This window comes from Ylistrum balloti, unplaced genomic scaffold, assembly GCF_031769215.1.
Source record: "Ylistrum balloti isolate Yb309-2 unplaced genomic scaffold, AGI_CSIRO_Ybal_v1 Utg371196, whole genome shotgun sequence".
NCBI lineage: Eukaryota > Metazoa > Mollusca > Bivalvia > Pectinida > Pectinidae > Ylistrum > Ylistrum balloti.
This window is the reverse complement of record NW_026782651.1, coordinates 1,317,640-1,389,728: the sequence shown is the minus strand read 5'-3', so window position 1 is coordinate 1,389,728 and position 72,089 is coordinate 1,317,640. Positions and strand designations below refer to the sequence as shown.

The 72,089-nt window shown below is 37.2% G+C and overlaps 1 protein-coding gene across 1 annotated transcript; it reads right to left on the bottom strand.

Annotated features, from left to right (window-relative positions):
• Window positions 1-33,695: 33,695 nt before the first annotated feature.
• On the bottom strand, window positions 33,696-42,272 carry LOC132561388 (uncharacterized). The gene is made up of 4 exons (XM_060226112.1): window positions 42,172-42,272; window positions 41,834-41,888; window positions 41,073-41,209; window positions 33,696-35,673 (listed from the first exon to the last, which is right to left on the bottom strand). Exons 1-4 carry the CDS (start codon window positions 42,270-42,272, stop codon window positions 33,696-33,698), a joined length of 2,271 nt encoding a protein of 756 aa, XP_060082095.1.
• Between the last annotated feature and the right edge of the window lie 29,817 nt (window positions 42,273-72,089).

Below are 72,089 nucleotides of genomic sequence, written 5' to 3'. Positions count from 1 at the left end.
TGTACTTTTTCTATATCATAAGCCTTATGGAAACCCCATATTTCTGCTCCGTAACAAAGAATACTACTAATATATGTATCAAAAACAGAAGATAACGTTTCTGGATTTAAAGAGTAATGTCGTAATGAGGACATTAATGAATACAATGCTTTTCTACCTTGTTCTGCTATATGTTTCTGAGTATTTGCGAATTTACCGTTATATTTCAGAAGAATACCTAAATATTTAAATTCATCGATGACTCGGAGCTGCTGGTTATCATAAGTCCATCTTTCATTGTTTTTCAGAGTTCCAGCATTTTTAAATACTACTATATTAGTTTTTTCTGTATTTACTTCCAAATTCCATTTTTTGTTATACACACTCAGAAAATCTAACATGGACTGCAACCCTTCTGGAGTTTCAGCAAATAAGACCATATCGGCCGCACACATTAAAATAAAAACACTTATCATTTGTAATTCGATACCAGGACAATTATTACTTATGAAATTAATTTCAAAGTCATTTACATATAAGGAAAACATAATTGGCGATAAAATTTCACCTTGTAAGAGGCCCAACTTATTAGGGAAGAACTGGCTATAACATCCATTGTTTTTAACGCATGACTTAACATTTTGATATAATGAGTATACTATTTTCAGAAATTTACCACGAATACCATAATTAATTAACTTTCCCCGTAACTTAGACCTGTCTACAAAATCGAACGCTTTACGAAAGTCAATGAAACAACAATAAAATCTTTTCTTTTTTCTTAATGATCTATTAATTAATGACTGTAAAACATAAATGGCATCAACAGTGGACATTCCATTTCTAAATGTGAACTGTGCGTCTGTTAAAATACTATACTGTTTTTCCCATTTTAATATCCTATTATTTAAAATACTGGTAAAAAGTTTCCCAAAACAACTGACAAGTGAAATTCCTCGATAATTATTAACGTCATTAACATCTCCTTTTTTATATATTGGTACAGTGCAAGATTGAGACCAAGACTCTGGGAAAAAACCAGAACTATAGATAACATTGAAAAGACGCTCCAAGCAAGGCAACAGTATATCCTTACACTTGATAAAAACTTCATTTAAAATAAGATCTTTACTACAACTCTTATTTGTCTTCAATTTTCTAATGGCCTTCAAAATTTCATCTCTACTAGTTACTACATCAAGCTCATCGTATATGGCTTCCTGATCTACATCAGGTTCTAAATCATTGCCATCTTTACCATCCATGAGGTTCTTGAAATGCTGATAAAAATCTCCATTTCCTATTACGGAAGGATTAGTTATTGCTTTTTTCTTGGAAAATAATTTATAGAATTGTTTTGGCTTTGATCTTTTTAAATAGAAGAGCATATCACCTTCTTGTCTTTTATATTTTCGTTTGAGCCTAGACTCCATGCGCTTATAACGCTGTTTGGAATTTGTCAGAACCTCATGGTTGTGCTGTGATTTATCATTATTAAATACTGTTAATGCTCTCTTATATTCAAAAAATAATGTTTTACATTCGTCTGTAAACCAAGGTTTATCAACAATCTTATCATTTCTCTTTCTATTACGGTACTCACTAGCTGCGCTAACACTACTACAATTCACACAATAGGGCACAGTACATTCATTAATAATATTACATATATTTGCAACACATTTGTTTACCAACAACTGACTTGATAGTTCAACATCTAATTCCTTCTCAATATTTTCAATGTTCTGTCGTAATTTATCCACAATAAATAAACATTGATGTGGAATTTGCACGTCAGATATTGGTAGACAAATAAATAACTTAAATGATAAAGGTGAATGGTCGGATAAAGTATTGAATTTTCCTGATGTAAAATTAAATACATTACAAATGTTAGAAGCACTTGTCAATAAATAATCAATGAGACTTTGGCCGTTTGCATTGTAAAAGGTATAACTTCCTACTTTATCTCCTGAAACCCGGCCATTTAGTATACGTAAACCAGACGCTTTGCATAATTCAAGGAGTCTACGACCAAATGTATTTACAATGTGATCCATGCTATTACGTTTAACTATTGTTTCATCATTCTTGTAGTCTATTATAGACTCCTCCAGAACAATACCAGGTAAAGCATCGTTACATATGAAATCATTTTTGTTACCAGTTCGAGCGTTTAAATCGCCTCCAGAGGTACTGTACTTAGCGAAGGAATCTTCAAGACGTTGAAAGAGATCTACATCAGTATAGTCGTAAAACACGCTATTTTCTGGTGGGATGTAACAAAAACATAAGAATATATCATTTGATTCTGTATCATTCATATCAATTTTTACCCATATTAAGTAATTTTCAATACTTTCAATTAAACTAAGTGTCGTTTAAGCAGCCATATCTGACTTGTAAAATATAACAATTCCGCCGCCTTTACATATTTTCTAGGGAGAATAATTTTTTCGTACCCTATCAAATCAAAATTATCATCTTTGCTTATCCAACATTCGCTCAAACATATAACATCATATTTACTAATAACTGACACAAACTCATAATCTTTGAGTTTTTCTACCATTTCTCTAGCAATGTTCCAGGAAAGGATTGACAGTTCACCCTCCTTCCTGTCCTACCTCTGGTACGACCGATGAGGCGACATCTGGTGAGAAGGACCAGCAATCGGGCTTGCTTGACGTGTCCCCCTTGGTGAAGCTAGTGTCCTAACGTTGCCGACGTACGACACATCATGTTGCTGACATGGCCTAGCAGGAGAGGAAGCGCGGGCTGACTGGATGGGTGCGGGTGGACGGTGTTCTGTCACTACCCCTTTTTTCTTGGAAGTATGGCCGTGCACGTTATTTGGCGGTTGTGGCCCATGCGGAGGCTGTCTGGCTACTCATCGAATCAACATATAACTCCCCATTTACATAGAGCCGATCGCGAACAAATTTCACTTCGCTTCCTTCCTGCTTCTTTTGTTTAAGAACAGGATACAATTTCCGTCTACGTGACTCTACTTCTTCTGGGTACTGTTCATTAATACCGAAAGGGGTTCCTTTCAACAAGTAGGCCTTTCTCTTCACCCGTTGTAGGTCATGCTAGTACAGGAATCTTGCCACAATTGATCTGGACTTCCCGTGGTTACGACGTCCAAAGCGGTACACATTTCCAAATGACACATTTTCAATTCCTAGCTCATGATATATGAATTCGTGGAGTAAGGCCTCTGTGTCTTCATTTCTCGTTTCGCCACCCAGATTACTGAAAACCAAGTTGTATTTCATGGACCGGCATTTCAAGTCGAGCACAGCATGTTGCTGGCTCTCCATAGCACTGCTTACGAAATCCAACTTCTGGCTGAGATCGACGACTTCCTTTTGTTGTGTTGATATTGCTTCCTTCACCTGCTCACTCACTTCATTTGTCTCTATCACATCGAGTTTTTGGCTCATAAACTCTACAGATTTTTCCAGTTCATCTGACCTCTTTTCTACGGTGTCCACTCGATCATGCATTGAGGATACAGCAGATCGAAGTTTCACCACCTCGTTCTCTATCATATCAAGTTTTTCCATTTTACTAAGGATCAAGTCTAGCTTTCTGTTGATCTCACTTTCATGACCAACTAACTTCTTTTTTACTGCAGGCTCCTGAGTGGCGTGTCCCTCTGCTGATGGTTTGTCATGCGTTGGGCTTCCATATAGCACATCATTGACCACTTTCAGAACAGCGCTAAGTTTACTGGGTGATTTAGTACAACTGTCTAAGCTCTGGTCACTGTCTGTCTCGTGGTCGTCCTCTAACACATGACCACACTCATCCCGCTGATCACGCAGATGTTGTAGCCTGAGAGATCATGACCGCTATCCACAGCCGAAGTGAGAAGGAGGTGAAACCAATTCCATCCATATATGAAAGTGTTTTTATGTGACAAGGGGAGGTTTTAACTGCCGCCTGCAAAAACAGAAGGATTGGGGGAAAACGCACTCGGACCACTCTCGAGGGGGTGTTCCCAGTGGCTGTTTCCCTTTACGCCAACTCTGCAGAACATCAAAGGGATTGTTTTTCTATTGTTCAAGATAATTGAGGGGCTCCAAGAAGGGGTACTTGGGGTGGTATACAGGTAAACTCAGGTAAATATATATGATAAATACTTGCAACAGTTTTTAAGGTAAGTAATAAGAAATTCAGACATAATGTAAACTTAATACATTTTGTTTATTTTATTAATATGACATTAATGATAGACCATATGAATATTACAATTAATAAACATTAATAAGCATATTATTATTAAATTAAGCACAGAAATCACTTTTTTTATTTTTAGTTTTATAATGTAGCACTAAATTCAACATATACATACTAAACTAAATTTTATTAATTGATTTTCAATTTTCAATATTTGATATACAAGCACTATTTTCATAAATTAAATACCTAACAGCACTAATTATTAGAATGTTCATAAACACGTATGTAGCACTAATTAATATTCACATAAAGCACAGAGTCTATTTATCCAAAATGAAGTAGCTGTGATGCTGAATCAGCGTAGGTCATCAGGTCAATGGTTCCGTTTCCGTATCTTTCTTTGAGTGTTGTAAGGCGAGGGTCAATGTTGCAGTACTTCTTCGCACGCGGTCGGGTGGTTCCTCCAGCTTCTCTCTGCATACTGTTGATGACGTCGGCATTGTCTATTTCCTTGAATGTCTGTATGATGGCAAATATATTCGGATGAGCGTGTTTCACCTTCTTTAGTTTCCCGTGCCAGGCTTCTAGGTTGTTTGTTGTTCGTGGTCCATCTGTTTGGAAGTGATTCCACAACGGTCTGTCTCCTTCCACCCACTGCTCTGTAACATAGTCTGTGAAAGGTGTTGTGTTCTGTGGTACTTCAGCGTCTTCTAGATCTTCTAGTGTCTGTAACCATACGTCTTCTATGCAATCCATGGGTACCAGTGGTAGAACAGCTGCACGGCGGATAAGGGCACTAACATCTTCGTTGTCCCGGTATAGAGTTTGCAGTCCAGTTGTCTGTGCTTTTTTCTATACACTCTGGATGAAATGGAAAAAAACAGCCTTTCATGGTGATTCCTGGGAATGTCTGGCGAATGGCGTTGTGTACTGCTACTTCAAAGTCGGCGAATGCATGGGTTGGGGCGAAAGGCAGGTACAGTTGAGTCATGTGTTCCTTGAGTAGGGTAAACAGTCGAGTGTAGATTCTTTGACTCTTTCCTGGTAGTAGCGTAAATACGACTGGCGTCATCCTTCCATCAATAACCACATGGATGCTGTAGATCTGATGAAACAAGCTCGGGCACGTGTAAAATGTTCCATCACAGTAGAATGTGTCGGCAGTTGAGAGATATCTTAGGTTCTCCGTAGTGGCGAAGGCTATAATTCGGTTCTGCTGGTTTCCGTCGTGAAAAAGAAGAAATCTGTCTCCGGTTGATGTTTCTGTCCACTTCCCTTCCAGTCTGATGTCAGAAAGAGTCTTTGGTAGCGCTGGGGTTTCCTTTCGGCGGGCTCTGTAGAGTGACGACTTGGCTGTATTGAAGGTAGGCAGTCACTGTACCACCGCTTTGCAGTCTTCATCCCATTCTTCATCTCGGAGCTTGCGGAGTTCTTCTTCGTATATTGCTGGTATGGGTCTGACTTCTTCAAGACATCTCTTGGTGATGCTGTTTCTGATCTGCTGTGCTACAACTTCTGCATGATCTGTTGGATGGTTGTGTTCCTGTCTTCCAAAAGCAACTGGTATGTTTCTAAGGGCAGAGAGGGATCCTCGACAAGATTTTTCACCATTTCTGCGTATGATTCTGTAGATGAAACCATTATAGGCTAAATTCTGGCCCCTTTCTTGTTAATTACGAACCTCAAATTCAGCTGTGCGTTTGCCATGTTACTTGATATGAGTGTTTCACTATGAATGTAAAGTATGATGCAGTCGCTGTATTTATACAGAGTGCAGTTGGCTTGGAGTGTTCAGTGTCATAAGTATTCAGGTTATCAACTTGGACTTCTCATCATCAGTTATAATCTGTGCTACAGTAGTTAAAACAACTAAATATAACAATAAATGGTGTGAAAGTATGAATATAAAGTATGATGCAGTCGCTGTATTTATACAGAGTGCAGTTGGCTTGGAGTGTTCAGTGTGATAAGTAATAATGTTTTTTTTCTATTGTTAAATAATATAATTTTCAAATAATTCTTTTTTTTTATTGAACATTATAAATTTCAAATAATTCTTTTTTCTCCTCAAATTTAAATAATATACCATTCAAAAAAATCTTTTTTCCTAAGATTTCAATTTAATTCTCAATTCAAAATCTGAAAATATCCCCATTTATGGCTAAATATTATCAAGTCACAGGTAACTACTCCACAGTAGCTGTTCCCCAGAGCCCCCATGAGGTACCCCAATTTTGTTGACTTAAATGGCAAAAACAACACCAACTGCCATATGTGTTTTTAAGAAAGTTGGCGTAAAGGGAACACACCTTCCCAGTTTGCCAACACCAATTATCTGGTATGTTATTTTAAGGGATTAAATCAGTTTCTAAATTACAGGTTACCTGTAGAATGTCTGTTTACCTGTGGGAGATACTTTGTGGGCAAACATTTTGACTATAGACTTATACAGTGGTTATTGTAGGCTTATATCGTTGGTTAATTTTAGAATTTGTACATTTACATTAATTCTAATTGGTATTTTATAAAAATGATATATTTATTTATTATATTTACTATCATCTTGTTTATATACAATAATTGTATTTAGTATTTTATATTATAGATATAGATAGGGTATTGTATTAAACAAATGTGTTATTATATCGTTAAAAATAATAATGAAATATTTTAACCTTATGGCGTTATAGTAATTGAAATGCCGAAGCCACTCCATGGGATTATAGTAAATGGGTACTTTATTAGATTGACCAAGCTGTTTCAGAAAATTATCATCACTGACGACATGAAACACTTGTCACTATGAACATCCCAAGCCTTTCACTTAGGTATAAATACATGCATATTTTTGGAAATCATCATTCGATTCATCACTACGATCCTGAACAACAACTATGGCAAATGCACAAATACAGATCAAATTTGTTCGTAACAAGTTTGGACGACAGAATCTGACCCACAACGGTTACATCTACAGTGTCAAGACCAGACGTGCTGAGAGAACATACTGGAGATGCGTTGTTGCAACCTGCCCAGTCACCATCAACACCATGAACGATCTCCACACTGGATTTGGACAACATGACCACACTCACGCTGATCACGCAGATGTTATAGCCCGAGAGATCATGACCACTATCCACAGCCGATGCGAGAAGGAGGTGAAACCAATCCCATCCATATATGATGAGGAAGTAACCTAGCTTCGTACCAGCGACTGGAACGACAAGACATAGAGAACAGTCAAGCATGTACCGACATTCTACGCCGCTAAGTCATCACTTTACCGGACCAGACGAAAACAACTACCACGCCTACCCACTACAAGACGAGACATCAACCTGACCGACAGCTGGACCAAAACGACTACAGGGGAAGAATTCCTACTATTCGATGATGATGGAGAAGAATCCCGTATGATTGCATTCGCCACATCCCAGAACCTCATCGACTTCGCCAACGCCAGCACCATCTACTGTGACGGAACTTTCTACACCTGCCCGAAACTCTTCTACCAGATTTACTTAATACACGCACAAATAGATGGACACGTGTATCCCTTGGTCTACGCTCTACTTCCAGATACACAATATATAGATTATATATGTAGATTTCTTAGTGTCATTCATCACTGCTCCCACTTTTTCAATTCACCAATTGATTTCGCGTTACGCCGAGATAGAAAGATAAATTATCTCGTCATATCGGCATTTACATGCCCTTTTTTCCTTTCTAGAGGCCTTGTATGTAAAGATGTATTTTAACCCCTGGTTTTTCTATTTTCTGTGCGAGTTTACTGATAGTCACCGTTCTTTCCTCTAGTATCTTTTGACACTGTCTGCTGTAATGGCCGTCTTCTCCGAAGTAAATCTAACCGTCATGTCTGCTTAAGCGAGCACAAATCCCAAGAAAACGATAATTCGACATGGTTTAAGCACAGACGTCTTAGGATGAATTCACAGTATCCTCAATATTTGACAAACATGCATCGTAACAGTAAGAAAACAACAATCATCGACATTGCTATACTCGATTTTCCTAATGAGGAGAAAATTGGCTTCAGTAACTTTGTAAAGACACGTGGCGCACACGCGAATCCATTAGGGGTAGGATAGACCCAAAAGAAATGTAAGTTATTCCTGTCCTATAGCGTTATCCGAACCGAATGATAGGCGTCTTTTAAGATCCAAACTAACAACCCTTTCTGATAAGGTTAATAACCAACTTCAGCGTATCCATTTTGTAGTGGAGATATTCTACAGACACAAATTAATTCAACTGGGTCTATGAGCTCGTCCGATGTTGGTCTGACAAAAATAAAAAAAAACAACCGGCAGGGTTATTTTTTCTATACGCTTTTGTCCAATAACTTTTATACTTCACTCCAAATGATCGCTCTGTAAAGATAAATCTCATGGCAATTGAGTCTGCATACGTTTTGATTCAGATTCAAGGGAATAACCTTTCACTACCTCCAAAATCCACGCATCGGAGGTAATTTTTCTCCAGTTTTCAATAAAATATCAAATTTTCCCTCCTGCAAAGTTTTCTGGCACATTCACACATGCTTTATTTTGTTCGCTTACTTGAAATTCAGCAGTGTTGTTTAGAGGAGATTCCAATAGCTTTATTGACCCAGCTTCCTGTGCTCAGCCTTTGTTTTCTCTAAAAACACTCGTTTCCTTTCGTGTGAAAATTGAATCCCACCTTGTTAGCGATGTCCGGAACTCCACTTGGTGACGTTTCCCGAGTGTTGTCTCTCCGAACCTTATGTTTTTCCTAGACTGTGGCTTAATTTCTTCCTCCAGCTGTTTGATCCTCTTACCCAAATCATTCGCTAATAAGGTTTTTCCTACTGGTTGATTATAGCTGCAGAGGTCTCGGAAACCTTTGTTAATGTGGCTGTAATAAAAAAAATAAACGTCGACGGGTCGACAAGTCGGTGTGCAGCATCTGCAGCAATTTTATGCTGTCATCACGCATATCTAGATGATGCGGAAGGAGGATCTTGGCCGGGTTATTCTTTTATGAAGACATCAGTAAGCCTTGGATTGGGTAACATGCCTTTTGCTAATGTTTGTTGCATTGTTTGGAATATTGCGTCCATTTACTTGACAGTTTTTTTTTTTTGGTTTTTGTTTTTTTTTCTAATTCTGCCAAACTCCCTTGTATACTTTGGGCACCACTAATGTACAGCTTTTTTGGCGGAGGTTCTTATCCAAAAGCGCCAATATCTTCGGGTACTATCATACCCTTTGTACCATTTACCACTGTAGCCAACAGAGGCAATATGTCATCAGAATTTTGTGTCCGGTTTCCATACCATCCAACGGATCATCTTTATCCTTCTTTGTTTTATTATCGTCCAAATCATACAAGCAATATGAATCCTCCGTCGGACATGAACTCCTGGTGCTGAAGTTTTGTGGAAATTCTTGCGTCACTAAACAATTAGACATGTTCTGTTGTCTACACGTTTCTCAATGTGAGTCAATTGTTGCTTAATGACTCCTATAACTGCCATTTCCGTTTTTTCACCACTCGCTGTGTCCGTCTCGTTTGCCATGGGAGCTATCGCATTACTCCCACGTGACATGTCATTTGCATAGTTTATGTGTGATACTGGGGAAGATGGAGATCCCCCAGGTAAAACATGGCCGTCATTAATGTATTGTTATTATCTACAGGTGATCTGTAGAAGTCGATTCCGTTATCCAGGATTATGTAATTGATTTTAAGAAGTGATATGAAATACCATTCTTAGTAACTAAACAATCTAAGCTGCAATGGTTTCAGGTTAGAATTATTCACTATATTTTGGCAACAATGACTTTTCTTCTTAAAATAAGCTTAGTTATTTGTCCATTCTATACCTTGAGTAAATCTCTCTGCAACATGGATGCAAGTGAGTAAGAGCGTGTCAGTATGTGTACATTTCAGAAAAATGACTTTTGAATAGCGCAAGGTTCTTATGTGCAAACATTTCTGTTAATAATGACATTTATAATGTTGAAAGGTGTGATGAAGAGGATTAAAACTGTATGCTGATGCTTATTTAATGATAATCATGTTCAGTGATGATGATCTGGATGAGGATGCTGCTGCTGATGATGATGATGATGAAAAACAGATTGTGTTATCGGATTGTAATTATCATCACTTTGAGGTGGATGATGATGATGATGATGATGATGATGATGATGATGATGATGATGATGATGATGATGATGATGAAAAACAGATGGGATTATCAGATCGTAATTATCATCAATGTGAGGTGGATGATGATGATGATGATGATGATGATGATGATGATGATGATGATGATGATGAAAAACAGATGGGATTATCAGATCGTAATTATCATCAATGTGAGGTGGATGATGAGTAGGATGACGATGATGAAAAACAGATGGGATAATCGGTTTGTAATCATCATCACTTTGAGGTGGATGATGAGGAGGATGGCGATGATGAAGAATGGTAGGTAACATTGATGATGATAAATAAGTAATGATTGTTGTTGTGATGGTAAGGATGGTGAATGGATGGTAACTTGATGGTGATAAATGAACAACAATGATGGTTGTCATGATGATGATGATGATGATATAACTTTGATGATGATGAATGAATAATGATTGTTATGATGAAGAGGATGGTGTATGTATATCTATCCAAACGGTTCCAAACCTAATTCATGTGATACTATAATTACACTATAATTTACAAGAACATAACGTAATGCATGTGTTCATGGTTGATTCTATTAAACATCCTTTGGCAATACGCTGGTGAGACCAGCTCAAAATATTAAGGCCTTCAGTTTAACCTTTAATATATTTTAACAAAATATAGAATAGCCGATACGGTATGAAAATGAACAACCAAGAACAAGTATGTAACATTTTCATGAGGATTTGTGAATGTAGATTAGGGAATTTTCCTCATACTCTGTAACTAAGGTTGTCATGCTATTAAGGAAAACATTTAGGTTGTGAAACCTTTACTTCGAAGCAATCGTGATGAGGTTTTTAATGTTACGCTTATGAATAAGCTTGACTGTATCCACTGCTTTGAATCATTGCCTAGCTAGTACGCCCTTTCCTGAGCAATCAAAACTAGCACAGGTTAGAAGAAAGGTCCTCTTGATAAACACAGTTACAGGCCAGTCAGTATTTTATCGGACATGTCAAATATTTTTGAAAGAATTTTACACAAGCAACACAAATCAGGTTTTTTACATGTGTCCAAGAGCCGCGATCCTCCAACAAGTAGTCAATTTATCATAGTTGAGTTTGCAAATAAGGGAGTAGATGTATAAACACAAGCAATATTTTACACCAGAAGTCTGTTCAAGCTAACATTATACCATACTTCCAAAACAGACATACCTCTGTGATTTCCTACAGTTATTCCAAATCCACTGCATCCAAACTGGTCTACTAGATGACCTAAGTCCTCCGTCAGTTTTTTTTGTTTTGTTCTCGGCCCCCATTTGTTGTTAAGCGTATCGCTATACCATTCTCGTAGGATGGTCCAGACGGAAATGAGAAAAGGCGAGGAAGAACAAAGGCAGGCCAAAGCAGTTGCATTGGGAGCCAAAGGAGCAAGGACAGGATGGGAAGCAGAACCGCGCGCACTTTCTTGGTCAGAAATCTAGAAGTACCCGCAATTCCAACTGCAAGTCATCCTCCGGTCTGTGTATGACGTACTACCAACACCAGCAAATCTCCACCGACCTTGCAGTAACACCTGATTGCCGCCTGTGTGGATAGAGAGGAACATTACAGCACATTCTTACCTCTTGTAAGGTGGCCTTAGCACAGGTAAGATATATATGGCGCCACAACCAAGTCTTAAGAGAGCTGGCAGATATTATGGAAAGGGAAAGAAAGAATAAGGCCAGCCAACCAAGGCCAAGACATACACATATTAGGTTTGTGAAGGAAGGTGAGACACCAACATCCGCATCACCGCAGAGAACTTCCGGAATTCTTTGTCAGGCAGGAGACTGGAAGTTAGCGGTAGACCTTAATCAGAGACTAACCTTTCCGGACACTGTACCAACCAACCTTCGGCCGGACATGGTTCTTTGGTCGTCAATGACAAGAATGGTCATTGTCATTGAGCTGACACTTCCATGGGAGGAAAGGTGCAGTGAAGCACATGGACGGAAGAGAGGAAAGTACGATGCATTGCTGGAGTGCAGGGAGAAAGGGTGGCAGACTTGGAGCTTCCCGGTCTAGGTGGGATGCAGGGGCTTCCCCACACAGTCTGTGTGGAGAATGCTAGCTGCATTGGGAGTGTCGAGCAGGACCAAGAGATCAGCAGTGCTGAGGATGGCCAAGGCAGCAGAGAGACCTTCATGCTAAGTGTGGATGAAGAAAGACTCGAGTAGCTGGACACCCATCACCGACGCGCAGTGACTGATCATCACTGTGGACCCCCCATCCTGAGAGTGTACCGAACTAGGGGTCGAAACACGCAATGAAGGATGGCCTCAGCTGAGGACGTCGGCGGCAAAGCAGTAGAAACATCTTAGCTCTATTAAGGCAACTCAGGGTTATCCTGTGATAATTTCTGGATTACACGCACAGTGCTCCTGTTCTCACTGACCAATCAGAAGTAGAGACACAGAAAAACTCTGACTGTTGCTTCCTACGTCCTGGCTCTATTATCAGATGTGCAGATATTACTTGAGGCTATCGTGTTTGTTATATTTTCAAAGGAAAAACAATCGATAACAGTGTGGATATTCTGTTGTAAACTGTTGAAATTGGGACAGAAAATACAAGTGTTCTCGGCAGAAGAAATCCCAAATCCGCATTGAAGTCAGAAATTGGCAAATTTACATATCTGTTTATAAGTCATGATAACGGTGAAGATACATATCTTAAACCAGAGATCAGAGACAAAACATAAAATTACTGTATAACGTAAGTTTCTTTTTTATAAGTTCTGCTTAATTTCATTAGTTTCGGTAATCGGAATACATGCTGAAATGCTGTGCTACCTCACTAAATAAAGAAAAAAGCGAAAAAGAAATTATCAAAAACATGCATGTTCATAGATATATAAGTCTGTACCTTTTTTTACCTAAAGTCACATTTGCTTAAGCAATAATTAGGGGTAGATCCTAGTGGGCACTTAATATCTTTCACTTTCACTACTTGTTAGATCCTTGGCTATATTTTCAGTCATTGGAGCCATCTATTGTACATGTACCTTTTACGTTCAATTAGAATAAAACTGCTGTCAATCATTCTACTTTGGTATACACCATATGGAGGTGACAGGATGGAATATATGAAAATGAATAAACCTAAGCAATTTCATCAAATGTTTTCTTCTAAAAAATCTAAAAAAAAAACTTGATATGGACATAAGCAAACTATGTGAACATTTCAAAAGTTTGTCCAAGAACGATAACTCTGATGAAGAGTCCGCGGTGAAACGTGAACACGCTGACGATATACCTATATATAATGAATTGGCTATTCCAATTACTGTTGATGAAATAAGTAATGTTATAAAGAATTTAAAAAGAGATAAGTCTCATGGCCTAGATGGTATCATGAATGATTTTTTTGATGAGTTAGATTATAACTTATTGCCTATTTTGTGCACTCTTTTTAACAACCTTGTAGAATCTTGATTTTTTCAGATCATAAAAACGGAGTTTTGTGTGATCGAAATAATGTCAGAGGAATAAGGATTGTTTACATCTATATTGAATATACAATTAATGAAATGGTCTCAAACATATGATATAATATCTGATGCTCAATTTGAGTTTAGGCCTGGTCTTAGTATTGATGATGTTTTGTTTTTTTTTTGTTTTTATTCTATAATATCTAAATCTTTAAATACTGCTGCCTTGTCGATTTTCGCAAAGCTTTTGATAAAGTTAGTATAGAGTAAACTTGGATTAAGAGGAAAACTTCTTGAAGTTGTAAAGTCTATATATCTACATGTGATATCGTGCGTAAAATTAAATGGTAACCTGTCAGATTTCTTCGTTGATAATGTCGGCCTCTTCCAGGGTGAAATATTATCACCGATAATTTTTTTTCTCTAGACATTAATGATTTGAATCTTTTTTTTCATTCAAACATGTAAATCTAGCTACGAATTGGAAGAATTAGAATCTACTGTTCTATGCCGATGACCTTGTTTTATTTTCTGAATCTGTAGAAGGTCTTGCCTAATAATCTAAATGTCTATTGTAATGAATAGAATCTCGCTGTAAACCTGGATAAAACTTTTAGGAATTTTACTAACACACAATAACAATTTCAGTTTTATCCAGAAGATACTGGCTGTCCAAGGACGTAACGCTTTGTTTGCTTTACTTTCGAAATGCTCTTGTTTATACCTTAAAGGTGAACGAAATGCACTTTTGTTTTTGTAAATTTCCTTATTTATGACGTTCCCTGGTTATTAAATTTAATATATTTATAACTTTCAAAGGTTATATGTGTGTCGTTTTAAAAACCGTTTTACGTTTATTTGATACTTATGTGGGTAGTATTCTTTGTTATGCAAGCAAAGTATGGGTTAAAGGGCTTGATTTAGAACATGTGCATTTGGATTTATTGTAAAAAAGAAACTGTTAAAAGTAAAGAAGTCAGCATGTAGTAGTATGGTTTATTCTGGATTTGGATGGTTATCGTTCGAATTTTTGAGAAAACATAGGAAGATAAAATACTGGTTTAAAATTAGACTTTTTGTTAACTGTATTGTATCCAAATCATAGAATTTTCTGATAAAATTGTGTAACAGCAATGTTTTCAATTGGGTCACTTCTGTTAAGGAAGAATTAGATAATCTAGGTTTAAGTGATATATGGATTAAATTTTTCTTTGCAGTTTTACGGTAGTAAATATATACCAATGAAATACCATATATGTTTGATTAGAATGTGTACAACATGTCGTTCTCTTGTCATAGAGACAGGAAGATACAAATTTTCCAAGGGCACAAAGATATTGTAAACAGTGAAACTCTGTTACGGAAGTTAAGGATGAATTTATCACTAACATGTAGACAACTCCAAGCCATTCGAGCTCTCTGAATTAAGATACATTATTGGACAAAACCTCCAGTCTTTAAGTTAGTTGAATTATTGAGTATCCACAATATTAAAGAACTTTGTATGTTAGGTTATTTATGATGAAGCTAGTAAATTGCGAAATTCCTAATTATATATAGAGTGTGTTACAATAATCTTCATTCTCTACATTGCATCATGAAATGTATATGTAATATATATTGATGGGTCTAAGGCCTAAAGTTGTAATAACACTTGAAACCCTAGTAGTTGACACGTGTCTTGAAGTTGAAAGGAAGAGTTATAGTTAGTGGTTAGTGGTTAGTTCAGTGCAGGTGAAATTTCAATTAACACTTGTTATCTTTTGTTGTCTACTGCTTGCTGTGATTCCACTCCATTCCTTCTGCATATTTCTGTTCACCATACCGACTTTTATAATTATAGACGTGATATGTGTGACTGTGCTGATTTAGGAGGGCTATGAGAGGTTTCGGCATGGTAATGTATAGTGTTACTTTGGTTTGTATGTTGTGTGTTGTATTGTATTGTATTTATGGTAGTGTGTTGGGTTTAATTGTGTAAGATTTAAGATTTCCAGTTTTAGACCCTATCGCCAGTGTTGAATAAACTGTTATGTACATTAATTATCGAGAACTGTTTATCCCTATTGTACTACCTAACTACATATGCTACAAGCCAGGGTACAAGACCCGAATCCGTCTGTTCACCAGTCCATGACCGTTGTACTCAGAGGTTGCCTTTTTGCTTAATCTGTACTAGACGGAGGGTCTTAAATGTGGAGTTTGTGTATTTTTCTTCCTTTTTAATCGTTTGTTTTCAAAAATACTTGAAGGGACATGCTTACTTATGTGTGTTGTTTTGTTCATTTGTACAGTTTCACATTGTTTTACAAATGTGAATGCTGGGGTTGGGGCATAGAGAAGGACACCACATACCTCATTTGATGTCAGTATGCACCAATGAATGAGACTGGTAGTAGTAATCCTCTCTGGTGCAGTCTCCCTGGGTATCATAGGGATCCTACCCGTTTTGTGGTTTCTGCTGTATTGGAGTTGTCTCCCTTTGACCTTTCTGTTTACCGTATATATTTTATATTTTGTTGATTTTTCTTATGCATTTGACATACAGTCTTAAGCAGTAGTCTTTCATTTTCATGTGACGTTAAAACCTGGCTGATGGATGTGTATTGGATTTTTCTTCTTATGAATTCGGCAATGAGATTTTTTCTTTCCTGATCGAATCTATTGCTATATAGAAAAATTGATCTATTGTGTCTTCTGTTTCACAATTCGTACAGTCTGGTGAGATAGCTTTGATATTACGTTTTAGTTTAATTGTTCCTAATCTTAGTCTTGTGATGATATTGTCTTGTAATTAATTTCGTCCTAAAGCTTTTTATTTAGTTTTTGGTTGATCTATAATTTGCCTTAAGTTGTTTGATCCTTTGAAATGTTTCCAGCTTCCTGACCATTTATTATTGATTTGTTGATTGATAATAGAATATACTTCTGTCTGAGATAATTTCACCTTATCTTCTATTGTGTTTTACTGAAGAGTTATTTTGGTTAGGTCATCAACCTTTTCCTTTCCATGTATATTGACGTGATGGTACATACTCAAAATTTACCAAATTTCCTTGTTGTTTTAACTTTTAAAATAGATTCAATATTGAGTTAGTTACGTTAGTGCTTTTTCTACTCTGTATTGATTGTGATGAAGAAATACTATCTGTAAGAATTACCGCTCTGTATGTGGGCTTTTTGACGTTAATAAGTCTAAGTGATAATTCTATAGCAATGATTTCACTGGTATAAACGGAGCACTGATCGGTCAGTCTGAGTGATAATGTGATGTTGTTTTCTCCGGAATAAATACCTAACCCTACTCTGTTAGTTTGTAGATTTTATGATCCGTCAGTATAATATTTGGTATGATCATTATATTTCTCGTCAATTATGAATAATGCAATTACACTTGTTTCTGCAGGATTTTCCTTTTTGTTGGTTTTGTCTAAAATTTCAATGCTAATTTTCGGAATGTCTAATTTCCAGGGCGAAGTGGAATTTGGAATAATTTCTTCAATTTTAACTTGGTCTAAATTGTGTTTGACGAGAAGTTGGTTTGTTACATGGTTACATGGTGGTTAGGTGTGTTGTTGTAGTTTATATTTAATGTTCTTAACGTGTTCTACTTTAACATTAGGTGGAAAATCAGGCCCTAGAGACTGAGTTCAAGCCCAGTGTTTTGATATTACTTTTTTAATGATATTTCACCAGTTTCCGTATGTAGACTTATAGTGGGCGTGTTTATCGTATTCCGCCTGTTGCTATTCTAAGTGTTTTGTGTTGTATTATATCAAGTGTTTTTAGGTGTTATCTGAGACCGATTTATAAATTTATCATCCATATTCTATTTTTGACCTAATTAATGCACTGTATATCTTTCATAAAAGGTGTTTTTCATTTGTGCCTAATCTGTTTCCCGAAACATAATTCATTGTTTAGAACTCGTTTACAATTGTCTTTGAAATTATCTATGTGGGGTATCCAGGCTAATTCTGATATCATTCCTAAATATCGTGTTTTTGAGACAAATTTGAATGTTTTGGTTGCCTAATCAGAACTCTGGTGTTTTGGTTCTTCTTGAAAACGACATAGCTACTGTTTTGTCTTTTGACATTTTAAAGCCCCAGTTATCAGCCCATTCCTGTCTGGTATCTAATGTTCTCTGTAGAAATGTACCATTGTGTGATATAACTTAACTTGCGTACTAAATTCATTCTTTCAAACATTATTACATTTCCTGTATAAAAACAGAACTAGGCATGCGTGATAACGAAGAAAACCACACATATGCATTATACAATTTTTCTAAAGAAGAACTGGTTAATTCACAATCATTTAGTTTGCCTATTAATGATAAGGATACCGACCTCCTCCGTTTATACTTCACAAGAATCAATATAAGCAATGTTTTAATGCTGGCTCGTCTAAATGTTCGACCAAACATTTGTCATAACTACTAACCATTCCTAGTGCTGTCTAATCTGGGTTACAGTCTTATTGTGTGATACTATTTACTCAAGAAGTGGAATTAATCAATCTTCAAAACCCTCTAAAAAAACTTTCCATCTGTAAGAACATTTGATTTTTCCATTCGGTACTCAATCATACCCCATTCTGAACTGCCAAAACGTGTGAAGGTGAAGGGCGGTATAAATATATGATAGTGAACTATACTGGAGAGTATTTCGTAAAATTACGTCCACATCAAAGAAGAAATATACGGATGACGGAATAGTAAAAATTATTTTATTTCTGGTTGAATTCAATCCATAACGTGTAGTGATGACCCTCGTCACATCGAAAGTATTCTCGTTCCTGAAATTATACATAAACCATGTTTTAATTCAACTAAATTACAGATAGTATCAGTAGCCATTTAACACCCTCCTCTTAAAAAACATTTCTTCTATAAGAACATTTGATTTTGCCACCCTGTACACCACCATACCCAGTCTAAACTGAAGGAACGCCTTCGTTATCTTGTTATGAGAGCTTTCTTCTCCATGAAAGGTGATGGATGGTTTGTCAGACTGTTCCACATCCGTACAGAATCGTATCTAAAGGATTTCGATCCATAACGTGTAGTGATAACCCTCGTCGCATCGAGTATTCTCGTTCCTGAAATTTATAACAATGTTTTAATTCAACTAAATTACAGATATATTCAGTAGCCATTTAATATGTCTATGTACAGTTTTAAAAACTTCCAAAACCATATTTCCGATTCTAATGACGAGTAAAAGCTCAGCAAAAATCATTCTCAATAAAAAAATTGTACTCTTTACTGATTTTTTTTTGTAAATCTTATGTAGCAAAAACCTGCCAAGCCAAGGACCGTAGTTAAAATTTGACAAAATGAATTATTTCAGTGTTATATTGATTCCCTGCTTGCTAAAATCTTTACCAACTTTTAAACAAGTAGATGATATATCATTTTGAGTTATGAAACCATATCTACACCTGAAACAGCAGCATCACAAGTTATAACATTAAAATTCATTGTAACGATTTGAAGCGGTCACTTGATTTCTTGCCAACACATATAGCTTCAAATTTTTCAGGGTTGGCTTTCATACCATTGTCCAGAAACCACCTCATTACTGTGGAACTTTCCTTTTCCAGGACTGCTCTCAAAACGTCAGGATCTGGATCAATATGAGACAACGTGTTGCCAGCTGCATAAAAAGGGTGTAGTTTTGCATAAAAAGATATCAGTAAGGATTATAATAACGATCCAGTATGGAACCTCGGGGTAACCACCGTCTCCGACCGCTCCTAGTCAGAGACCATGGACCCCAGTCTGCTACAATCTGCTCATGCAAAATGTAATGACCGACCAATAGCCAACTTATCTCATCCATATACTTATAGTGTCTAGAGAAGCAGGTTTTGTTATGTAGTGGAAGGCCCTGGAGAGGTCCGGGAGTACAGCGCACACATACCTCCTACCATCCAAGGCCTTTTTTATCTGTATTTCAGGACACATGATGACAACAGATTGGATTGCAACAGTGAAGACAACTTTAGGATATATTTTACGCAAGAGAAGAAATATTCTTGACAACGCTATCGGCTGTGATGAACATGTCTGCTGGGGTTCACCGACATAGTCAGATATGAAGGAAAAACATTGATGTAAAAGACATACGCCGCAGTGGACATGCTGGGAAAATAATCTTCATACATACGCCGCAGTGGACATGCTGGAAAACTCATCTTCATACATACGCCGCAGTGGACATGCTGGAAAACTCATCTTCATACATACGCCGCAGTGGACATGCTGGGAAAATAATCTTCATACATACGCCGCAGTGGACATGCTGGAAAACTCATCTTCATACATACGCCGCAGTGGACATGCTGGGAAAATAATCTTCATACATACGCCGCAGTGGACATGCTGGGAAAATAATCTTCATATATACGCCGCAGTGGACATGCTGGAAAACTCATCTTCATACATACGCCGCAGTGGACATGCTGGAAAACTCATCTTCATACATACGCCGCAGTGGACATGCTGGGAAAATAATCTTCATACATACGCCGCAGTGGACATGCTGGAAAACTCATCTTCATACATACGCCGCAGTGGACATGCTGGAAAACTCATCTTCATACATACGCCGCAGTGGACATGCTGGAAAACTCATCTTCATACATACGCCGCAGTGGACATGCTGGGAAAAAATAATCTTCATACATACGCCGCAGTGGACATGCTGGAAAACTCATCTTCATACATACGCCGCAGTGGACATGCTGGGAAAATAATCTTCATACATACGCCGCAGTGGACATGCTGGGAAAATAATCTTCATACATACGCCGCAGTGGACATGCTGGGAAAATAATCTTCATACATACGCCGCAGTGGACATGCTGGAAAACTCATCTTCATACATACGCCGCAGTGGACATGCTGGGAAAATAATCTTCATACATACGCCGCAGTGGACATGCTGGGAAAATAATCTTCATATATACGCCGCAGTGGACATGCTGGAAAACTCATCTGCATACATACGCCGCAGTGGACATGCTTGGAAAATAATCTTCATACATACGCCGCAGTGGACATGCTGGGAAAATAATCTTCATACACACGCCGTAGTGGACATGCTGGAAAACTCATCTTCATACATACGCCGCAGTGGACATGTTGGAAAAATCATCTTCATATGTGAAGACGAGCATATATTTAAATGTGATACATCACCACAAATAGAAGGCGGAAGGTACTATGTAAATCTCAGAATGATGAATGCAGTATTTGGCAGTGGACTACGTTTCACACAACATGAACGAGTATGCAACAGTGCTAACAATAGGTTGTGTCCAGAATCTTTCCTTGGAAGTGTGCATGACATTTACATTGATGTGATAAGTTCGTGCATTAGAGATGCAACCGACGATGGAGGGGCTCACATTCTTCTCCAATGTGACGATGAGGAATATAAATGAATCAACATTTTGTCTGACGCAAAGCCAGGATGGAGGGAAGATGCAGCCCAATTTGATGTGATTACATCGGCTTCTGCAACGCATAAGGTAGTATGTGCAGTTACAGTGACATGTGATGATCCGATGAGAGAAAGACATGAACTGGTAGGAGCACAAAAATATGCAACCATTTTTGAAGAAAACGGTGTTAATATCAGTACATACATGGACACTGAGCAACCTTATGTAACATATGCAAATGGCACTTGACTACAATAGGCTAAATGTTGAAGACAGTAGCAACAGGGCTTAGTGAGCTATTAGATAAAGCTGGATCTATCAAAAATCATTGTTACTATGCTAATATTTTTAGAGTGTCATAATTCATAAAAGGAAAACTTTGATCTAAACTTTCATTTCTTTAAATTTTGCATTCAATTTAGATAGAATTTTGTTTCCATCAATGTAATTGTTTCCTATGTAAATATACGTTGGAAAAAGGTGTAATGACATGTGTCTCATGCATTGTTCTACAGTTAACAATAAATATATTCAAATCAATGTATCATAAGTGTTAATGAGACTACACATTAACATTGTTCACTGCCTATCACAGTCAATGCAAGGTTCAGGGTTGGAGACGACATGACCTGTAGCCATCTTACATTGTGATAAATGTCGGAGTAAAATATCTCGAAAAAATATAAAAGAAAGCATTAAACATAAAACTGTATCTCGTGCACGACAGGGTGTGAAACTCTCGTGCACGACAGGGTATGTAACTCTCGTGCACGACAGGGTGTGAAACTCTCGTGCACGACAGGGAATGTAACTCTCGTGCACGACAGGGTGTGTAACTCTCGTGCACGACAGGGTGTGTAACTCTCGTGCACGACAGGGTGTGTAACTCTCTCGTGCACGACAGGGTGTGTAACTCTCGTGCACGACAGGGTGTGTAACTCTCGTGCACGACGGGGTGTGTATCTCTCGTGCACGACAGGGTCTGTAACTCTCGTGCACGACAGGGTGTGTAACTCTCGTGCACGACAGGGTGTGTAACTCTCGTGCACGACGAGGGTATGTAACTCTCGTGCACGACAGGGTGTGTAACTCTCGTGCACGACAGGGTGTGTAACTCTCGTGCACGACAGGGTGTGTAACTCTCGTGCACGACAGGGTGTGAAACTCTCGTGCACGACAGGGTGTGAAACTCTCGTGCACGACAGGGTGTGTAACTCTCGTGCACGACAGGGTGTGAAACTCTCGTGCACGACAGGGTGTGAAACTCTCGTGCACGACAGGGTGTGTAACTCTCGTGCACGACAGGGTGTGAAACTCTCGTGCACGACAGGGTGTGTAACTCTCGTGCACGACAGGGTGTGTAACTCTCGTGCACGACAGGGTGTGAAACTCTCGTGCACGACAGGGTATGTAACTCTCGTGCACGACAGGGTATGTAACTCTCGTGCACGACAGGGTGTGTAACTCTCGTGCACGACAGGGTATGTAACTCTCGTGCACGACAGGGTGTGTAACTCTCGTGCACGACAGGGTGTGTAACTCTCGTGCACGACAGGGTGTGTAACTCTCGTGCACGACAGGGTGTGTAACTCTCGTGCACGACAGCGTATTTAACTTTAGTGCACGACAGGGTTTGTATCTCTCGTGCACGACAGGGTATGTAACTCTCGTGCACGACAGGGTGTGTAACTCTCGTGCACGACAGGGTGTGTAACTCTCGTGCACGACAGGGTGTGTAACTCTCGTGCACGACAGGGTATGTAACTCTCGTGCACGACAGGGTATGTAACTCTCGTGCACGACAGGGTATGTAACTCTCGTGCACGACAGGGTGTGTAACTCTCGTGCACGACAGGGTGTGTAACTCTCGTGCACGACAGGGTGTGTAACTCTCGTGCACGACAGGGTATGTAACTCTCGTGCACGACAGGGTGTGTAACTCTCGTGCACGAAGGGTATGAAACTCTCGTGCACGACAGGGTATGTAACTCTCGTGCACGACAGGGTGTGTAACTCTCGTGCACGACAGGGTATGTAACTCTCGTGCACGACAGGGTGTGTAACTCTCGTGCACGACAGGGTATGTAACTCTCGTGCACGACAGGGTGTGTAACTCTCGTGCACGACAGGGTATGTAACTCTCGTGCACGACAGGGTGCGTAACTCTCGTGCACGACAGGGTATGTAACTCTCGTGCACGACAGGGTGTGTAACTCTCGTGCACGACAGGGTGTGAAACTCTCGTGCACGACAGGGTGTGAAACTCTCGTGCACGACAGGGTATGTAACTCTCGTGCACGACAGGGTGTGAAACTCTCGTGCACGACAGGGTGTGAAACTCTCGTGCACGACAGGGTATGAAACTCTCGTGCACGACAGGGTATGAAACTCGTGTTCACGACAGGGTATGAAACTCGTGTTCACGACAGGGTATGAAACTCGTGTTCACGACAGGGTGTGAAACTCGTGTTCACGACAGGGTATGAAACTCGTGTTCACGAACGCAAATAAAATGAATTGATACCAGATAAATTATCACAGAACAAATATTGATTTCGATGTTTATTTTACAAAAGATTTGAATATCGAGTGGTTTGTGAACTTCCATAAAATGTTTGTGAAAATCTACCAACTACCTACTTACTTACCTACCTACCTACCTACTACCTACTTACCCTACCTACTACCTGCCTACTTACTACCTACTTACCCTACCTACCTACTTACTACCTACTTACCCTACCTACCTACTTACTACCTACTTACCCTACCTACCTACTTACTACCTACTTACCCTACCTACCTACTTACTACCTACTTACCCTACCCTACCTACCTACCTACCTACTTACTACCTACTTACCCTACCTACCTACTTACTACCTACTTACCCTACCTACCTACTTACTACCTACTTACCCTACCTACCTACTTACTACCTACTTACCCTACCTACCTACTTACCCTACCTACCTACTTACCCTACTTACCCTACCTACTACTTACTACCTACCCTACCCTACCTACCTACTTACTACCTACTTACCCTACCTACCTACTTACTACCTACTTACTACCTACTTACCCTACCTACCTACTACCTACCTACTTACTACCTACTTACCCTACCTACCTACCTACTTACTACCTACTTACCCTACCTACCTACTTACTACCTACTACCTACTTACCCTACCTACCTACTTACTACCTACTTACCCTACCTACCTACTTACTACCTACTTACCCTACCTACCTACCTACTTACTACCTACTTACCCTACCTACTACCTACTTACTACCTACTTACCCTACCTACCTACTTACTACCTACTTACCCTACCTACCTACTTACTACCTACTTACCCTACCTACCTACTTACTACCTACTTACCCTACCTACCTACCTACCTACTTACTACCTTCTACTACTTACCTACTTACCCTACCTACCTACTTACCCTACTTACTACCTACTTACCCTACCTACCTACTTACTACCTACTTACCCTACCTACCTACTTACTACCTACTTACCCTACCTACCTACTTACTACCTACTACCTACTTACCCTACCTACCTACTACCTACTTACTACCTACTTACCCTCATTCCTCCCTTTCTATGTAGTTCCTACGTTCGCTACCTCGCTACCTACTTACTACCTACTTACCCTACCTACTACTTACTACCTACTTACCCTACCTACCTACTTACTACCTACTTACTACCTACTTACCCTACCTACCTACCTACCTACTTACTACCTACTTACCCTACCTACCTACTTACTACCTACTTACCCTACCTACCTACCTACTTACTACCTACTTACCCTACCTACCTACTTACTACCTACTTACCCTACCTACCTACTTACTACCTACTTACCCTACCTACTACCTACTTACCCTACCTACTACCTACCTACTTACTACCTACTTACCCTACCTACCTACCTACCTACCTACTTACCCTACCTACCTACTTACTACCATACTTACCCTACCTACCTACTTACTACCTACTACCTACCCTACCTACCTACTTACTACCTACTTACCCTACCTACCTACCTACCTACCTACTTACTACCTACTTACCCTACCTACCTACCTACCTACTTACTACCTACTTACCCTACCTACCTACCTACCTACCTACTTACTACCTACTTACCCTACCTACCTACCTACCTACTTACTACCTACTTACCCTACCTACCTACTTACTACCTACTTACCTACCTACCTACTTACTACCTACTTACCCTACCTACCTACCTACTTACTACCTACTTACCCTACCTACCTACCTACTTACTACCTACTTACCCTACCTACCTACCTACTTACTACCTACTTACCCTACCTACTACCTACCTACTTACTACCTACTTACCCTACCTACCTACCTACCTACCTACCTACCTTTTTACCCTACCTACCTACCCTACCTACCTACCCTACCCTACCTACCTACCTACCTTCATACCTACCTACCTACCTACCCTTCCCTACCCTACCCTACCTACCTACCTACCTACCTACCTACCTAATCTATCTAATCTATCTCGTGAAAAGACAGAAGTTAAAAGGAAGGAGACCGAAAAGGGAAAGAAAAATGAAACAAAGAACCGATATTTTGTATATCGTGTAGTGATATGATGAGACAGAAATCTGCCAATTTCTGTGATATACCAGCAATAATGATTTCTTTCCAAATTACAAGATAAAATCGGATATCTTCCCTTCACTCTCCAGCCTAGAGGTGGCTTGTTTTCTGAACTAGATAACAATGGATATTCATGGTAAATATTGTTTAGTTATTATAATTAGTGAAAGATATCAATTAATCTACTTTCCAAACTGTTGGCAAGTGAGGAGATGGTGTTTTACTGACCGATACCACTAGCCGCTATTATTTACACTTCATTGTTTGTGCGTTATTGTAGGATGTCTCCGTGTTGACACTGTTATCGAGGAATAGGTGAGTGATACCCGCCTACCCAGCTAGTTCATGTTAGTTTTAAAGCCTTGTCATGAGATAGTGGTCACCTATTGTACCTTATCGTTTTCGTGTCAATACACCCATCAATTATTGCTACCCAAATACAATATCAAGTGTCCCATTTCTAAAAAAAAAGATGTAGGCCAACGTTTAAGGTTTTAATTTTAGAAAAAAACCTAACACGATTTACGCTACTGGAGAGCTACGTGTACTTGACAAGCCGAGACTTGTACCTCGCACCCGGTCTGAAAGTATTCGGACATTTCTGTACTTGTACCGTTTTCTGTCTGGTATTTGCGTTTCACTACTACTTTAAGTACTTTTTCCTGTTGAAGCATGGGCATGCCCGACAGTGTTTTATATTCCCGTCATGGTCAATTTGGTCGTCTGGTCTGTGGTGAAAAGTCGCGAAAGTGAGAATATGTGTTCTTTATGTCACTTTAAAGTTTCAAGTTGACATCCGTTGTTCAAAAAGTAATTTTTTTACCTTTATCAAAGCTGGTACCTAGCGTTAAGCTCAGTATCTCCTAAAGTACTGGTGGTATTCCAGTCAAATGAGGAGTATAGTAACATTGGAGTATAGACCTATGAACCCAACAGATAGATTACATGAATTGTGTGTATTTTGGGGGTAAAAACCTTAGACATTGAGAAACTGATACGAAATCACTATGGCTTATACAGTTTATACTCGGATCGAAACATGTAGGGAAAGATTAGAACATTTTTCTTCATCCTTCTCGGGACATTTGTGTGTATCTTCCCAGTCACGTCCATTCTCAGAATATAGTCCTTACATCACGGAATCAATGTTGTGAACAGGTAGACGAGGAAAAAACTAACCGGGGTCAATATTTCTACATGGCAAATCTTAGCTGCGGTATTATCGCAGAAGAAATCTTAGCCGGGCGTCTGTAGAAAAAAAGCACTCCATATTTTCTGTTGTTCGCCCCGTGAAAAAGTGACTCGCCGTGGAAAAATACACTCAGCATTATGAATGGTAATCAGCTCCCTGTAACCAAGTAAAGGAGTTCGATGATATTCTGATATTTCAATTTACGTCATCCAAAGTTTACCGACACTAGACATTCTGACAGAAACCTGTCTGTTGTAATGTGAATGTGTCAGTACAGCTAATTGGGCCTATGTCTGTCTGTTTGTCTGTCTGTCTGTCTAATTTTAAGGTAGCCTATATGTACAGATTGGGATAAAATCATTGTGCAGATAAACTAGGCCGATTTCAATAGCACAGGCTATATTCGACCCTTACATTCGGTTATTATGTAAAAAACAAGACGTGTTTATGAAACAATATGCCTCCGTTTGCAACAAAATTCTGAAGTGGGACATTAAAACTGGACTGTGTAAGGCACAGCGCTAATTGCACGCGCACTTTGTGAAACGCTTATGTCTTCATTGTTGTAATGATTTTGAGGTCATCTGACCCGAAAGGTCATGAGGACCTAAAGTCATCGTGCTTCGTCCGTCATCGTCCGTAGTCCACCATGCGCAAACTTTTGACATTTCAAACTTCTTGTCAAGTTCCACCCGTGGCATTGAGCTAAAACTTATTTGAAATGATCCTGAGATGGTCTTGATCAAGTGTTAATATTTTTCAGGTATGGCGTCATGTCCGCCATCTTGAAAAACTTATTTTAAACTTTTTGTCCAGTTCCACTGGTGCTATTGAGCTAACTCTTGGTGGGAATGTTAAGGAAAGGTTACCAACAAAGTGTTGTTATTTTTCGACCTTGTCAAAACTTCGATACGGCAGCCAGAGAGACCTTTTTGTAACGTGATTGTACAAACATGATTTTCCTGTGCAGCATCTATTTCAAACTTCTTCTCAAGTTTGACCAGTTGGATTAAGCTCCAACTTTACTCTAAAAAATAGGTAACACTTGTTACAGTTACCTACTCCTCACCAAAACCACCATCTACATTATGGTTTCTTATTAAGATTTCATTCAAAGTAGAAAAAATAACCCATCTCCCTGCTGAAAGTGTTTGAAGTTAGATGACCGTTAATGCCCATGGGCCTCTTGTTTCTTTTACTTTCAAATGTAGGTCAAAGGTCACATAATAAAAAATTTAGGTACCATCTGAAAGGTCTTGTCAATAGGAATCCACATGCAAATATGAAAGTCCTGCCTCTTATAGTGCAAGTGTCATAGGCAAGGTTAAAGTTGACAACAGACAAATAGACAGTATAAGGCAATATCTCACCCAACCTTTCAATCCGGGGGCACATTTATAAGCATGGAACCTTTTTAAGGATTTGGATTAAATCTGACGTGATGCCACGTCAGAGTAATGACCCTTTCAAATTTCGCATAGTATAAAATCACACTGAGGGACTAATGAAAGATCTGGCAACAAATTGAAATACACAGTATGTCAGCAAATGTCATTGGGTGTTTTTATAATGCATATCGGGATCGACAGTATGATGGACGAAAAGTACCGATCATCATGGACGGAAAGTACCGATCATCATGGACGGAAAGAAGCGATCATTATGGACGGAAAGAACCGATCGTCATGGACGGAAAGTACCGGTCATAGAAAGTGTATTAAAATAAAAACAGTAAGTCAGTTGATGCCCATGGCCCTGCATATTCCAAAAAATGTACATGTAGACTTTCCTATTGAATTGTGGTATTTTTTCATTTTTTTAAGATCAATGATTTTGTTAGGTCGCCAAAATGATTGTCAGGAATATCTGGTATGCAAAACTTTATGAACAACAAAATTAAACGAAATTATTACTGTATATATTAATGCAAATTATCCGAGTCGACATTTTCCAAAATCAGTTTTTAAACACAATTAACCAGAAGGGAAATTACTGATCGGTAAAGACAGTGACCTGTGTAGAAACACGGAAAAATGTATATAAAATTATCATTTGAAAGACTTCAATATTCCGCTGTTAAGAATGACAGAATTCATCTATGTGCACGTGTCTGCTTATTTACAAGTGGAAGGTAGCTGTTACATATTGTTTTGTTTAACATAATTTAGGCACAAGTTACAAAAACAGTATTATCGCCTTTTCCAATTGATAAGAGTACACATATATATCACATATTGAATAAGATGGCGTAACTAAATTCAGTTTTTTACATGAAACTTTGACATTATTATTATTACTTTCTTTATTTCCTCCTTTAAGAAGATTTCACAAAAAGAACAACATTAATTTAGTGAAAGAGAACGCTGAATTGGCATGCAAATCAAAATTATTACCAAGATATTATAACATTAGGATAATTATAGTAATTAAGTCGTTACAAAATCACATCGGAACATTGAGGTACATCATTTTTGCAATAGTGATCATTATAACATAAGTATAATAATGATTAAATAGTTACAAAATACCAAAGTAACATATAAGATGTATCATAATTACATTACTCATATTATATATATATATATATATATATATTGTACTTAATGATAATTCTTTAGATGTAATTTGTATCATATACATTTTAGCCATAATATGCTTTAAGCATTTTTGAAACATAATGGACTGAATTCAGGTAAAACTGTGATATTTCTTTTAAATTCAATTCATACATTACTTCTCCACCAATCAAGATATGGAATAGGTCAAAATCTGAGTTATCATGTAAATATACGCTAAACTCATGATCACTGATACTGATCATTTGACACCATAATTGATCTCGAATTTCTTCAGTAAAATTGCACTGTAAGACTATATGAGTATACACATCTTCATACGTTTGGCCACATCTGTGACATAATTCAACTGTGTTTACATTTCTGATGGACACAATAAGTTTCATAATACTACCTATGGATTCCTTATTCTGAGGAAACTTAATTAATAGCTTCCACAATATGTGGGGAGCTAGTTTATTATGAATTAATTTAAATCTATAGAACTCGCGGTCATCATCCATTCTTTCTTTCCACGAGTTTTCTTCGTATGAATGAACTGTACATTTTACTTTGTTCTTCCATTTACTTTTTGAAGGGAATGATCCGCGTGCTAAACATTCTTTTACCATTTCATACAGATCATATTTTCTCAAAACTCGAACAACATCATTCATGAATCCGCGATCATTCAAATTACTTTCATGCATATTAGTGCTTACATCCGCCATAAAAAGGCGAGTAAAACATACAGTACAAGACACACTCTCTTTCCCTAAATTACACAATCTTCCAAAAAATGTTAGCTTCCTAATATCTATATATGATTCTAAGCTAAGCCAACCAAGCAAGCTGCTACACATATCCGTTCGAGTCCTCATATCGAACCCCTGAATCGATTTGAGAATAAAACGTTGAGTTCTTTCCAACATTAAAACTTCTGCTTTTGCAAGACACTATAATTCACAGCCATATAGGGCTGTTGGATAAATTCTTGTTTTACTTATTTTACTTACTGTTATGGGGTTTAATGCACAAGGATGAGCACCGCACTTAATGAGGCTCATCACACCACTCTTTAATCTGTTGCATGCACGTATTGTACGTTCTGTACTGTTGAAATTATTGTTTAACATGACACCAACATGCGTTATATTTTCTACTACTGGAAGAGGATGCTCATACAGATACAGTTGTATACTTGACCCTTTCTGCTTTCTTCTAGAAAAACACATAATATTACTTTTCACTGCAGAAAACACAAAGCGCCAGTTTTTTACTATAATCTTCACACACGCTTAACATGTGTTGTATACTTTTATGTTGTGTACTGACTAGACAAATATCATCTGCCTGTGTTGGTATGGCCATAACAGCACCCATTCCACATTTTTAAACACAATCTTGTAAATCATTAATGAAGACGAGATACATTTTTGCAGATAATGCGCTCCCCTGTAAGATCCCCCTTTCCATCTTTATCCATCTTGATCTTAAACCATTAAATAAGACACTACTTCTTATGTCTGTATATATTACTTTCAAAATGTGCCATGACTTAGCAGTTATTCCCAATTGATGTAACTTATAAAGTAAACCGTCATGCCAGACAGTGTCAAAGCTTTGTTACTGTCTAAAAAGGGTACAAAAACGTTTTCTCCCCTTTCTACATTATAATGTATACATTCCTGCAGGTTAAATTAGGTTAACAAACTACAGAGCCCTTTTTGGTAAGCTGATTGTTGCTTATTCGGAAAAGAAACAGAAGAAAGAACTGGTTCCAATCTATTCGCTAAAATCATTTCGAACACTTTAAAGATGACTGGTAGAAGAGTTAACCCCCTATAACTATTAGGATCATCCTTAGGTTTAGGATGACCTTTGTACAATGTGATAATAGTCCCCATCTTCCATCCATATGGTATATATTGACTCTCAACTACTGCATTGAATAACTTTGATAAATGAGCAAAAAGGTCTGAGTTTCCCAATTTCAAGTGCTCATATACTAGACCGTCCATACCTCCTACCTTATTTGATTTTAGATTCCTGCAGATTATTTCGATTTCAGCTTGCGTGATTGGATCTTTTAAGAATCTCACATCTTCCAAATCTTTTCTTTCTATTTCTTTCACTTTACTTGATATATGGATCCTAAAGTTTTCATCAAATATACTATTAGAATCATCTTTAAAAATTCTCTCAAAATGAGAAGCCCATTTATCTACAATAATTTCCGGGTCTCTGAAAGTTTTTCTGTCACATCTAAATTCAGTTTGGCAACGTCTTTGTTTTGTCGTTTTATTTCTGATTAAATGCCAAAAACAAAAAAGTTTCTTATCTATGTCATTTGCTCGCTCAATTTCTTTTAATTGATCAGATATGTATTTATCGAAAGCTTGTCTAAGGTTTCTCCTGAATTCTTTCTTCATCCATTTATATTCTTTATAACTGTTCGAACAATCTCTAGGTCTACCTTCAACAATCCATTTTTGTCTGCTACTTTTCATATTACTATGAAACTGTGATAACTGATCATTCCAGTATGGTTTTAAGTAGGGTTTGTATTTCGACACAGGTACAGATTCTATGGACGAATTATATATAGCACTCACAATATCACAATAATATTTCTCAATCATATTCTCACTTAGACTCACATTCTTATACTCAATATTCTTAGATCCTACAATCTTAATACGAGCTAAATTCCGACTTAAAGCTACTTTATAGTTCTCAGCTACAGCTCTTTTCCAACTAAACCGTGTTTGTTTTACATGATTATTTAAGGAAGCATCTACTGGTATTCGGATTGAACTGATTACAGGAACATGTTCCGACAAATTAAGTTCACTTTCATCTAAAATTGACGCACTCTGTACTAAATCAAGGGAGCTTGCTTCAATGATAATATGGTCAATAAGTGTTGATTTACCCGTTTAGGGAAAAAACGAACTAAATGGACCTCTACACGTATTTTGTACATTGATGGATATCAAATTACACCGGCTGTCAAGTTTATCCGTTATATAATTAATGTACAGGAGAACCTAATACGATTTTATTATGAATTATCACTTGTCATTGATTTAATTCTCTATGAAATCTGGACATCGGTTCCGGACCGTTATGTATTTCGGAACGGCTATTTTGTCGAGGCGTATCACATGAACTACTGACTTGCATGATCATGCACCCTGACAGCTTTCAGAAAGAATGAAAATTATAATGAAAACCATTCACCTTAAAATACTTAAAATGTTAATATTTCATCGACCATGAATGCTCGGTCACGCCTTCTTGTAATAATTGGCAATGGAAGTCTTGCAGGTCTTTTAATGGAAACGTTTTTTTAGTAATCACCTTTGATGACACATTTCTAATTTCAAATAACTGGCGAATTGTAGACCGGCCGATAAAAATTAACTTTATTTAAATATTTGTGTTATAAAAAAGAATATGGTTCTTTCGAGAAAAAGCAAACGCCGAAAAATAAAAAATTGAATCTAATCCTTCAGAAAAGCTGCACACATCAACACAGATATACACCATTTTAGCACCATTATTTTATTTTGATTTTTTTTCTGTAAGCCAACTCCAGCGTCTCTGTGATTTATCTGTGGATATATATATATATCTATTAGAACAAACTAATGTTTAACTGATCATTTTGTTAAAAATAAAACTAGTAATAGTAATAAGTTTATCGATTTGTTTGGTACCGATCAATGCGTTGACATAGCGTAGCTAGCGTGTGGTACCGATCAATGCGTTGACATAGCGTAGCTAGCGTGTGGTACCGATCAATGCGTTGACATAGCGTAGCTAGCGTGAAATGGTTCTTAAGGGGTCCGACACTAATGCGCCAAGGATACGACGTATTACAAGATGACGCTGCGCTCAGCTGTGGTACGTATACACACTGTGCCGTCGGCGATCGGGGGCATCTCTCCGCATCTCAATTAGTTTTTACAAATATGGAAATTGTGAAATGTGAACCTCAGTTTAACTCTTTCTTATTTAAAACATCCACTCCCTTAGTGTAACCTTTTCTGTCTGAAACATCCACTCCCTCAGTGTAACCTTTTCTGTCTGAAACATCCACTCCCTCAGTGTAACCTTTTCTGTCTGAAACATCCACTCCCTCAGTGTAACCTTTTCTGTTTGAAACATTCTCTCCCTCAGTGTAACCTTTTCTGTCTGAAACATCCACTCCCTCAGTGTAACCTTTTCTGTCTGAAACATCCACTCCCTCAGTGTAACCTTTTCTGTCTGAAACATTCTCTCCCTCAGTGTAACCTTTTCTGTCTGAAACATCCACTCCCTCAGTGTAACCTTTTCTGTCTGAAACATCCACTCCCTCAGTGTAACCTTTTCTGTCTGAAACATCCACTCCCTCAGTGTAACCTTTTCTGTCTGAAACATTCTCTCCCTCAGTGTAACCTTTTCTGTCTGAAACATCCACTCCCTCAGTGTAACCTTTTCTGTCTGAAACATCCACTCCCTCAGTGTAACCTTTTCTGTCTAAAAAATCCACTCCCTCAGTGTAACCTTTTCTGTCTGAAACAATCACTCCCTCAGTGTAACCTTTTCTGTCTGAAACATCCACTCCCTCAGTGAAACCTTTTCTGTCTGAAACATCCACTCCCTCAGTGTAACCTTTTCTGTCTGAAACATCCACTCCCTCAGTGTAACCTTTTCTGTCTGAAACATCCACTCCCTCAGTGTAACTTTTTCTGTCTGAAACAACCACTCCCTCAGTATAACCTTTTCTGTCTGAAACATCCACTCCCTCAGTGTAACCTTTTCTGTCTGAAACAACCACTCCCTCAGTGAAACCTTTTCTGTCTGAAACAACCACTCCCTCAGTGAAACCTTTTCTGTCTGAAACAACCACTCCCTCAGTATAACCTTTTCTGTCTGAAACAACCACTCCCTCAGTGTAACCTTTTCTGTCTGAAACATCCACTCCCTCAGTATAACCTTTTCTGTCTGAAACATCCACTCCCTCAGTGTAACTTTTTCTGTCTGAAACAACCACTCCCTCAGTATAACCTTTTCTGTCTGAAACATCCACTCCCTCAGTGTAACCTTTTCTGTCTGAAACAACCACTCCCTCAGTGAAACCTTTTCTGTCTGAAACAACCACTCCCTCAGTGAAACCTTTTCTGTCTGAAACATCCACTCCCTCAGTGTAACCTTTTCTGTCTGAAACATCCACTCCCTCAGTATAACCTTTTCTGTCTGAAACATCCACTCCCTCAGTGTAACTTTTTCTGTCTGAAACAACCACTCCCTCAGTATAACCTTTTCTGTCTGAAACATCCACTCCCTCAGTGTAACCTTTTCTGTCTGAAACAACCACTCCCTCAGTGTAACCTTTTCTGTCTGAAACAACCACTCCCTCAGTGAAACCTTTTCTGTCTGAAACATCCACTCCCTCAGTGTAACCTTTTCTGTCTGAAACATCCACTCCCTCAGTATAACCTTTTCTGTCTGAAACATCCACTCCCTCAGTGTAACTTTTTCTGTCTGAAACAACCACTCCCTCAGTGAAACCTTTTCTGTCTGAAACATCCACTCCCTCAGTGAAACCTTTTCTGTCTGAAACAACCACTCCCTCAGTGTAACCTTTTCTGTCTGAAACATCCACTCCCTCAGTGTAACCTTTTCTGTCTGAAACATCCACTCCCTCAGTATAACCTTTTCTGTCTGAAACAACCACTCCCTCAGTGTAACCTTTTCTGTCTGAAACAACCACTCCCTCAGTGTAACCTTTTCTGTCTGAAACAACCACTCCCTCAGTGTAACCTTTTCTGTCTGAAACAACCACTCCCTCAGTGAAACCTTTTCTGTCTGAAACAACCACTCCCTCAGTGTAACCTTTTCTGTCTGAAACAACCACTCCCTCAGTGTAACCTTTTCTGTCTGAAACAACCACTCCTCTAGGATAACCCTCTCCTATGATCAGTGCAATTCTTTTTTGCACAATTTATTGAAATGAACATGAAAGAAATATCAAGTCTCTGTTGTGTAAATGAGATATTATTTCAGACATGTGGAGATCCTATACACTATATATACATCGCTGATATAATGTTTTACTGTCGTTGTCGTGGTACGTTTATCCAAAGTAGATGTACGGACGTTAAAACAGACACACATGGACATTTATTTCGACTTCTGTTAAATCTCGATTCCTTTTCTCATAAATCAGATGTTTTTCACACTGGAGTTGATACGAGCTACAAACTCACCATGCACAACCTCACTCCGTGGTTGCTAAATAAATTCTAAGCACCGGGAGCTGCATGTTAAAGCACTCACATATTATCATTGCCTAAATTTGCAGTCCCCTGTGCTCACACTTTCAGGAACCATGAAGTGGGAATTGTTAACTTTAAGGAATCAGGGGTGGGGATTGTAAACTTAAAGGAGCCACGGGGTAAGCATTATAAACTTTAAGTAACCACGGGTGGGGATTGTAGACTTTAAGGAACCACGGGTTGGGGATTGTACACTATATTGAACAACGGGGTGGGGATTGTACACTATATGGAACCACGGGTTGGGGATTGTACACTATATTGAACAACGGGGTGGGGATTGTACACTATATGGAACCACGGGTGGGGATTGTACACTATATTGAACCACGGGTTGGGGATTGTACACTATATGGAACCACGGGTGGGGATTGTACACTATATTGAACAACGGGGTGGGGATTGTACACTATATTGAACAACGGGGTGGGGATTGTACACTATATGGAACCACGGGTGGGGATTGTACACTATATGGAACCACGGGTGGGGATTGTACACTATATGGAACCACGGGTGGGGATTGGGACTATATGGAACCACGGGTGGGGATTGTAAGGGGATTGTACTATATGGAACCACGGGTTGGGGATTGTACACTATATTGAACCACGGGTGGGGATTGTAGACTTTAAGGAATCACGGGTTGGGTATTGTACACTATATTGAACAACGGGGTGGGGATTGTACACTATATGGAACCACGGGTGGGGATTGTAACCACGGGTTGGGGATTGTACACTATATGGAACCACGGGTGGGGATTGTACACTATATTGAACAACGGGGTGGGGATTGTACACTATATTGAACAACGGGGTGGGGATTGTACACTATATGGAACCACGGGTGGGGATTGTACACTATATTGAACCACGGGGTGGGAATTGTACACTATATGGAAGCACGGGTGGGGATTGTAAACTTTAAGGAGCCACGGGGTGGGGATTGTAAACTTTAAGTAACCACGGGTGGGGATTGTACACTATATTGAACCATGGGATGGGAATTGTACACTATATGGAACCACGGGTGGGGATTGTAGACTTTAAGGAACTACGGGTGGGGATTGTAAACTTTAAGGAGCCACGGGGTGGGGATTGTAAACTTTAAGTAACCACGGGTGGGGATTGTAGACTTTAAGGAAGCACGGGTTGGGGATTGTAAACTCTAAGGAGCCAAGGGGTGGGGATTGTATACTTTAAGGAGCCACGGGGTGGGGATTGTAAACTTTAAGGAGCCACAGGGTGGGAATTATAAACTTTAAGGAGCCGAGGGACGGGTGTGAATTGTAAACTTTATGGAACCACGAGTGGGGAGGATCCACGGGTTGGGGATTGTAAACTCTAAGGAGCCACGGGGTGGGGATTGTAAACTTTAAGGAGCCGAGGGACGGGGATTGTAAACTTTAAGGATCCACGGGTGGGGATTGTAAACTTCAAGGAATCACGGGTGGTGATTGTAGACTTTAAGGAACCACGGGTGGGAATTTTACACTTTAAGGAGCCACGGGGTGGGAATTTTACACTTTAAGGAGCCACGGGGTGGGGATTGTACACATTATGGAACCACAGTGAAACAGGTAATGAGGGTAAATGTATAGATTTCTATTGTATAGTATTACATTGCATTTGAATTAAGAATCTTTAAACATAGAATTAGTGATTTTAGAAATCGCTACATACAAACGAACATGACAGAGAAAACAGTTATTTTCAGGAAATATTTTGTTTAAACTCAGCAATATTACAAATACGTACCTTTTTTGCAATTTTTGTGTATCATGATCTCGTGAGAAAACGTTTCAATATGAAACAAAACAATTCAACATCACCTTTTCTACAGACTCTATTGATGTATGATTGGTAGAAGGGAAACAACTCTTGTTAGCGATGACGTTTTAACATATATACTGATGTTGTTGCTTTCTATTTGTTTTTTAATGCCAGCTTAACAAGCATGATCCATTCGGGTATTAAACGTTCAAAATTGAGATGTAAATAGTAATCACACAAGGACAAGGCGGGGTTTGGGATGTTTCTATGCATAATGGCATCGCAGATACAGTGTGACACACATATTTTTAGGGATAGGAAATGTTTTAAAGTTTACACATAATTCGATTTATTACTGATTATTACAAAACCTCCAAAACATAAATCCCACGCTCAACAAACAAGACTCAGTTTTTAGTGTCATAAACCAACGTCTGTCATAATTAACAGACATCACATGATGATATTTAATATCAAATGACAATATTGGACATCACATGATGATATTGAACATCACATGATAGTATTGGACATCATATGTTTTCATTAAACATCACATGATAGTATTGAACATCACATGATGATATTTGACATCACATGATGATATTTGACATCATATGGTGATATTTGACATCACATGATGATATTTGACATCATATGGTGATATTTGACATCACATGGTGATATTTGACATCACATAATGATATTTGACATCACATGGTGATATTTGACATCACATGATGATATTTGACATCATATGGTGATATTTGACATCACATGGTGATATTTGACATCACATGGTGATATTTGACATCACATGATGATATTTGACATCATATGGTGATATTTGACATCACATGGTGATATTTGACATCACATGATGATATTTGACATCATATGGTGATATTTGACATCACATAATGATATTTGACATCACATGGTGATATTTGACATCACATGATGATATTTGACATCATATGGTGATATTTGACATCACATGATGATATTGAACATCACATGATAGTATTGGACATCATATGTTTTCATTAAACATCACATGATAGTATTGAACATCACATGATGATATTTGACATCACATAATGATATTTGACATCACATGGTGATATTTGACATCACATGGTGATATTTTACATCACATGATCGTATATGATATCACATGATGATATTTGACATCACATGATGATATTTGACATCACATGATCGTATATGATATCACATAATTGTATTTGATATTACATGGCTATATCCTCCATAAAATCACATAGGAAGTGAAGTCTTCGAGAATTAATTTTAGGAAGGAAAACAATTATCTGAGAGATCACAGAACTTGGAACGATTTCCCAACCCACAGTTCACATAAATGTATTATAGTTACAAGGGGTGTAACTCCCGAGAAACAAAAACTGAACATATTATTTAATCATTCATTTTCTATAAGTCGCAGGTCATATTAACACAAATATTGCCTTTAAGAGAAATGTTTTACATTTCAAGTGATTGTTTCATGAACGAGATTGGTTAAATAATGACCAGGTTATGACCTGACGAATTCGGAAGTATATGTAGAAATGTGATGTGACCTATTTACAGTAACAAGCGATGTGACCTATTTACAGTAACAGGTGTTTTGACCTATTTACAGTAACAAGTGATGTGACCTATTTACAGTAACAAGCGATGTGACCTATTTGCAAGAATAAGTGATGTAACCTATTTACAGTAACATATGATGTGACTTATTTACAGTAACAAGCGATGTGACCTATTTATAGTAACAAGTGTTGTGACCTATTTACAGTAGCAAATGATGTGACCTATTTACAGTAACAAGTGATGAGCCTACTTACAAAAACAAGTGATGGCACCTATTCACAGTAACAAGTGGTGTGATCTATTTACTGTAAAAAGTAATGTGACCTTTTTACAGTAACATGCGATGTGACCTATTTACAGTAACAAGCGATGTGACCTATTTATAGTAATAAGTGACGTGACCTATTTACAGTTACAGGTGATGTGACTTATTTACAGTATCAAGTGATGTGACCTAGTTACAGTAACAGGTGGTGTGACTTATTTACAGTAACAACGATGTGAGCTATTTACAGTAACAACGATGTGACCTATTTACAGTAACAAGTGATGAGCCTATTTACAATAACAAGTGATGGCACCTATTCACAGTAATAAGCGATGTAACTTATTTACAGTAACAACGATGTTACCAATTTACAGTAAGAAGTGTTGTGACCTTTTCAGCTTAACAAGTGATGTGACCTATTTACAGTAACATGTGATGTGACCTATTTACAGTAACAAGTGTTTTGATTTTCAGAACCTTTTTTACAGTAATATGTGATGTGACCTTTTTACAGTAACATGTGATGTGACCTATATACAGTAACCTGGTGTGACCTGATGTGACCTTTTTACAGTAACAACGCTGTGACCTATTTACAGTCACATGTGATATGACCTTTTTACAGTAACAACGATGTGACCTATTTACAGTAACATGTGATATGACCTTTTTACAGTAACAAGTATTGTGACCTATTCACAGTAACAAGTGATGTGACCTATTTACAGTAACATGTGATGTGACCTATTTACAGTAACAAGCGATGTGACTTATTTACAGTAATAAGCGATGTGACCTATTTACAGTAATCTATGATGTGACCTTTTTACAGTAACAAGTGATGTGACCTATATACAGTAACCTATGATGTGACCTTTTTACAGTAATAAGTGATGTGACCTATTTACAGTAACATGTGATGTGACCTATTTACAGGAACAAGCGATGTGACTTATTTACAGTAATAAGCGATGTGACCTATTTACAGTAACCTATGATGTGACCTCTTTACAGTAACAAGTGATGTGACCTATATACAGTAACCTATGATGTGACCTTTTTACAGTAACAAGTGATGTGACCTATTTACAGTAACAAGCGATGTGACCTATTTACAGTAACAAGTGATGTGACCTATTTACAGTAACAAGCGATGTGACCTATTTACAGTAACAAGCGATGTGACCTATTTACAGTAATAAGCAATGTGAACTATTTACAGAAACAAGTGGTTTGACATATTTACAGTACAAGGTTGTAACCTTCAGAATACTTACGTGGAAGTCATAACAGACCAACAATAAAGACAAGAAAAAAACGGTCCGATAAATTTCTTCATGATTGAAGCAAGATATAAGATTAGAAGTCGACGATCAGAAATCCCCTATACTTACTTAGCGTGTTGATTGTATCCCGTCCTTCGAACTCTCATATGTGTGCCGATTAATATAGGCCCAAATATGGCAGCATGTGGCACAGCTGAAGCTTTATCGTACAACTCAGCTATGCCAACATCTTGCCTGTTCTGAACCTAAATGTATCGAGAGTCTGGATAACAACCATTTTGTAGTCTGAAAAAGAAAACTAATACATATGATCCATTAAATATTTCATTGATTAATTACAATGTCTGGAATATTTAAAACAAGTCTAAACAAAAAGATTTTATCTTCACGAGTCTTTCAAGACTCATTAAATCTATTGTTGAAGTGATTATCAAATGGAATATATAACTGATAGTGCTTTAGATTGTATCTCAATTATCTAGGAACAGTATTGTCATCTTCCGCGCATGTACGGTAAGATACTAGCATCACAATGGACTCATTGCCGTGTCTTATTTTGATTGTAAAAAAAAAGTGGCAGTCTGCTTGTTTCCCGCCATTATGAGTCTCAATTCATAGTCATGTGACCTTGTATGTATGGATTTACATGTCACTTAACAACCTTTCATGACAACTCCTCGTGTGGACGCAGGTATTGAATTGGCAGCATACAATCGATTCTGCCTCCCTCATATGTTTAGTTTTCATAATGCATAAACGTGTATCGACAATTTACTACCTTCATTTCAAAAGAGCTATGGTCTCGGTTAGCGCCGAAGCCTTTAGTGACGTCATGAATACAGCTTCGATTTATCAATAAAATACATTACCTTGAAACTCAAGTGGGGTCTCTTGGTTCTCAGCAATTGGAAATCTGTTGGTACCCTGTTGATAGATGGAAACATTCTCGATATATGGATCATCAAATATTTATATACCGTGTAGGAAATACCGTGATGGTAGATGACACCATCACACCACATGTGTACTAAAGTGTTCGCATTGTCATCTTTCATGACAATTTTGCGTGTGTGCTCTAACTCGCTGTAGATATAAGTTAAAAATCGAAATAATTGTGGTATTTAGTGTAAACCGAGTTGAGATATTGTGCCTTGATCTCTCACGAGACCAACAAATATGTCTGTTGTAGTCTCACAAGAAGACTTACTCGTTCTGTATATTAAATAACAAATACACTTCTGGAAAGAGTTCTGATTCCTCGAGGAACATTTGGTCAACCGGCCTCCGAACCATTCCATCGTTGGCCATTTTCAGCGGAACCTTGTGCCTCCCTACCTGACTATCGTGTCCACTTGTTATTTTTTTTTAAAGATGTCCCTCGTCCCTGATTGTGGTATACAGAAACCTCGACCAACATATGTCCCTCGTCCCTGATTGTAGTATATAGCAACCTCGACCAACATGTCCATCGTCCCTGATTGTAGCATGAAGGTACCTCAGTCCTTGTCGTGTTTATTGGTAACGTACAACTTAATGTCCCTAGGTCCTATTCTGCAAAGCCGTGTCCTCTGTTGCCATGGAGTAAGTCCCTGTCTTTAAGCTATGTCCAACAGTAATAGCACACAGTTTGGAACGTTTTCCTCTGTACAGTGTACTTTTATCGAGAACTTCCTGTCATTCAGAGTCCTTTCCACCGTTCCATTGCAGCCGAAATCGTTTGTGTGAATATCGAGCTCGGAACACTGTACAACTTGAGCTAGCACAGTCCACTCTATAATTGGCCCGCTCCGCGTTAGGAAATTAACCATATGAATACAAATGTCAATATTTGCAATCTTTTACAAGCTTGTTCTAACACAACCGTCCATAAGAAACCGGTTTTAAATCCTTCCCATTAGTACTTTTCCTGAATAGTTGACGTGTCAGTAGGCCTCCTTGCCGACGCCTGTACATACACGCTCTCTAATTAACATTAATGAAATCGAATACCGTTAATGAAACAGAAAAAAATCCACACCATATATGTAAAATAGTTTTGTTTTTACTTCGCGCATGCGTAGATTTAATTGATTTAGAGTTCCTCCGTTATGTCGGTAATCAGCCGATACGCTTCTACAGACAAATAGACATCATAACCAAGTACAGAAAGTAGTCCAAACTTGCAAACCCATTCATACTATATGATTTGTATAGAAACTATTCATCTTTTGAAATTAACAAAAGCTTTCAGATCGTTCGCTACAAAGGTGCAATGAAGAGAAATCATACAGAGGACAAAAGAAAGGTCTTTCTAGTGTCGGGGCGCTATTGGAACTCTCCGCAAGTGGAGGATAGGTTGGATCAAATATCTAGAAAGGTTTTCTATTTTAGAGAGTTATTGTCACGATTTTTGACTAACGGGCAGAAATTGAACCGTTTACCAGACCGCCGCCCAGTCAGTCCTTTATTAATATCAAATCTCTATCTCACTGTAGCGGAATAGTGCCTTCAATACGTCACATTTTTTTTTTGAATTTTCATATCAGAATAAAGAAAAATAATCAGTTATTGAAACTACATTTGGGCGGAATATTTACTTACTAGTATTGCTGAATATCAGAAGAGATTTTTGCAAAAGCCTCTAGGACGTACTGCAGTTTCACACAAGGTCGTTTTTTTCTTATGAAACACGGGACAAAGGCATTCAAGTGACTGTTACTCTATGGAACCGTCAACAGTAAGGATAATTACTGATGGTGTCTTAAACATAGGTCTATAACGACAGCTGTGTCCTATCCTTTACGGTCATTATCAATCATTCTCAACAATGGAATTCAATACTTCTCTGATCTGAAAAAAACACGTGTCAGTGAAACAGCACATTGTATGTTTATGATAGCAAGACAAGACAAGCTACAGTTTAAGTCTCTGGTTAGTTTGTTTGGTTTCATAGCGCTTAGTTAAATAAAAACTACCAAGAATAACCTGTCGAATATATATTGTTTATAGGGGTGAGCCTAAAACCTGAAATATACTCACATCTATATAGGACAAGGGTGGGCCTAAAACCGGAAATATACTCACATCTATATAGGACAGGGGTGGGCCTGAAACCGGAAATATACTCACATCTATATAGGACAGGGGTGAGCCTAAAACTGGAAATATACTCACATCTATACAGGACAAGGGTGGGCCTAAAACCGGAAATATACTCACATCTATATAGGACAGGGGTGGGCCTAAAACCGGAAATATACTCACATCTATACAGGACAGGGGTGAGCCTAAAACCGGAAATATACTCACATCTATACAGGACAGGGGTGAGCCTAAAACCGGAAATATACTCACATCTATATAGGACAGGGGTGGGCCTAAAACCGGAAATATACTCATATCTATTGCTATTCATAGTTACTAGGTAAGAAATATATACAACATCATCAACATAGTTAGGATCGCAAATGTTACCTACCAATATCATACACTGCATTGTGTTTAAACATGACATTGTAGGTTTGTGATTGAGTATGACTGTAGGCGTGTGGCAGAGTATGACATTGTAGGTTTGTGATTGAGTATGACATTGTAGGTTTATGATTGAGTATGACATTGTATGCTTGTGATTGTGTATGACATTGTAGGTTTGTGACTGAGTATGACATTGTAGATTTGTGATTGAGTATGACATTGTAGGTTTATGATTGAGTATGACACTGTAGATTTGTGATTGAGTATGACATTGTAGGTTTGTGATTGAGTATGCCATTGTATGCTTGTGATTGAGTATGACATTGTAGGTTTGTGATTGAGTATGACATTGTAGATTTGTGATTGAGTATGACATTGTAGATTTGTGATTGAGTATGACATTGTAGGTTTATGACATTGTAGATTTGTGATTGTGACATTGTAGGTTTGTGATTGAGTATGCCATTGTATGCTTGTGATTGAGTATGACATTGTAGGTTTGTGATTGAGTATGACATTGTAGATTTGTGATTGAGTATGACATTGTAGATTTATGATTGAGTATGACACTGTAGATTTGTGATTGAGTATGACATTGTAGGTTTGTGATTGAGTATGACATTGTAGATTTGTGATTGAGTATGACATTGTATGCTTGTGGCAGAGTATGACATTGTAGGTTTGTGATTGAGTATGACATTGTAGATTTGTGATTGAGTATGACATTGTAGGTTTGTGATTGAGTATGACATTGTAGGTTTGTGATTGAGTATGACATTGTAGGTTTGTGATTGAGTATGACATTGTAGATTTGTGATTGAGTATGACATTGTAGGTTTGTGATTGAGTATGACACTGTAGATTTGTGATTGAGTATGACATTGTATGCTTGTGGCAGAGTATGACATTGTAGGTTTGTGATTGAGTATGACATTGTAGGTTTGTGATTGAGTATGACATTGTATGTTTGTGATTGAGTATGACATTGTATGCTTGTGATTGAGTATGACATTGTAGGTTTGTGATTGAATATGACATTGTAGATTTGTGATTGAGTATAATAAAAGAAAGGAAATTGTTTTATGGGAAAAAATAGTGAAGAGATATAACTAGAAGGAGAACAACTAGTAAAATACAATATGTTACGCCATGAACTGTAGATTTAATCAATTACTTCAGTTTAGGTCACGTTTCGACGTTACGTGGAATAGAATCTTAACGTTTGTATATATTACATTGATATACATTATAAATGTCCAACAAGACAGGTTTCATAATTTATTATCTATAAGCAAACGTGATAATACCGAGTAAGTTTGTCTTAAAACTTCTTGACATACTTGTAAACTGTAGAACATGGTCTTATATATTAAAAATAAACCGTTCTCACATATCTCGATTTCCAAACACCAGACGGTGTACCGGGAACGCCCCCTCGTCATATTGAATATGGTATGTTTTTCAGGGTAGTTGCGTTATATCATGTACCAAGCGAAGATCTGTAAACTGATTTCGTATTCAAAGGAAGAACTGCAGTAGTTAAGTGTAATCATATCGGTCGTTAGAAACAAGGTTGTTACCACTCAAGGTATTTAGTTTGAAAGTGGAACTGAGTAGATTAAGACGGTTAGACTAACACTAGCCTCATTATCGTATGAGAAATTTAAGTCAGACATTCTAGTGTTCAATCTATATAGAAATATGGGATATAATTTTCATGTGCTTTTCTGTAACTTTCCACTTTGTGTCTTTCCGAGATAACAAAAAATATTTTTTTTAAAAAATAGAAGAAATGAAATAAAATAATAAAAAAGTAAAAACTGACATTTTGTTTCACTTTGTTTTACATATTATGAATTAATAATATTTACTTTTGTATTTCTAATTTATCGAAATTAACATGGTGTACCTGATTTTATGAAAACTTGCTGATAAGGTTCACACAATCATTTTATTATAAAAATATACGTTATAAAAAAAGATTGTTTTGATTAACAAAACTGAAACTGTCACGAAAGAAAAAATAGATCCGAATAAATGGCGATTTACAATTGATTATAGAAATACGTCTGGATTAAAAGTGGTGCAATAGTAACGACCACATGGGCACTTTACATGTGTTCTATCAGGAATCATCAGCATGATCTGAATTTTTTTAAAAGAAAGTTTGACATGTTGACCTCCCCCTGGTATTTACCCGACCCGACATCTTTCTTCCCCGATAACATCTTCTGCTCTCAGTAACACTGTGTCTGACGGGTCGGCTTACACGTGGGACACGCACCATTACACATTAAAGAGACGAGTCAAAGAAAACGGGGAAAAAAGAAGGAATGAAGCCAGACAAACATTTAGATTAAAAACTCTACAAGTTCTAATTAAAATATATAAGTATTGTTAACAATTCATTGAATAGTTTGGGATTGACAGCGACGTATAAGAAATGTCTTAACACTTCATCAGTAGCCCTTTTTATAAAATAGTAGATTTAATGCAATAGATATTATAATTCAGGTAAGTTGATTAAAATATTTTTTATTTTAAGTATTCCAGTTTTTACGGTATTTTTCTAAACAAGTTCTTCCTCACTTGCGATGTTAATTAAAACGCATATCCTATTTTATAGATATTTATATTCATTACTGAAGTGCTGAAAAACGAGAGTATAGACAAGGAAGAGCGATAATATCGCAAAAATTTATCTAGGGACACAGCATCTTTCAATAAGTTTCTACAAATGTGAATTTTCAAAATAATTCTGCAAAAAATGTTTTTAATGAGACCCGAATTCAGCTTGTGTTCTCCTGAACTTTCGTGCTATTATATAACTTCAAAATAATGTAGCTTTCAGTAGATCTCTGCGATAAAATAATGTAGCTTTCAGTAGATCTCTGCGATAAAATAATGTAGCTTTCAGTAGATCTCTGCGACAAAATAAGGTCTTATGTATAAGTTTATTCTAAATAACTAATTTTATTAAAATACATTACATCTGGATATACGGCATCCCCTTGAATAACAACACGAAAACTGTTTACAATAAACATCCTTAATATATATTCTTTCTATATTTGTTTACAGTTCATACCTAATTAACATTGGTGATTAGGATTTGATGATCCAATCTCATATTACTGCTGACAAAATAATTCAAAACCAAGTTTTTTTTGTTTTATTTTCTTTTACGAATTTTACAAAGCAATGAGAATCCCTGGATATTATGAAGGTGTAATATAAATTATTTATGTGAGGTGAGTGGTTTATCGTAACAGGTGGTGTAAATCCGCATTCTCTCTCAGGCTGGATATTTATACTTTAGATATATATAATGACAACGTGCAGCGGTTCAGGTATAAGTTAATTCAACTTCTAATTATATATACTGACAAGTTTTCAATGAACCTTCCCACATTCATCAATCTATACCTTGCAAGCATTTTGTAGTTAAAAATTAATGGTTCTTGTACGCTACATTGATTTTCAAAGTTAATTTATGTTTAAAAATGTGTTCTTACCAAACATGAATTGTTATCATTATAAATGGTTGTGTGATAATTTGAATTAACCGGAATCTCTTACGACACTCTATCTAATTTACTAAACTAAAACTACAATAAAAACCAATGGTTATATTTACTGTAAAACGAGCCGCAGAAGATATTACATTCTTTTCATTCAAATGATTTAACATAAAATATTTACAAATTATATTTCATTTATAACGATTCCGTTCATTTTTTAAACTTTAAAAAATTATCCTATTAGCAGCCAACTCGGTAATTGCTTATTTCATGATTTGCTTCATACACACCTATAGCTGGTGTAAAATTATTCAACTAAGTAAACAGTATAATTCATGTGCTAATATTTTTCAATTTACTGAATTAAAATTTGATATATAAACGTTCATTTTATTGTTTTTAACTCGGTCCTGCAGCTTCTGATAAGAGAGAGAAAATTGGGTAGAATGGAAGAACACGAGTTGTTTGTCTATATGCTGGATTAGTATACCCCATGCCAAATGACCATGTTATATAATAATTCCTCGTTTTCCATACTCACAGATATCGGGAGTAAGATCCGTCCGGAGAACGCTTCCCTTCAGATACACGACACAGGCAGGTGTGACATTTTTTCCAGCGCGAGGGACTATCAGACCAAACCTTCCGTCAGTGTCCTATTAGATAGCAAACGAAGCAAGTAATTACGAAAACTCGAAGCGAGGTCAATTTATCACAATCCATACAAAAATGAGCTAACATTAACCGTCGTCATGGACAATGCTAAACATGTTTTTATGCTACGCTAATTTTCATTGGTCAATTACTTCCATCAGCTTTTCAAACACAGACGCGGAGCATTGTGAAAGTTAGGTAAATAACTCGTATGACAATTTCTATAGATTTGGCCGGGGACGGTTGGCAAGCCTTAATCAAGCTATAACGACCTCTTTTTGTCGACAAAAGGGCATTTTAAGTATATGTACATAGCGACTTTATGTGTCTCAGTAGCTGACGAATCTGGCCTGGTCATTCCGTTCTCTTTGGACATTGTGTGACTGTCAAAAGCATGACAATATTGACATATCTACTCACCTTTTACTCTAGAATTTGTTTATTGACGCATATTTCAAAGCAAGTTAGGTAATATGTGACCGTGGTAAGCAAAATGTTCATCAATATTTCATTTTCAGCAAGTAGTTGTGACTAAATAGTATGACGAAAACTGATGTGCTTAAGACAGGGTTGTTACAACACGGTTACCATTGTAAAGGCTGAATGTAACAAAGCAACCAAAACGTCATATTCTAAAACATCTTCTAAAATACCAGGATTACTTAAAAGAAAGCATTTAAATATTGAACGGCAGATGAATTAATTATGATATGATTAATTCTTGTCAGGTATAACATAATATACCAAATGTTGTTGGTATCTTTGCTACGGTGAGAAATAAAACATATGATACACGAAATACGTACAAATGATAGAGTAGGATGTCAACAGTCGGTCGAAACAAGAGTCCTGCGGTTTGTTTCTATTACTGTGTGTAAATACTGATTATATGAACGGGTTGAAAGGCAAGAGATATATTTAAGTCCTGAATGGATTCTTCAGATTTCTATCAAATCTCGGCGGCAACACGTCCACACATATATATATACCCATTGATGATCAACAAATACTTACGAGGTCGATTTCATATATGACTCATGCACCGATTTCATAATCCTCTGTCAACTTGCGAGAGTTCTACTCAACAGAAGTTCTCAGTCGTCACTATAAATAGTCCTAGATTGTCAGCATTGCCAAGGATTTGTCGTCCAGAAATATAAAAAAAAGATTAATTGTAGTAAGAACCGTCAGAGATATTCATTGATATGAATGTATATGTTATATACTGGGCGGAGGGACGAAAATTTAGAGATCGAAGGAAGAACATTTTCAGTAGCACAAACCGGACAGCCCTTTCCTAGTGTAATATGACTGAAATAGCGACACTGTATAATGACAACAGATGAAATGCAATGAAGTAAAATATGGAACTATTAAAATTTATAATCGAGCAATTTAATCGACAGAACATTTTTGAAAATGACATCCCGAGGACTGCTTATTATACTGGTATCCGAAAAAGAAATACCTCCGATTGTGTATTCAAACTTTGTTGTTTTACATGAGATTTCTCTGACCTTACATACAGTTGGAGACAAATCTTTCTCTCCTTTCCACATCGGAAGGGAAACAAGTTAATCTCTGCCTGTCTCAGTCATCGTAGACAAATAACCATATACTGGTTTCGAGATAACCAAAGAGGGGTGTCGAAATAACCAAAGAGGGGTGTCGAAATAACCATATAGGGGTGACCGAAATAACCATATAGGGGTGACCGAAATAACCATATAGGGGTGACCGAAATAACCATATAGGGATTTTGATATAACCAAATCTTGTAATAGTATGCATGATAATTAATTTCCATGGAGATATCAGTTACGAAACTGTACCAAAGTCTACCATTCCGTCACCGAACGTCACATTGTTATAAATAAAGTCGACTGTTGGATTGTCCATGGCGGTGTCTATACTACACTATGCGACACGCCTCGATATATCAAGTGAATGCCGCAATGAAAAATGTTTACAAACCGGGAAAGACTTGAAACATAAAATGGCAACAAGCTCCATACCCATAGAACTTGAAGAATTTGAAAACTACATACCACAATAACGTTTAGTAAACATTCATTTGAAATGTTAAAAGTTCTTTTTGAGGTAATGGTGTTGAATCTGGAGTTTATTTTATTCGTAACAGCACATCATATTGTGATATGAGAAAAACATAATCATTTGATAGAGTTATAATTTATGAAATTATTATACAATAACGAATACTGTATTCAACTAATATTTTTGACGAATCTTGTATGTTTTACTAAAATCTTGCGAAAAACAATATTTTAAACGATGAGAAGATGGCCACCTTTATTACATACATAATTAACTTGTACGTATTGGCTGACGTATGTATACATGACTCATTCCTATATCGTACGACAATTAATGGATAAATATTTTCACTTTGATGGATTTGGTTTTTTTTATGTGTACGTGTACATTGTGTAGCTTTGTGTTACACATAAATACAATACATAGTTTTTAGATAAACACTTTGACACATTTATATGCTCTCTAGTTGATTTTTTACACATAAATTCTAAATTTATTTTCTACCACGCCCACATACGACAGTGTATGATATAGTGTGATTTTGAGTGACTGATATAAACAGCTAGTGACCAGTGATACATGTCATGTACACAGCTTTATAGATTATTTCTGTTCAATCTAAAGTCATCTTCATCTTTTTTATACTTAAAAGTTACTATAAATAAGATTTAATGTAGCTCGTTATTGGTCTGTGAACTATATTTGTAGTAATACGTCCCTGTCTGGTAATACTTTAACTTCTTATAAAAATGCATCGGTAATACAAAAATATGCAAAGAGTAAATCCATACAACACACGATTTAATGTTTATAATTACGTAATAGCAGACATTACCTATACACATCCATTACAAGGTTTTATATAACGATGTAGTGTTATATCTGATGATACAGAGTAATGTAGGTTTATAGTTTATAAAATTGTCATTTTATCAGCACGTCTATTTATAATAACATCAGCTGCTGCTAGTTTTACGCTTGACTAGGTACATTGGTTTAACGGTCGTCTACCTCCCACATAAACTGCCAATAACCCCGACATGCTTCACACGGACCTTTGTCAGCTCTCGAGACTTATGTGCTATTTAATATCTTACCTGCTTTTACTCTATTAAAACCAGTAGCCGTGAGGGACAGTTTTAGTACGGGGAGTATTTAGTATGAGTTTGATTACATCATACCAACACATGGCGAGCGGGTCCCAGAGTGACTATAGTTAGTATTTTGAACGAAGATGATGCCAAACCAAATATAATCCGTTCCATACTAAACACATTTCGAGTTTTTTTACCTGCGTTTTTACCAGTTTTTACCCGTGTTTTACTTGTTTTCACCTGTTTTTACCTGTGTTTTTACCTGTGTTTTTACCAGTGTTTTACCAGTGTTTTTACCCATTTTTACCTGTGTTTTTAACCGTGTTTTATCTGTGTTTTCACCTGTTTATACCAGTATTTTATCAGAGTTTTACCTGTTTTTTTACCTGCGTTTTTACTTGTGTTTTTACCAGTTTTACCTGTGTTTTTACCCATTTTTACCTGTGTTCTTACCCATTTTTACCTGTGTTTTTACATGTGTTTTACCTGTTTTTATCCGTGTTTTACCTGTGTTTTTACCTATTTTTACCTGTGTTTTTACCCGTGTTTTACCTGATTTTACCTGCATTTTTACCTGTGATTTTACCTGCGTTTTTACTTGTGGTTTTGCCAGTTTGACCTGTTTTTACCCGTGATTTTACCTGTGATTTTACCTGTGTTATCTATTGCTGAGATACTATACTAGATACAATAATTCATTTCAAAGAATTATTTCTTTTAAAAGAATAAAACAGCACAGTATAGAGTCAAATTGTCGGATGTTATATACACCCAATAATGTGACATTTCGTGGTAATATTACATATAATATTACATTTGTTGACATGAAATACACACAGTAATGTGACATTTCCTGGTAATATTACATTTGTTGACATGAAATACACACAGTAATGTGACATTTCTTGGTAATATTACATATAATATTACATTTGTTGACATGAAATACACACAGTAATGTGACATTTCTTGGTAATATTACATATAATATTACATTTGTTGACATGAAATACACACAGTATGTGACATTTCTTGGTAATATTACATATAATATTACATTTGTTATGAAATACACACAGTAATGTGACATTTCTTGGTAATAATGTGACACACAGTTGTGACATTTCTTGGTAATATTACATATAATATTACATTTGTTGACATGAAATACACACAGTAATGTGACATTTCTTGGTAATATTACATATAATATTACATTTGTTGACATGAAATACACACAGTAATGTGACATTTCTTGGTAATATTACATTTGTTGACATGAAATACACACAGTAATGTGACATTTCTTGGTAATATTACATTTGTTGACATGAAATACACACAGTTATGTGACATTTCTTGGTAATATTACATATAATATTACATTTGTTGACATGAAATACACACAGTAATGTGACATTTCTTGGTAATATTACATTTGTTGACATGAAATACACACAGTAATGTGACATTTCTTGGTAATATTACATTTGTTGACATGAAATACACACAGTAATGTGACATTTCTTGGTAATATTACATATAATATTACATTTGTTGACATGAAATACACACAGTAATGTGACATTTCTTGGTAATATTACATTTGTTGACATGAAATACACACAGTAATGTGACATTTCTTGGTAATATTACATTTGTTGACATGAAATACACACAGTAATGTGACATTTCTTGGTAATATTACATTTGTTGACATGAAATACACACAGTAATGTGACATTTCTTGGTAATATTACATTTGTTGACATGAAATACACACAGTAATGTGACATTTCTTGGTAATATTACATATAATATTACATTTGTTGACATGAAATACACACAGTAATGTGACATTTCTTGGTAATATTACATATATCCACCTATAAATAGTACATCCTTGTTTACATTATGTTGGCATCCTTATTTAGCTACACTCACATACATACACCCCCAACCCCACCTCCACGCATGTATCTAAATATACTTACAGCCCACCCCCACCTCCACGCATATATTTTAATATACATAAACCTCATCCCCACCTCCACCTCCATGCATATATCTAAATATACATACACCACAACTCCACCTCCACGCATGTATCTAGATATATATACACCCGACCCCACCTCCGAGCATATATCTAAATATACATACATACACCCCACCCCCACATCCACGCATATATCTAAATATACATACACCCCACCCCTCCTCAATGGATATATGTAAATATACATACATACACTCCCAACCCCACCCACACCTCCAGCTTCATCACCACCCCCTACCTCCACCTCCACCTCCATCCCCACCCCCACCTCCTTTTATATACCTAAACATACATGTATACACCAAATTTAGACATGTCTTGTTTAAAATAAAATAAAAGATATCAATTATTTTTAAACATAAATGAATTAAATATAATACCGTGTTTTTTCAAAAATGTTTTTGATTTGTCGTTCTTTTTAGTGGCATATCAATGAAAAGTAAGGTCACGTAAAGCGTAAACTATGATTTTAACCCTCAATAAAATCTCTGTCATTTCATATGTTTATAAGGCTCGAGAAAATACAGGTAAATACAGGTAAACTCATCTGAAATAGACTACAATCCTTCTAACAACATTTCTCTGTCCTTGTTATTTTCAAAAAGTGGGCAAATCGGGAAACAGCCGTCGGTATACAAGGCACGTGATACTAAGTCGGGATACAACCGTAAGGATACAAGGCAATTAATGCTAAATTTTGGAGTATCCTTTAAACGGTGTTGTAAAGAGAAATCAGTTTATACAGAGACATGGAGGTGGGCTGCGAGTGAATGTGATTCCATGGGGTTAGGTTGTGTCGTACAATGACCTTCTATACATGTTCTAGTTCAAGTATCTTGCTGAACTCAAATACAAAGTGTATTAATCATGATAAAGCATTGATTCATAATTAAACATAAACGGTTACCTGCGAGTTGAGTAGATATCCGAATGGCGACACATTGGTACTCGTCATACAAACTAGCAATCGTGTACAGACATGGTGAAAGAAAGCAGGCACTCTGTTAAATGGAGTTATATTGGATCGAGGGGAGTAGAATTCTTCTGTTCCAGTGTTATGCTTTCTGTCATCAGTCAATTCAGTCCTGCTCATTGATCAGAGCTAATCTTTAAAAGAATACAAAGCGACGCATTCACTTCTACTTTTTTGACCTTGTGAGAAATGAAACCAAGCAAATCCGAGGACAGACTCGCGTCTTTACAAACGGTTGGCAGTTCTATAAAGCGGCTCGTTGGGTTAGATTTAAACACCAACCCACCTATGCTCAATGTAATTACGATTTCGAAATAGTCACATTTTACTTGAGGTATAAAAAACCTTTAGAATAGGCTTGTATTTCTAAACTCTGTAAAGGAACACCGCGACAGCTCTATGGATGTGATAGGATCAGCATGGGTATCGGGTTACTCGCCCCTGAACTGTCTACCCTGAATAACCCTGTATACTGGAGTAGGTCGGTAACAAGAAGCGTGCTTCACTGCTCTATATAAAGAAGGAGATCGTATAGAATTTGTCCGCGTATATAAAATAGATCAGTCGATGATTTAAACCTTCGTGCAATGTAATTGTATTCCAGTCCCTAAAAGATATTTTGCTGACGTATGCAAGCGAAAACTAAAAATGCTTTCGAACAATGACACCGGGGAAACTAATGTAAATTGTAATGTTTATTTATTTTTCATCCGATTTGATTTTCATTGTCCTCTTCACTCACGCTATTTTCTATCCCGCAAACCGATTAACTATTAATTAACTAATTATTTTTCTCTGTTAAAATTTATCATCAGAGCGTCGCTATCTAATTCTGTCGATCAGACGCTCAGATATACTTTGTATGTCAATTAAGTAAAACGGTACCATTGTGAGAACATGATGAAGATGTGGAGCTCTACTGGTCAGTTTCTTGTCTCAAGCTGTACCAGTCTTTATTTGTTGTACTTCAACAATTTCGAGACAAAACTCTCTGACGGGACAATGCTGGATTTTGATTTCTAAGATTGGAACAACTTCTTTTTCACCGACTTCATACGTTCTTATCCTGCCTTCGGACCCCTTGGATCCCACGACCGATGACTGGGCATTGGCCAATGACAGCTGAACCAGTCGTAAACCATGTTATCTAACTGTGATGTCCACTTGTTTGTCGTGTGTATACACTATTGGTTACGACTTAAATGTTTCTGCATTAATCTTTTATGATTGTTAAAACATAACATTATCGATAGAACAACGTAACGTCTATCTATCAATATCTAATATAAAATTAAAAGTATTTAACATTTGTCTGATAGAAATATTGAACCTCCATTCTGCTGTTCCTAAATTTGTTCATGGTTCATTGTACACTCACCAGACCACTGGATCCTTCTAAAGGTATACTGTCGATATTTAGGCTCATTTAATTCGTACACATTGCTACTTAAAAGCGAACGGAATGTGCTCAACACTATCAGATGCAAAGTTAGTTTATAAATAAGTTCACTTTGTACAACTTTTCTATGTTTTATTTATAAAGATGGTTTTATTCCGTGTCGTGTCGTTTCGTGCATTATCGTGTCCTGCTTTTTAAGCCGGAAACTATATCTACACGAAATAGAATGTGCTTATATTATGATTGAGTTCAGCCTTGTTTTTCGAGCAGGGTTTAGCATTACGGGGTTAAAATGCACTATAACTGTATGTTTGTTAAGTTGTTTCTTTCAACAATTAGAACTTTTTGGTATCATTACTTTTATTTAACACGCTGTCAAACAGAGAAGAACGTCATAGAAGTATATTTGTGTGTCGAAAAACAATGGCGGACATACCATGTGTTAGAACGTCTTTAAACTGTCCTCTTACAAAGTAAACACACATAGAAGAACTGTTATTTTATCAGTAGAACTTATGGATCAAGTAGTAAAACCCTGTTTAAACACAAAATGCTGAAGTTTCGAAACAGAAAAAAAAATCATAAAATGTTGCAGGATAAATTATCTATTACCAAATGATTAAAAAGGGTTAACATGAACTTAAGTGATATTCGGTCTCTCTGACGGACTGACCCACAGTTACAACTAAACTGAACAACGCCAATGATAAGGACATGCTGACTATCCTGGGATTTCAGTGTACATCGGTCGGCTAATGAAAAGGCAGAATTCATAGAATTTAAACCCAACAACTTCTAATGAACCATGAGAGCATGTTAAGCAAACCAGATTTTGTTTATTGTCTTTGAATTCAGTCGGGTGAATATCGTTTTCTTAAAAATTGGAATGTTAATCTTAAAAAGTATGTAACATATCAATTTGAAAAGAAGTAAAGATATGTCAAGCTGAAGGTGGTTCAGACTTGATGACAAAGGTACCAAGAATCCATTTCTCTCCTGTAATTTCCAGGACCCTGGACATCTTGCTCTGGTACTTTCGCCAACAATTGACCCATTATACGATCTATTATAACAAGTATGTACGTACACTGGCCGTCGTTATTTGAGCTTCGATCCGGACACCACTCTGTATATCTGTATATAATACCTTATATACACAAACCTCTAAAACGGAACTTCAATATTTGTACAGCGAGGAGAGGACATAATAGGCTCTACAAACAGAGCCTGTATGTACCTAAGTTCTTCTCAATCGGTCTCCTACCATTGTGGAGTTGGGCGAGTTTTCCCTGTACAAATTGTCACGCATGACATCACGTCTTTTGAGAGAGAAGTTTTCTGAGTTCACTAAGAAGAACGCTAGCCTGCACAGGCGTGTACAGAGTATTTTAAGTGTCAGAGCCGTTCCCCAGACCATTGACCTATCTCTACAAAGATCTCGTTCTCCTGAAAATCTTGTGGTATTTTCTTTTATCTAATCATTATTTCTTATGATGAACAAAATGATAATTAACATAATGAATGATCAGAAAAAACATCAACTACCTCTAAAGTACAACTAGTGTTTTTCCCCAATATATACCTGTACTTATAACGATAAAGGTATCTGTTAATTCCACAATATATACCTGTACTTATAACGATAAAGATATCTGTTAATTCCCCAATATATACCTGTACTTATAACGATAAATATAGCTGTTCATTCCCCAATATATACCTGTACTTATAACGATAAATATAGCTGTTCATTCCCCAATATATACCGGTACTTATAACGATAAAGGTATCTGTTAATTCCACAATACATACCTGTACTTATAACGATAAAGGTATCTGTTAATTCCACAATACATACCTGTACTTATAACGATAAAGGTATCTGTTAATTCCACAATATATACCTGTACTTATAACGATAAAGATAGCTGTTAATTCCACAATATATACCTGTACTTATAACGATAAAGGTATCTGTTAATTCCACAATATATACCTGTACTTATAACGATAAATATAGCTGTTAATTCCCGTGTATATATACCTGTACTTATAACGATAAAGGTATCTGTTAATTCCACAATATATACCTGTACTTATAACGATAAATATAGCTGTTAATTCCCAATATATACCTGTACTTATAACGATAAATATATGTTAATTCCACAATATATACCTGTACTTATAACGATAAAGGTATCTGTTAATTCCACAATATATACCTGTACTTATAACGATAAAGGTATCTGTTAATTCCACAATATATACCTGTACTTATAACGATAAATATATCTGTTAATTCCCCAATATATACCGGTACTTATAACGATAAAGGTATCTGTTAATTCCACAATATATACCTGTACTTATAACGATAAAGGTATCTGTTAATTCCACAATATATACCTGTACTTATAACGATAAAGGTATCTGTTAATTCCACAATATATACCTGTACTTATAACGATAAATATATCTGTTAATTCCACAATATATACCTGTACTTATAACGATAAAGATAGCTGTTAATTCCACAATATATACCTGTACTTATAACGATAAATATATCTGTTAATTCCACAATATATACCTGTACTTATAACGATAAAGGTATCTGTTAATTCCCCAATACATACCTGTACTTATAACGATAAAGGTATCTGTTAATTCCCCAATATATACCTGTACTTATAACGATAAAGGTATCTGTTAATTCCCCAATACATACCTGTACTTATAACGATAAATATATCTGTTAATTCCACAATATATACCTGTACTTATAACGATAAATATAGCTGTTAATTCCCCAATATATACCTGTACTTATAACGATAAAGATATCTGTTCATTCCCCAATACATACCTGTACTTATAACGATAAAGGTATCTGTTAATTCCCCAATATATACCTGTACTTATAACGATAAAGGTATCTGTTCATTCCCCAATACATACCTGTACTTATAACGATAAAGGTATCTGTTAATTCCACAATATATACCTGTACTTATAACGATAAAGGTATCTGTTAATTCCACAATATATACCTGTACTTATAACGATAAATATAGCTGTTAATTCCACAATATATACCTGTACTTATAACGATAAAGATAGCTGTTAATTCCACAATATATACCTGTACTTATAACGATAAAGGTATCTGTTAATTCCACAATATATACCTGTACTTATAACGATAAATATAGCTGTTAATTCCACAATATATACCTGTACTTATAACGATAAATATAGCTGTTAATTCCACAATATATACCTGTACTTATAACGATAAAGGTATCTGTTAATTCCCCAATATATACCTGTACTTATAACGATAAAGGTATCTGTTAATTCCCCAATACATACCTGTACTTATAACGATAAAGATATCTGTTAATTCCCCAATATATACCGGTACTTATAACGATAAATATAGCTGTTAATTCCCCAATATATACCTGTACTTATAACGATAAATATATCTGTTAATTCCACAATATATACCTGTACTTATAACGATAAATATATCTGTTAATTCCACAATATATACCTGTACTTATAACGATAAATATAGCTGTTAATTCCCCAATATATACCGGTACTTATAACGATAAAGATATCTGTTAATTCCACAATACATACCTGTACTTATAACGATAAATATAGCTGTTAATTCCACAATATATACCTGTACTTATAACGATAAATATAGCTGTTAATTCCCCAATATATACAAATGTACTTATATAACGATAAATATAGCTGTTAATTCCCCAATATATACCTGTACTTATAACGATAAAGATATCTGTTAATTCCCCAATATATACCTGTACTTATAACGATAAATATAGCTGTTCATTCCCCAATATATACCTGTACTTATAACGATAAATATAGCTGTTAATTCCACAATATATACCTGTACTTATAACGATAAATATAGCTGTTAATTCCCGTGTATATATACCTGTACTTATAACGATAAATAAAGCTGTTAATTCCACAATATATACCTGTACTTATAACGATAAATATATCTGTTAATTCCACAATATATACCTGTACTTATAACGATAACGATAGCTGTTGATTCCACAATATATACATGTACTTATATAACGATAAATATAGCTGTTCATTCCCCAATATATACCTGTACTTATATAACGATAAAGATATCTGTTAATTCCCCAATACATACCGGTACTTATAACGATAAAGGTATCTGTTAATTCCACAATATATACCTGTACTTATAACGATAAATATATCTGTTAATTCCACATTTTGTTTTGACCTGGAGTGTACGTAATATTTCGGAAATGTTTTAACATCGCCCACAACATCATCAACAACATCATCAACATCATCAACATCATCAACAACATCATCAGGATCATCATCAACATCAACATCATCAACATCATCAACAACATCAACAACAACATCATCCACATCATCAACATCATCAACAACAACATCATCCACATCATCAACATCATCAACATCATCAACAACATCATCCACCTCATCAACATCATCAACAACATCATCAATAACATCATCAACATCATCATCAACATCATCATCCACCTCATCAACATCATCAACAACATCATCCACCTCATCAACATCATCATCAACATCATCAACGTCATCATCAACATCATCATCAACATCATCAACATCATCCACCTCATCAACATCATCAACAACATCATCCACCTCATCAACATCATCAACAACATCATCAATAACATCATCAACATCATTATCAACATCATCAACATCATCAGCAACATCATCAACATCATCAATAACATCATCATCCATATCATCAACATCATCAACAACAACATCGTCAACAACATCATCATCATTTAAACCCATTATGGAAATGCAACGTCCGCATGTACGTAGTTTGATGACGTGACGTCACACACAGATGTCCTGTTGCTGGACGGTCACGTGCGGTGTTCGTCCACCTGAAACGCATTCACTAGGAATTTATATTAATTTTCGCAAGATATCATGAAACATGAATTTTGTCCATACGTGGCTTGTCCATTGCAAAATTATTTCCGAATAAAAAAACAATTATTTTCTGATACAGTGTAAAGAATACCGCCCATAGACGCGAGAACTTTTGACTGTCCACAGTATGTATTGTCTAGGAAAACTGCGCTGAACATTGGAGCGTAAAGAGGGCTAAGTTTAAAGTTTTCATTGGTTAAAACAGTTCTCTGATTGTAAAAAAGGCAAGCTTAAAGCAACTTGTAAACAACAACAGTATCAGTGAAACTAATGACTGCTCCCCGAAGATTACTTTATTAGACATGAAATTTAAACCAAGACCAATAATTCCGTAACTAAGGGAAATAACTCTGTAATCAAGGGGTCAAGGGGCCCTGAATTTGGAACACACCAAATCGTCTTAGTATTATCAATGTATACACCAAGTTTCACGATCTTTCGTGGACAGTCATAGAAACAAGTTTTTTTTCCGGTTATAGCGACTTCATCATAAACTGTTTTAAAACTTTATACTCACATATATCAGCCTCTGTTGCAAACATTGGTCACCACTCCACTTTCTTCCAAGTAACACGTGGAGTACGATAGGGGAATCCTTTATCTCCTTATCTTTTTTATGATTTGTATAGAATTACTAAGTGCAACAACGAAGTTTCATCCTGATATTAATGGTATTATTTTGAATAATTTCGAATATTTTGTTAGTCAATATGCAGATGACTGACCACTGATGCTTGATGTTGATGCAAAATCTTTTTAAAAAAGTCCCTATATTCGACGGACATCTATGGCGCATAGTCTGGTCTAAAACACATTTTGATAGAAAGATTCCTGATAGACCAGTCTTGGAGAAGTGACTCCATTGACTTCAGTTTTTCTGTAAAATTATCTTCATAAATATCATCTTTTGATAAATCATATCTTATTCCCAAAAGATGATATTTATGACGATAACTAGATGTGGTCAGATATGAAGCTATACTTTATTCAACAATAAAACACAATATTATATACATATATATCAACAATTGGTTACAGAAAGGATCTAAAAGACTTACGCTACCCACCATCCAATGTATATATAACACATACACATGGCTTAATGACGTATAGGGCGCTTCTCTTAGACCTTAGTTGATGTTGATATCAATTGATATAACTGCTAACGAGCATTATGTTGGTCGGAAGACCCAGTGGTAACACACTCGCTTATTACCTAGAGATTCGGGGGTTCGATTCCGGATTTCGGACGTGAAAGGTGTAAGGTCACTGGTTGCGAGGGTTTTCCCGGGTACTCTGGTTTCCTCCAACAGTAAGCCCCATTGCGCGATTCCATCCTATGTCTTCAAATCGAGCAATATAAGCTGAAATAGATAAAGGTGTAAAAAACACGTATTTCTATTTCTGAAAACAGTGTTTAAGATGTCAACCAGATGTATGTAGAAAGAGAACATTCATGTTTATATTGATTTATATGTCTTAGTCTTTGTTAATAAAACGCTTGTAAAAAGATGCTAACCAGTCATTAAGGGTATGACAAAAACTATAAATAAAAACAAACTTTAACGGGAAATTTGCACAAACGTATTCCATTGACGGTAGATATCTGCATATGTTCAAATGTGTGTAATACACGAGTACAAATTGACCGACAGTGGATTACACGAGTACAAATTGACTGACAGTGGAATACACGAGTACAAATTGACCGACAGTGGAATACACAAGTACAAATTGACCGACAGTGGATTACACGAGTACAAATTGACCGACAGTGGAATACACAAGTACAAATTGACCGACAGTGGATTACACGAGTACAAATTGACCGACAGTGGATTACACGAGTACAAATTGACCGACAGTGGAATACACGAGTACAAATTGACCGACAGTGGAATACACGAGTACAAATTGACCGACAGTGGAATACACGAGTACAAATTGACCGACAGTGGATTACACGAGTACAAATTGACCGAGTACAAATTGACCGACAGTGGAATACACGAGTACAAATTGACCGACAGTGGATTACACGAGTACAAATTGACCGACAGTGGATTACACGAGTACAAATTGACCGACAGTGGATTACACGAGTACAAATTGACCGACAGTGGAATACACGAGTACCATTGGTATACCTGTATCCTATTGACGGTTTACCATGGCCAGCACCTCAATATCGATATTGTTTTTGTTGAAATACGATAACATGAACACATTAAGTTATCGTAAGGACAGATAGCACACTCTCTTTAAATAAATATAATTATCAATATTTACTGATTTTTTTTTATATTATCATCGTTAGATAAAGGTTGGTGAGTATACTATTTTCTCATAATCTAAGGAAATGTATTTCTGAATTATCTGTTCATCATGAATATACAACTAGAAAGTCTTTTTAACCATCTCGATAACGTATGCACTATTGCTAAAATAGTCCATTTTATTTATCACTGATACACCGGTTTCTACCTGTGATAGACAAGTCGGTTTCAATTATCACATGTACAAATAAAAGGAAAATAACCGTTTGATGTACTGGATAATTGATTTACCTCAGTTATAGAAAAAACATTCTATAGAACTAATTCGAAAGCATTGGTACTCAACGACCACAAAAATCTGCCTTGTGGGGGACAGCGACAGCGCAGACACTATCTACTCAAATATCAAACGATTTTCACGTGGAATTAAACAATGCAACAGATGTTTATTTCAAACGATTACCAATTAACAACGGAGGACGAGGCATGTACAGGCAGGGCCTGACGGGAAACTTCTCGTTTGTCCACGACAAAGTCATTAAATCAGTGAAATCGTTTAGGAGTGAAAGTCGTGTTATTGAATACAAGTTGCAGTTTCCCTTGCTACAGAGGAGACAGAGATATCTAGAAACTGTAAAGATATAAGTTATTGATATTTTCTCAAAGGGTCCATGTTTTAGCTGTTTTACCAGGAGGTAGATTGACTTATGCCTTTTAAACATCCTACATATGAAGATGAAATATCTTAATTTGGCAATGATCGTTCGTGAGAGGGAATTACATATTCTAATATCATATGGAAATGGGTTTCCAATTAGTGAAAGCAGATATTAAAATATCGACATTGGGTAGAAGTGGAAGGTTATGACTCCGATTAAATCATCTAAAGATGATTAAAAATATCTAAACAAAAAAATCCTACATTTGGGACCTTTGTGTCCCTTTTATATCTTGTCATACTTGGGGCCTTTGTGTCCCTTTTGTATCAATTGTCATACTTGGGACCTATGTGTCCCTTTTGTATCTTGTCATACTTTGGACCTATGTGTCCCTTTTGTATCCAGTGCTATATTTGGGACCTTTGTGTCCCTTTTGTATCTTGTCATACTTAGGACCTTTGTGTCCCTTTTGTATCTTGTCATACTTAGGACCTTTGTGTCCCTTTCGTATCTTGTCATACTTGGGACCTTTGTGCCCCTTTTGTATCTTGTCATACTTGGGACCTTTGTGTCCCTTTTGTATCCATTGCTATACTTGGGACCTTTGTGTCTCTTTTGTATCTTGTCATACTTGGGACCTATGTGTCCCTTTTGTATCTTGTCATACTTGGGACCTATGTGTCCCTTTTGTATCCAGTGCTATATTTTGGACCTTTGTGTCCCTTTTGTATCTTGTCATACTTGGGACCTTTGTGTCCCTTTTGTATCTTGTCATACTTGGGACCTTTGTGTCCCTTTTGTATCTTGTCATACTTGGGACCTTTGTGTCCCTTTTGTTTCCAGTGCTATATTTGGGACCTTTGTGTCCCTTTTGTATCTTGTCATACTTGGGACCTTTGTGTCCCTTTTGTATATTGTCATACTTGGGACCTTTGTGTCCCTTTTGTATCTTGTCATACTTGGGACCTTTGTAACAGAATATCGTATCTCGGACTTGCTTTGTAGTTTTAGTACAACTAATCGAGTCCATTGTCGATCAGTCTGCACGATACCGAAACAGGACAGGCAATTTAACTTTTGTTCATCAACATTTGTTATTGGGGAAATATTCAGAGATACAGATTTATAACAACATAAACGTTTTTATTGAAGACAGGTTCTGTAATGTAATTTCTACTTATGTCAGGCGAGTTCGTCAACAGCACTATTTGATAAACGAGGTGATGTCTCCTTGAACACACTTTCTTGAGATAGCGAGCTGAAATAGACACCAAAACGGATAGTTTCTTTGAACAAGATCAACGATCACTCCCAACCAAAGGTCAGTCTACTCAAAGGATAAATTTGATTTTTCAGATCAGCTTACATGCCACAAGGGTAACCCATTATCAAGCTAAAGGCTTGAAGCGTAACTTAAACAGGCACTAAAGATTAAAAATACGTACAAGTTGAAACTGATCAGTTATTCTTTATATAAATCTACATACCCGGTTATCAGGGAGCCCTATTCCACTAAACAAACAAAACAATTTACACTGCAATGCAGTTTTGAGTAAAATCGACAAGTATAGTTGGTGGTTTCAGTTGTATGAATAGTTCATCGACATCGTGAAAGTGGTGTTGACATAGTTAATATAGAATTCGAGTGCCAATCAAGCGGCCAAATAGCACGGGCTGTAAACAGTAACAGCCGACAATTAGTCACCTTCCAAGTTCATTGCTCACCGAAGAGAGAAATGTTCACCTATTCAAAAGTGTAGCGAAGATATGTTAAGGGTAAAACTGAATGTATTTAAGTAGCTCCAGATGCCTGTCTATGTGGTAACATGGAAATTGTATGTTTCCGCTATTTCCATGTTTCCACTTAAAGAGCTAGAACCACTCTTCGACCGATATTATTTTATACATATGTATAAATCATGATTTTCTATTATTTTCGGGTAGCAAACGTTCTGACTAAACCTGTAATACCGCAATTTTAAAGTAAATCGCTACCAATCTAACGTAATAAATAGTTTTAAAAAAAGAATTCGAAACGACTCAGTGCTAATTCTTAATTATGCGGGAAGTCCTGCCCTCTGACGCATGCGCAAGGAACTGTAAATAAATCTACCGTCTTCCAACATGGCAGAAAGCGTGGGAGGGAAGCGGTGAAGAAAACGTGTTTTGACGGACTCTGAGGCGAAAAGAAGGAAGATGGCTGGTTCATACTATGTATCGCTCTCTGTTTGGCTCTCTCTTGTAGTATCACTCTAAACTCATATTCATAAATACTCATATCATCGAATATCTATTTGTTCGTTACCGTATCGTATCCCCGATTTGAGGGCCTCTTTGCAATTAATCGTAGTTTTTCTCGTAATCTGCACGTTTATGTGTCACATCTAAGCATTAAAAGATGTTATCAATACATACGTTAGATGATTTCCATACAGGATATATAGAGTTCTGATTGCATTTATCTATACAATCTTTTTACAAGCAATGTCACATGGACGTACTACTCACCTCTTCCTCCATTTTTGTTTTGGTTCTGACCGCGTCTGAACGTATCACGTGACTTTTCCTCATCAATATTCATACCCTGGTGTTGATTAATGAGGCTTATTCCGGCACCGATATCTCAGGTACCCTTTCAATTTTAAGTTCGAAACTTTATACAAGTCTTTATCTATATATCATCTATCAGTATACAACAACATTTCCAGTCAATAAGATATGGGTCTGGCTCTTTAACACAACAATCTGTCAGTAGTTTGATGGAATTTCTTTTTTCGGACTCGTGTCATTTTGTTATAACGGAATACTCCAGATAAATCATTCTGTTCACGCGAAATCTGATATAGGAAATATTTTAAAAAAAAATGTATTAGCAGAGTTTGATATCTTCCATTTGGAAGCAGGAAACTGACACAGAAGAAAACAAAATGATTTTGCAGATACTGGGCGATTCCGTTACCTGCACACAGCGATGAATGTTAAACCCATTCTTTTGGTCTGAATCCAAAGAACAGTGCACGGAAAAAATTGTGAAATGGAATTTCAAACACAAACGTTTACTACCAGTGTGAGTTTTCTGAGAACAAACATGCACCTGTATTTCATAGCACCGTGTCAGAGACGCTCAAATACAGGCGGTCGTATAACCACATACCAGGTTCTAGCATGACTGGGTGGCAGCACTTGAAATGATCACCGCTCAAACTTATCGACTATTGATCACGTCAATTTTAAAAACGACTCACTTGAAAGTATTCAATGGACAGGAATGAAAATTTTCCCAAAATAACTACGTCCAATTAGCTCTTCTGATCAACGCAAGTTTTACACTGATACAGTTGTAAACAAATCTAAAACGAACTAGATATGAACAGTGCAAACCAAACGTATTAGGCATTCTACTTCTGTTGTCCATGTCAACCTAGAAATCAAGTGGAAAAGTGTTTATTTGAATGAAGTCTCTTAACAGATATCGGATCACAAATAATTACAGGGAAATATTACTACATTATTACAGTCTCATAATCATACAGTCGGGTTAAGGGTATAAACTAAAATTCATGCATCGACGTGTTTCTCCTTACGGAGTACTGACGTGTCTCTCCTGACAGAGTATCGGTGTGTCTCTCCTGACAGAGTACCGACGTGTCTCTTCTTACAGAGTATCGGCGTGTCTCTCCTTACAGAGTACCGACGTGTCTCTTCTTACAGAGTATCGATGTGTCTCTCCTTACAGAGTATCGACGTGTCTCTCCTTACAGAGTACCGATGTGTCTCTCCTTACAGAGTACCGACGTGTCTCCCCTTAAAGAGTACCGACGTGTCTCTCCTTACAGTACCGACGTGTCTCTTCTTACAGAGTACCAACATGTCTCTCCTTACGGAGTACCGATGTGTCTCTCCTTACAGAGTACCGACGTGTCTCTCCTTAGAAGATACCGACATGTCTCTTCTTACAGAGTATCGATGTGTCTCTCCTTACAGAGTATCGACGTGTCTCTCCTTACAGAGTACCGACGTGTCTCTCCTTAGAAGATACCGACGTGTCTCTCCTTACAGAGTACCGACGTGTCTCCCCTTAAAGAGTACCAACATGTCTCTCCTTACAGAGTACCGACGTGTCTCTCCTTAGAAGGTACCGACGTGTCTCTCCTGACAGAGTACCGACATGTCTCTTCTTACAGAGTACCGACGTGTCTCTCCTTACAGAGTACCGACGTGTCTCTTCTTACAGAGTATCGATGTGTCTCTCCTTACAGAGTATCGACGTGTCTCTCCATACAGAGTACCGATGTCTCTCTCCTTACAGAGCACCGACGTGTCTCTACTTAGAAGGTACCGACGTGTCTCTCCTTACAGAGTTCCGACGTGTCTCTCCTGACAGAGTATCGATGTGTCTACTTACAGAGTACCGGTGTGTCTCTCATTACAGAGTACCGACGTGTCTCCCCTTACAGAGTACCGACGTGTCTCTAATTTTATCGACGTGTCTCTCCTTACAATGTACCGACGTGTCTGTCCTGACAGAATGTCGGTGTGTCTCTCATGATAAAGTATCGGCGGTAGAACCACGGCTCATGTCTCCTGATAGAGTATCGATTTGTTTGTCGCGGTAGAACCTCGGCTCGTGTCTCCTGATAGAATATCGATTTGTGTGTCGTGGTAGAACCTCGGCTCGTGTCTCCTGATAGAGTATAGATTTGTGTGTCGTGGTAGAACCTCGGCTCGTGTCTCCTGATAGAGTACAGATTTGTGTGTCGTGGTAGAACCTCGGCTCGTGTCTTCTGATAGAGTACAGATTTGTGTGTCGTGGTAGAACCTCGGCTCGTGTCTTCTGATAGAGTACAGATTTGTGTGTCGTGGTAGAACCTCGGCTCGTGTCTCCTGATAGAGTACAGATTTGTGTGTCGTGGTAGAACCTCGGCTCGTGTCTTCTGATAGAGTACAGATTTGTGTGTCGTGGTAGAACCTCGGCTCGTGTCTCCTGATAGAGTATAGATTTGTGTGTCGTGGTAGAACCTCGGCTCGTGTCTCCTGATAGAGTATAGATTTGTGTGTCGTGGTAGAACCTCGGCTCGTGTCTCCTGATAGAGTATAGATTTGTGTGTCGTGGTAGAACCTCGGCTCGTGTCTCCTGATAGAGTACAGATTTGTGTGTCGTGGTAGAACCTCGGCTCGTGTCTCCTGATAGAGTACAGATTTGTGTGTCGTGGTAGAACCTCGGCTCGTGTCTTCTGATAGAGTACAGATTTGTGTGTCGTGGTAGAACCTCGGCTCGTGTCTCCTGATAGAGTACAGATTTGTGTGTCGTGGTAGAACCTCGGCTCGTGTCTCCTGATAGAGTATAGATTTGTGTGTCGTGGTAGAACCTCGGCTCGTGTCTCCTGATAGAGTATAAATTTGTGTGTCGTGGTAGAACCTCGGCTCGTGTCTCTTGATAGAGTATCGACTGGTATATCTTTAATAGCGTTCAGAACACAAATTAATTGGTATTTTGTCCCAGTGAGTAAGACGAATATAAGTTGATAACAGTGGAAACTTTGAAATTTGATATACATAACTTTGCGATTAGATGGCGGGGGATTCTGTACAATCGGGCGTGTTCCGTTCTCTCTGATGAACAATGATGGGTACCGATATTAAAAAGCACTCTGTACGTTAATTATCTGAATTTCTGATATAATTTCCCTGTTGGGTCTCTGTCTTGTGGTAAAACAGAAGTCAGATTCACTATTCATGAGACCAAATTTGAATAATAGCCTTGAACAGAAGAAGGATTTCAAGAATTTACATTTCTCAAATTGGGCCCCGTCCCTCTCTCGTTAAGGGGGCCAAGTCTTAACTTTTATACAAAACGGATTCCCCTGCATCCATGATTGCTTCAGACCAAATTTGGGCAATAGCCATCAATTCCTATAGGAGGAGTACTATTTTAAAGAATTATCAAAATTTCCCATTTTGGGCTCCACCTTCAGATCCCTGGGGACTGAGAACCAATCCTTACGTAAACTTGGTTTTCTTTCACTCAAACATACTCCTGACCAGATTTGGACATAAGCAAATTATTCCTACTGGAGGAGTATGATTTTAAATTTCTCCTATTTGGTCCGCCCCTCCTGCCCCACGGGGGCATAGGCCTTACTTTTAAACAAAATTGAATCCCCTCCACACAAAAATGCTTTAGGCCAATTTTTTGCAATATCCATGCATTCCTACAAGAAAAGTAGGAGTAGGCCCCTGGGGGTCAAGAACACTACTGATACAAACTTGGTTCCTCTTCCCCCAAGGACGCTTCTGACCAAATTTGGTTATGTCGTTCATGACAAGTAGCGATTTAAAGTGAAAGGTTGACGGACGCCTGACTCAGGACGCCGCGCCATGGCATGAGCTCACCGGTTTTTCGGACCAGGTGAGCTAGAAATCGTTTGGAATAAAAATAAAGCTATTCAAAACGTCGACAACAGTAGACAGGTACGCAGAATGAAATATGTATCATCTAAATAAACACATTTTCAATTTAGGATACTTAAGAGCACCCAAACCATTACACCACCGGGCACATTGATCTTAAACTATTGGCAAAATCAAAGAAGGAACTATTTAATGCAATTTGAAAATCAGTTTCCTGTCCAATGGCTTAGACATGGCTTACCTCCGATCGATGTAAACAAATTAAATTTATCATAAACAACTTAAACACCACTAAGAAAAACCCAAGATAATTAGTGAAAACCGAAGCGGTTTTCAGAAACAATAAATCTGCACTAGACTCACTAGTTAGACTCACATCAGGGGTTAAAACAATAAATCTGCACTAGACTCACTAGTTAGACTCACATCAGGGGTTAAAACAATAAATCTGCACTAGACTCACTAGTTAGACTCACATCAGGGGTTAAAACAATAAATCTGCACTAGACTCACTAGTTAGACTCACATCAGGGGTTAAAACAATAAATCTGCACTAGACTCACTAGTTAGACTCACATCAGCGGTTAAAAACTAAGCAAAACCCATCATACTATAGCAGTATTTTAGACCCAGCTTTACGATCTATTCTGACATGAAGGACCATTAACATCACTTACGGAAAATTCAGTTAAGGGTAAATAACTCTAGTTTTGACGAAAACACTAGATAATGGAGACTTCCAAGATAGAGTTACCTCCCCTGCCTTATCTAAAATTGTCAGAAACAAGTAATCTAAATCCACATTTTTGCCGAAATATCAAAAAAATTACGAAATATGATGATGAGGTTGAGATATTTAGGATGTAGTGATGAGGTTGAGATATTGAGGATGTAGTAATGAGGTTGAGATATTGAGGATGTGATGATGAGGTTGAGATATTGAGGATGTAGTGATGAGGTTGAGATATTGAGGATGTAGTGATGAGGTTGAGATATTGAGGATGTAGTGATGAGGTTGAGATATTGAGGATGTGGTGATGAGGTTGAGATATTGAGGATGTAGTGATGAGGTTGAGATATTGAGGATGTAGTGATGAGGTTGAGATATTGAGGATGTAGTGATGAGGTTGAGATATTGAGGATGTGATGATGAGGTTGAGATATTGAGGATGTAGTGATGAGGTTGAGATATTGAGGATGTGGTGATGAGGTTGAGATATTGAGGATGTGGTGACGAGGTTGAGATATTGAGGATGTGGTGATGATGTTGAGATGTTGAGGATGTGGTGATGAGGTTGAGATATTGAGGATGTGGTGATGAGGATGAGATGTTGAGGATGTGGTGATCAGGTTGAGATGTTCAGTATAGGTAGTGAGGTGTGGAGATAAGACTGTAGTATCAAGGTATGTTTAGGATAGGTAGTGATGTTGAAACTGAGTCAGTGCTGAGGTTATGGTCATGTGACATGATGTTAAGGATTGAATTGTTATGGTGTTGAGAAGGTTGTGGTGTATAGCACAGTAA

Coding starts and splice junctions, on each gene's coding strand:
- LOC132561388 (XM_060226112.1), bottom strand. CDS start 42,272: ATGGCCAACGATGGAATGGTTCGGAGGCCGGTTGACCAAATGTTCCTC. Junction 41,889..42,171: donor TTATTTAATATACAGAACGA/GTAAGTCTTCTT, acceptor ATCTATCAACAG/GGTACCAACAGATTTCCAAT. Junction 41,210..41,833: donor GACCCCACTTGAGTTTCAAG/GTAATGTATTTT, acceptor CGATACATTTAG/GTTCAGAACAGGCAAGATGT.